The following is a 72,089-nucleotide window of genomic DNA, read 5'->3' as shown; positions in this document are numbered from 1 at the left end:
GGGTGGGTTGCCCCCCTCCGGTGAACTCCCGAAACCCATTCGTCATTCCCGGTACATTCCCGGTAACTCCGAAAACCTTCCGGTAATCAAATGAGGTCATCCTATATATCAATCTTCATTTCCGGACCATTCCGGAAACCGTCGTGACGCTCGTGATCTCATCCGGGACTCCGAACAACATTCAGTAACCAACCATATAACTCAAATACGCATAAAACAACGTCGAACCTTAAGTGTGCAGACCCTGCGGGTTCGAGAACTATGTAGTCATGACCCGACAGACTCCTCGGTCAATATCCAATAGCGGGACCTGGATGCCCATATTGGATCCTACATATTCTACGAAGATCTTATCGTTTGAACCTCAGTGCCAAGGATTCCTATAATCCCGTATGTCATTCCCTTTGTCCTTCGGTATGTTACTTGGCCGAGATTCGATCGTCAGTATCCGGATACCTATTTCAATCTCGTTTACCGGCAAGTCTCTTTACTCGTTCCGTAATACAAGATCCCGCAACTTACACTAAGTCACATTGCTTGCAAGGCTTGTGTGTGATGTTGTATTACCGAGTGGGCCCCGAGATACCTCTCCGTCACACAGAGTGACAAATCCCAGTCTCGATCCATACTAACTCAACGAACACCTTCGGAGATACCTGTAGAGCATCTTTATAGTCACCCAGTTACGTTGCGGCGTTTGATACACACAAAGCGTATCTCTATCAAGATTCAATATGAACAATCCTCTCACATTCGGTGCATGACCATAAAAGATGTTACTCATAGAAATAGAACAACCATTATTCTCAGACTTAAAAGAGTAACCGTCTCGCAATAAACAAGATCCAGATATAATGTTCATGCTCAACGCAGGCACTAAATAACAATGATTTAAGTTCATCACTAATCCCGATGGTAGTTGAAGTGACACTGTGCCGACGGCGATTGCATCAACCTTGGAACCGTTTCCTACGCGCATCGTCACTTTGTCTTTCGCCAGCCTTCGTCTATTCCGCAGTTCCTGCTTCGAGTTGCAAATGTGAGCAACAGAACCGGTATCGAATACCCAGGCACTACTACGAGAGCTGGTTAAGTACACATCAATAACATGTATATCAAATATACCTGATTTTTCTTTGCTCGCCTTCTTATCTGCCAGATATTTGGGGCAATTGCGCTTCCAGTGACCCATACCCTTGCAATAGAAGCACTCTGTTTCAGGCTTAGGTCCAGCCTTGGGTTTCTTCGGCGGATTGGCAACAGGCTTGCCGCTCTTCTTCGAATTGCCCTTCTTGCCTTTGCCGTTTCTCTTGAAACTAGTGGTCTTGCTCACCATCAACACTTGATGCTCTTTACGGAGTTCAGACTCTGCGACTTTCAGCATCGCAAACAACTCGCCGGGAGACTTGTTCATCCCTTGCATGTTGTAGTTCAACACAAAGCCTTTGTAGCTTGGCGGCAGTGATTGAAGGATTCTGTCAGTGATAGCTTCTTGCGGGAGTTCAATCCCCGGTTCAGCCAGACGGTTTGAGTACCCAGACATTTTGAGCACATGTTCACTGACAGACGAGTTTTCCTCCATCTTGCAAGCATAGAATTTATCGGAGGTCTCATACCTCTCGATCCGGGCGTTCTTTTGAAAGATAAACTTCAATTCCTAGAACATCTCAAATGCTCCATGACGCTCAAAGCGACGTTGAAGTCCCGGTTCTAAGCCATACAAGACTGCACATTGAACTATTGAGTAGTCCTCCTTACGTGCTAACCAAGCGTTCTTAACATCCTGATCAGCCGTAGCGGGTGGTTCATCTCCTAGCGCAGCATTAAGGACATAATCCTTCTTTCCAGCTTGTAAGATTAGCTTAAGATTACGAGCCCAGTCTACAAAGTTGCTTCCATCATCTTTCAACTTAGCTTTCTCTAGGAACGTATTAAAATTGAGGATGACACTTGCGTGAGCCATGATCTACAACACAAATATATTCAAAGTGGACTTTAGACTATGTTCAAGATAATTAGAGTTCAACTTAATCAAATTATATGCTAAACTCCCACTCAAAAAGTACATCTCTCTAGTCATTTGAGTGGTTCATGATCCACTTACACTATCCCAAGTCCGATCATCACGTGAGTCGAGAGTAGTTTCAGTGGTAAGCATCCCTATGCTAATCATATCAACTATATGATTCATGATCGATCTTTCGGTCTCATGTGTTCCGAGGCCATGTCTGCACATGCTAGGCTCGTCAAGCTTAACCCGAGTGTTCCGCGTGCGCAACTGTTTTGCACCCGTTGTATGTGAACGTTGAGTCTATCACACCCGATCATCACGTGGTGTCTCGAAACGACGAACTGTAGCAACGGTGCACAGTCGGGGAGAACACAATTTCGTCTTGAAATTTTAGTGAGAGATCACCTCATAATGCTACCGTCGTTCTAAGCAAAATAAGGTGCATAAAAGGATTAACATCACATGCAATTCATAAGTGACATGATATGGCCATCATCACGTGCTTCTTGATCTCCATCACCAAAGCACCGGCACGATCTTCTTGTCACCGGCGCCACACCATGATCTCCATCATCATGATCTCCATCAACGTGTCGCCATCGGGGTTGTCGTGCTACTTATGCTATCACTACTAAAGCTACATCCTAGCAAAATAGTAAACGCATCTGCAAGCACATATGTTAGTATAAAGACAACCCTATGGCTCCTGCCGGTTTCCGTACCATCGACATGCAAGTCGATATTTCTATTACAACATGATCATCTCATACATCCAATATATCACATCACATCGTTTGGCCATATCACATCACAATCATACCCTGCAAAAACAAGTTAGACGTCCTCTAATTTTGTTGTTGCATGTTTTACGTGGTGACCAAGGGTATCTAGTAGGATCGCATCTTACTTACGCAAACACCACAATGGAGATATATGAGTTGCTATTTAACCTCATCCAAGGACCTCCTCGGTCAAATCCGATTCAACTAAAGTTGGAGAAACCGTCACTTGCCAGTCATCTTTGAGCAAAGGGGGTTACTCGTAACGATGAAACCAGTCTCTCGTAAGCGTACGAGTAATGTCGGTCCAAGCCGCTTCAATCCAACAATACCGCGGAATCAAGAAAAGACTAAGGAGGGCAGCAAAACGCACATCACCGCCCACAAAACCTTTTGTGTTCTACTCGAGAAGACATCTACGCATGAACCTAGCTCATGATGCCACTGTTGGGGAACGTCGCATGGGAAACAAAAATTTTCCTACGCGCACGAAGACCTATCATGGTGATGTCCATCTACGAGAGGGGATGAGTGATCTACGTACCCTTGTAGATCGTACAGCAGAAGCGTTAGAGAACGCGGTTGATGTAGTGGAACGTCCTCACGTCCCTCGATCCGCCCCGCGAACAATCCCGCGACCAGTCCCATGATCTAGTACCGAACGGACGGCACCTCCGCGTTCAGCACACGTACAGCTCGACGATGATCTCGGCCTTCTTGATCCAGCAAGAGAGACGGAGAGGTAGAAGAGTTCTCCGGCAGCGTGACGGCGCTCCGGAGGTTGGTGATGATCTTGTCTCAGCAGGGCTCCGCCCGAGCTCCGCAGAAACACGATCTAGAGGAAAAACTATGGAGGTATGTGGTCGGGCAGCCGTGAGAAAGTCGTCTCAAATCTGCCCTAAAAGCCCCATATATATAGGAGGAGGGAGGGGGACCTTGCCTTGGGGTCCAAGGGAACCCCAAGGGGTCGGCCGAGCCAGGGGGGAGGACTCTCCCCCCCCAAAGCGAGTCCTACTTGGTTTGGTGGGAGGGAGTCCTTCCCCCTTCCCACTTCTTCCTCTTTTTTTTTCTTCCTTTGATTTTTCTTCCTTGGCGCATAGGATTTGGTGGGCTGTCCCACCAGCCCACTAAGGGCTGGTGTGATCCCCACAAATACCTATGGGCTTCCCCGGAGTGGGTTGCCCCCCTCCGGTGAACCCCCGGAACCCATTCGTCATTCCCGGTACATTCCCGGTAACTCCGAAAACCTTCCGGTAATCAAATGAGGTCATCCTATATATCAATCTTCGTTTCTGGACCATTCCGGAAACCCTCGTGACGTCCGTGATCTCATCCAGGACTCCGAACAACATTCGGTAACCAACCATATAACTCAAATACGCATAAAACAACGTCGAACCTTAAGTGTGCAGACCCTGCGGGTTCGAGAACTATGTAGACATGACCCGAGAGACTCCTCGGTCAATATCCAATAGCGGGACCTGGATGCCCATATTGGATCCTACATATTCTACGAAGATCTTATCGTTTGAACCTTAGTGCCAAGGATTCGTATAATCCCGTATGTCATTCCCTTTGTCCTTCGGTATGTTACTTGCCCGAGATTCGATCGTCAGTATCCGCATACCTATTTCAATCTCGTTTACCGGCAAGTCTCTTTACTCGTTCCGTAATACAAGATCCCGCAACTTACACTAAGTTACATTGCTTGCAAGGCTTGTGTGTGATGTTGTATTACCGAGTGGGCCCCGAGATACCTCTCCGTCACACGGAGTGACAAAATCCCAGTCTTGATCCATACTAACTCAACTAACACCTTCGGAGATACCTGTAGAGCATCTTTATAGTCACCCAGTTACGTTGCGACGTTTGATACACACAAAGCATTCTTCCGGTGTTTAGTGAGTTATATGATCTCATGGTCATAGGAATAAATACTTGACACGCAGAAAACAGTAGCAACAAAATGACACGATCAACATGCTACGTCTATTAGTTTGGGTCTAGTCCATCACGTGATTCTCCCAATGACGTGATCCAGTTATCAAGCAACAACACCTTGTTCATAATCAGAAGACACTGACTATCATCGATCAACTGGCTAGCCAACTAGAGGCATGCTAGGGACGGTGTTTTGTCTATGTATCCACACATGTAAATGAGTCTTCATTCAATACAATTATAGCATGGATAATAAACTATTATCTTGATACAGGAATTATAATAATAACTATACATTTATTATTGCCTCTAGGGCATAATTCCAATAGTCTCCCACTTGCACTAGAGTCAATAATCTAGCCCTCACATCACCATGTGAATTACATTGTAATAAATCTGACACCCATACAGTTCTGGTGTCGATCATGTTTTGGCCGTGGAAGAGGTTTAGTCAGCGGGTCTGCTACATTCAGATCCGTGTGCACTTTGCATATATTTACGTCCTCCTCCTCGACGTAGTCGCGGATGAGGTTGAAGCGTCGTTTGATGTGTCTGGTCTTCTTGTGAAACCTTGGTTCCTTTGCTAAGGCAATGGCACCAGTGTTGTCACAGAACAAGGTTATTGGATCCAGTGCACTTGGCACTACTCCAAGATCCGTCATGAACTGCTTCATCCAGACACCCTCCTTAGCCGCCTCCGAGGCAGCCATGTACTCCGCTTCACATGTAGAATCTGCTACGACGCTTTGCTTGGAACTGCACCAGCTTACTGCACCCCCATTAAGAATAAATACGTATCCGGTTTGCGACTTAGAGTCGTCCGGATCTGTGTCAAAGCTTGCATCGACGTAACCTTTGACGGCGAGCTCTTCGTCACCTCCATACACGAGAAACATCTCCTTAGTCCTTTTCAGGTACTTCAGGATATTCTTGACCGCCGTCCAGTGATCCACTCCTGGATTACTCTGGAACCTACCTGCCATACTTATGGCCAGGCTAACATCCGGTCTAGTGCACAGCATTGCATACATCATAGAGCCTATGGCTGAAGCATAGGGGATGGAGCGCATATGCTCTCTATCTTCATCAGTTGCTGGGCACTGAGTCTTACTCAATCTCGTACCTTGTAACACTGGCAAGAACCCTTTCTTGGACTGTTCCATTTTGAACCTCTTCAAAACTTTATCAAGGTATGTGCTTTGTGAAAGTCCTATCAGGCGTTTTGATCTATCCCTATAGATCTTAATGCCTAGAATGTAAGCAGCTTCTCCTAGGTCCTTCATAGAGAAACTTTTATTCAAGTAACCTTTTATGCTCTCCAAAAGCTCTACGTTGTTTCCAATCAGTAATATGTCATCCACATATAATATTAGAAACGCCACAGAGCTCCCACTCACTTTCTTGTAAATACAAGATTCTCCAACCACTTGTATAAACCCAAATGCTTTGATCACCTCATTAAAGCGTTTGTTCCAACTCCGAGATGCTTGCACCAGCCCATAAATGGATCGCTGGAGCTTGCACACCTTGTCAGCATTTTTAGGATCGACAAAACCTTCGGGTTGCATCATATACAACTCTTCCTTAAGGAAACCGTTAAGGAACGCCGTTTTGACATCCATCTGCCAGATTTCATAATCGAAAAATGCAGCTATTGCTAACATGATTCTGACGGACTTAAGCATCGCTACGGGAGAGAAAGTCTCATCGTAGTCAATTCCTAGAACTTGTGAAAAACCCTTTGCCACAAGTCGAGCTTTATATACGGTCACATTACCGTCAGTGTCCGTCTTCTTCTTAAAGATCCATTTGTTCTGAATAGCCTTGCGGCCCTCAGGCAGCATCTCCAAAGTCCACACTTTGTTCTCATACATGGATCCTATCTCGGATTTCATGGCTTCTAGCCATTTGTTGGAATCTGGGCCCACCATTGCTTCTTCATAATTTGCAGGTTCGTTGTTGTCTAACAACATGATTGATAAGACGGGATTACCGTACCACTCTGGAGCGGTGCGTGATCTCGTCGACCTGCGTGGTTCAACAGAAACTTGAACTGGAGTTTCATGATCATCATCATTAACTTCTTCCTCAACCGGCGTCGCAATGACAGAGGTTTCCCCTTGCCCTGCGCCACCATCCAGAGGGATGAGAGGTTCGACAACCTCGTCAAGTTCTATCTTCCTCCCACTCAATTCTCTCGAGAGAAACTCCTTCTCGAGAAAAGTTCCGTTCTTAGCAACAAACACTTTGCCCTCGGATTTGAGATAGAAGGTGTACCCAACTGTCTCTTTTGGGTAACCTATGAAGACGCACTTTTCCGCTTTGGGTTCCAGCTTTTCAGGCTGAAGCTTTTTGACATAAGCATCACATCCCCAAACTTTAAGAAACGACAACTTTGGCCTTTTGCCATACCACAGTTCATATGGTGTCGTCTCAACGGATTTCGATGGTGCCCTATTTAAAGTGAATGCAGCTGTTTCTAATGCATAACCCCAAAATGATAACGGCAAATCAGTAAGAGACATCATAGATCGCACCATTTCTAACAAAGTACGATTACGACGTTCGGACACACCATTACGCTGTGGTGTTCCAGGCGGTGTTAACTGCGAAACAATTCCACATTGTTTTAAGTGAGTACCAAACTCGAAACTCAGATATTCACCCCCACGATCAGACCGTAGGAACTTGATCTTCTTGTTACGATGATTTTCCACTTCACTCTGAAATTGCTTGAACTTTTCAAATGTTTCAGACTTGTGCTTCATCAAGTAGACATAACCATATCTACTTAAATCGTCAGTGAAGGTGAGAAAGTAACGATATCCGCCGCGTACCTCCACGCTCATTGGACCACACACATCGGTATGTATGATTTCCAACAAGTCACTTGCACGCTCCATTGTTCCGGAGAACGGAGTCTTAGTCATCTTGCCCATGAGGCATGGTTCGCACGTGTCAAGTGAATCAAAGTCAAGTGACTCCAAAAGTCCATCAGCATGGAGTTTCTTCATGCGCTTTACACCAATATGACCCAAGCGGCAGTGCCATAAAAATATGGCGCTATCATTGTTTACTCTAACTCTTTTGGTCTCAATGTTATGTATATGCGTATCTCTATCAAGATTCAATATGAACAATCCTCTCACATTCGGTGCATGACCATAAAAGATGTTACTCATAGAAATAGAACAACCATTATTCTCAGACTTAAAAGAGTAACCGTCTCGCAATAAACAAGATCCAGATATAATGTTCATGCTCAACGCAGGCACTAAATAACAATGATTTAAGTTCATCACTAATCCCGATGGTAGTTGAAGTGACACTGTGCCGACGGCGATTGCATCAACCTTGGAACCGTTTCCTACGCGCATCGTCACTTCGTCTTTCGCCAGCCTTCGTCTATTCCGCAGTTCCTGCTTCGAGTTGCAAATGTGAGCAACAGAACCGGTATCGAATACCCAGGCACTACTACGAGAGCTGGTTAAGTACACATCAATAACATGTATATCAAATATACCTGATTTTTCTTTGCTCGCCTTCTTATCTGCCAGATACTTGGGGCAATTGCGCTTCCAGTGACCCATACCCTTGCAATAGAAGCACTCTGTTTCAGGCTTAGGTCCAGCCTTGGGTTTCTTCGGCGGATTGGCAACAGGCTTGCCGCTCTTCTTCGAATTGCCCTTCTTGCCTTTGCCGTTTCTCTTGAAACTAGTGGTCTTTCTCACCATCAACACTTGATGCTCTTTACGGAGTTCAGACTCTGCGACTTTCAGCATCGCAAACAACTCGCCGGGAGACTTGTTCATCCCTTGCATGTTGTAGTTCAACACAAAGCCTTTGTAGCTTGGCGGCAGTGATTGAAGGATTCTGTCAGTGATAGCTTCTTGCGGGAGTTCAATCCCCAGTTCAGCCAGACGGTTTGAGTACCCAGACATTTTGAGCACATGTTCACTGACAGACGAGTTTTCCTCCATCTTGCAAGCATAGAATTTATCGGAGGTCTCATACCTCTCGATCCGGGCGTTCTTCTGAAAGATAAACTTCAATTCCTGGAACATCTCAAATGCTCCATGACGCTCAAAGCGACGTTGAAGTCCCGGTTCTAAGCCATACAAGACTGCACATTGAACTATTGAGTAGTCCTCCTTACGTGCTAACCAAGCGTTCTTAACATCCTGATCAGCCGTAGCGGGTGGTTCATCTCCTAGCGCAGCATTAAGGACATAATCCTTCTTTCCAGCTTGTAATATTAGCTTAAGATTACGAGCCCAGTCTACAAAGTTGCTTCCATCATCTTTCAACTTAGCTTTCTCTAGGAACGTATTAAAATTGAGGATGACACTTGCGTGAGCCATGATCTACAACACAAATATATTCAAAGTGGACTTTAGACTATGTTCAAGATAATTAGAGTTCAACTTAATCAAATTATATGCTAAACTCCCACTCAAAAAGTACATCTCTCTAGTCATTTGAGTGGTTCATGATCCACTTACACTATCCCAAGTCCGATCATCACGTGAGTCGAGAGTAGTTTCAGTGGTAAGCATCCCTATGCTAATCATATCAACTATATGATTCATGATCGACCTTTCGGTCTCATGTGTTCCGAGGCCATGTCTGCACATGCTAGGCTCGTCAAGCTTAACCCGAGTGTTCCGCGTGCGCAACTGTTTTGCACCCGTTGTATGTGAACGTTGAGTCTATCACACCCGATCATCACGTGGTGTCTCGAAACGACGAACTGTAGCAACGGTGCACAGTCGGGGAGAACACAATTTCGTCTTGAAATTTTAGTGAGAGATCACCTCATAATGCTACCGTCGTTCTAAGCAAAAATAAGGTGCATAAAAGGATTAACATCACATGCAATTCATAAGTGACATGATATGGCCATCATCGCGTGCTTCTTGATCTCCATCACCAAAGCACCGGCACGATCTTCTTGTCACCGGCGCCACACCATGATCTCCATCATCATGATCTCCATCAACGTGTCGCCATCGGGGTTGTCGTGCTACTTATGCTATCACTACTAAAGCTACATCCTAGCAAAATAGTAAACGCATCTGCAAGCACATATGTTAGTATAAAGACAACCCTATGGCTCCTGCCGGTTGCCGTACCATCGACATGCAAGTCGATATTTCTATTACAACATGATCATCTCATACATCCAATATATCACATCACATCGTTTGGCCATATCACATCACAATCATACCCTGCAAAAACAACTTAGACGTCCTCTAATTTTGTTGTTGCATGTTTTACGTGGTGACCAAGGGTATCTAGTAGGATCGCATCTTACTTACGCAAACACCACAACGGAGATATATGAGTTGCTATTTAACCTCATCCAAGGACCTCCTCGGTCAAATCCGATTCAACTAAAGTTGGAGAAACCGTCACTTGCCAGTCATCTTTGAGCAAAGGGGGTTACTCGTAACGATGAAACCAGTCTCTCGTAAGCGTACGAGTAATGTCGGTCCAAGCCGCTTCAATCCAACAATACCGCGGAATCAAGAAAAGACTAAGGAGGGCAGCAAAACGCACATCACCGCCCACAAAACCTTTTGTGTTCTACTCGAGAAGACATCTACGCATGAACCTAGCTCATGATGCCACTGTTGGGGAACGTCGCATGGGAAACAAAAATTTTCCTACGTGCACGAAGACCTATCATGGTGATGTCCATCTACGAGAGGGGATGAGTGATCTACGTACCCTTGTAGATCGTACAGCAGAAGCGTTAGAGAACGCGGTTGATGTAGTGGAACGTCCTCACGTCCCTCGATCCACCCCGCGAACAATCCCGCGACCAGTCCCACGATCTAGTACCGAACGGACGGCACCTCCGCGTTCAGCACACGTACAGCTCGACGATGATCTCGGCCTTCTTGATCCAGCAAGAGAGACGGAGAGGTAGAAGAGTTCTCCGGCAGCGTGACGGCGCTCCGGAGGTTGGTGATGATCTTGTCTCAGCAGGGCTCCGCCCGAGCTCCGCAGAAACACGATCTAGAGGAAAAACTATGGAGGTATGTGGTCGGGCAGCCGTGAGAAAGTCGTCTCAAATCTGCCCTAAAAGCCCCATATATATAGGAGGAGGGAGGGGGACCTTGCCTTGGGGTCCAAGGGAACCCCAAGGGGTCGGCCGAGCCAGGGGGGAGGACTCTCCCCCCCCCCCCCCAAACCGAGTCCTACTTGGTTTGGTGGGAGGGAGTCCTTCCCCCTTCCCACTTCTTCCTCTTTTTTTTTCTTCCTTTGATTTTTCTTCCTTGGCGCATAGGATTTGGTGGGCTGTCCCACCAGCCCACTAAGGGCTGGTGTGACCCCCACAAATACCTATGGGCTTCCCCGGAGTGGGTTGCCCCCCTCCGGTGAACCCCCGGAACCCATTCGTCATTCCCGGTACATTCCCGGTAACTCCGAAAACCTTCCGGTAATCAAATGAGGTCATCCTATATATCAATATTCGTTTCTGGACCATTCCGGAAACCCTCGTGACGTCCGTGATCTCATCCAGGACTCCGAACAACATAAGGTAACCAACCATATAACTCAAATACGCATAAAACAACGTCGAACCTTAAGTGTGCAGACCCTGCGGGTTCGAGAACTATGTAGACATGACCCGAGAGACTCCTCGGTCAATATCCAATAGCGGGACCTGGATGCCCATATTGGATCCTACATATTCTACGAAGATCTTATCGTTTGAACCTCAGTGCCAAGGATTCGTATAATCCCGTATGTCATTCCCTTTGTCCTTCGGTATGTTACTTGCCCGAGATTCGATCGTCAGTATCCGCATACCTATTTCAATCTCGTTTACCGGCAAGTCTCTTTACTCGTTCCGTAATACAAGATCCCGCAACTTACACTAAGTTACATTGCTTGCAAGGCTTGTGTGTGATGTTGTATTACCGAGTGGGCCCCGAGATACCTCTCCGTCACACGGAGTGACAAATCCCAGTCTTGATCCATACTAACTCAACTAACACCTTCGGAGATACCTGTAGAGCATCTTTATAGTCACCCAGTTACGTTGCGACGTTTGATACACACAAAGCATTCTTCCGGTGTTTAGTGACTTATATGATCTCATGGTCATAGGAATAAATACTTGACACGCAGAAAACAGTAGCAACAAAATGACACGATCAACATGCTACGTCTATTAGTTTGGGTCTAGTCCATCACGTGATTCTCCCAATGACGTGATCCAGTTATCAAGCAACAACACCTTGTTCATAATCAGAAGACACTGACTATCATCGATCAACTGGCTAGCCAACTAGAGGCATGCTAGGGACGGTGTTTTGTCTATGTATCCACACATGTAAATGAGTCTTCATTCAATACAATTATAGCATGGATAATAAACTATTATCTTGATACAGGAATTATAATAATAACTATACATTTATTATTGCCTCTAGGGCATAATTCCAACAACGTCCTCACGTCCCTCGATCCGCCCCGCGAACAATCCCGCGATCAGTCCCACGATCTAGTACCGAACGGACGGCACCTCCGCATTCAGCACACGTACAGCTCGACGATGATCTCGGCCTTCTTGATCCAGCAAGAGAGACGGCGAGGTAGAAGAGTTCTCCGGCAGCGTGACGGCGCTCCGGAAGTTGGTGATGACCTTGTCTCAGCAGGGCTCCGCCCGAGCTCCGCAGAAACGCGATCTAGAGGAAAAACCGTGGAGGTATGTGGTCGGGCAGCCGGGAGAAAGTCGTCTCAAATCTGCCCTAAAACCTCCGTATATATAGGTGGGAGGGAGGGGGGCCTTGCCTTGGGGTCCAAGGACCCCCAAGGAGTCGGCCGAGCCAAAGGGGGGGAGGACTCCCCCCCCCCAAACCGAGTTGGACTTGGTTTGGTGGGAGGAGTCCCCCTTCCTTCCCACCTCCTTCCTTTTTTTTTCCTTTCCTCTTGATTTTTCTTCTCTTGGCGCATTGGGCACTTGTGGGCTGTCCCACCAGCCCACTAAGGGCTGGTGTGGCTCCCCCAATGCCTATGGGCTTCCCCGGGGTGGGTTGCCCCCCCCCCCCCCCGGTGAACTCCCGGAACCCATTCGTCATTCCCGGTACATTCCCGGTAACTCCGAAAACCTTCCGGTAATCAAATGAGGTCATCCTATATATCAATCTTGGTTTCCGGACCATTCCGGAAACCCTCGTGACGTCCGTGATCTCATCCGGGACTCCGAACAACATTCGGTAACCAACCATATAACTCAAATACGCATAAAACAACGTCGAACCTTAAGTGTGCAGACCCTGCGGGTTCGAGAACTATGTAGACATGACCCGAGAGACTCCTCGGTCAATATCCAACAGCGGGACCTGGATGCCCATATTGGATCCTACATATTCTACGAAGATCTTATCGTTTGAACCTCAGTGCCAAGGATTCGTATAATCCCGTATGTCATTCCCTTTGTCCTTCGGTATGTTACTTGCCCGAGATTCGATTGTCAGTATCCGCATACCTATTTCAATCTCGTTTACCGGCAAGTCTCTTTACTCGTTCCGTAATACAAGATCCCGCAACTTACACTAAGTTACATTGCTTGCAAGGCTTGTGTGTGATGTTGTATTACCGAGTGGGCCCCGAGATACCTCTCCGTCACACGGAGTGACAAATCCCAGTCTTGATCCATACTAACTCAACTAACACCTTCGGAGATACCTGTAGAGCATCTTTATAGTCACCCAGTTACGTTGCGACGTTTGATACACACAAAGCATTCCTCCGGTGTCAGTGAGTTATATGATCTCATGGTCATAGGAATAAATACTTGACACGCAGAAAACAGTAGCAACAAAATGACACGATCAACATGCTACGTCTATTAGTTTGGGTCTAGTCCATCACGTGATTCTCCCAATGACGTGATCCAGTTATCAAGCAACAACACCTTGTTCATAATCAGAAGACACTGACTATCATTGATTAACTGGCTAGCCAACTAGAGGCATGCTAGGGACGGTGTTTTGTCTATGTATCCACACATGTAAATGAGTCTTCATTCAATACAATTATAGCATGGATAATAAACTATTATCTTGATACATGAATTATAATAATAACTATACATTTATTATTGCCTCTAGGGCATAATTCCAACAGAATGCTCATGTGTTGCATCCTTTGGTTGTGTCTGATGACAGCTTCGAGATCGAGAGGAGAGCCGAGGTTCATGGTTGCTTATCCCCTCGTGCTAGAACCAGTTCGCCGTCGTGAGCCTCTGAGACTGGATAATTATGTGGTTGCGACTCCAGTGCTGCAGATCATGCCTGAGATTTGGGACTTGTGTGAGGGTCCGGTTTTACATTTGTCCGTCGAACAACTGAAGGTAGACCCCCCCCCTGAGATCACGATTGTGGCTTTGCCGCCAGCATCACCCGAGGAGTCTAGCGAGAAAATTGATGTCGAGGAGTGTGGTGACTTGGATGTTGCAATCCCTTGCTCTCCTAAGTCTGTTGGGTGTCATGCAACAACCATCCTACCTCTCGATGTCATGGAGCACAGAGTTTTGGATGTTGCTTCCCTTCCCTCATCCACGACCATCGAGCATGTGATGCATGTGACTGGCATGACCATTGAGCCAAGTGCGTTGGCACCTATTCCAAATCCAAATGCTCTCTTCGCGAAGGAACTTTGTGACTTGTTGGCCAGCGTGGAGGTTGCTAGACCTGGTTTGGGTAGGTCGATTTCTTGCCTCTTGATGGGGACGCCAATAAGGGGCAAACAAAACAAGGTAGGCAAAAGAAAGGGTGATGCCACAAGCAAGGCGTCTTTGGGTGCTTGATGGATGACCTTCGCTCTCTTGGGTCGTCCTCTTGGATTGAGTTCTGATTGTGGTTCGAGAGGTGCCTGATGTCTTGTGTCGAGGAGTTCTTATCAGGGGTCTCCTGGCATAGTAGCAATGTCGGAGTTCGTGGAGGTTGTCTATTCGGAGAGTACGACGGGGGTCGCATGTGTGGTTGTGGGGTTTATTACCGTGTGAGTAGTTAGTCTGTGCTCCGTTTGTATTGGTTTTTGCCTGTTTTTCGTAAATTAACTGGGCAATTCTCTTCTTCTTAATTAATCAATGAGGCAAAACTTTTGCCTCAATTTCGAAAAAAAACTGGTTATCCCCAACCACCTGGTTAAGGATATCCTCAGCCAAGTCATCCTCGCCCACGAACCAAACGCCCCCTTAGTGCAGCTTCCTCCTTGGAGCGATGGCGTGTCTTGATGCATCCCTTCCACCCCCGATGGTGACTCGTGGGGCCCAAAAACTAGGTGGCAGGCGTCAGGAGCCTTTAGCTTGGTTGCGGTGGCAAAAGCATCAGAGAGGAAGTTGTGGACTCCGTGTGAGTGATGGCAAGGACGACTAGATTCGGCGGCTTCATCGTAGGTGTCATCCATGGCAGTCCAGTGGTCGTTGACGATCACAACGGGAGGGAGGCGGTGCGGTAATCGCGCACGAGAGGTTTCTAAGTGGCAGTTTGGTTACGCGCGATCAGAAATTTACTTTGCGGTAACGGTGTGGCTATATATTCGTAGCATTTGGGGCGAAATATGGGTCTGCCTTAACTTTTTTACAACGCAATATAGAAATAGGGCATCTAGTTGAGCATGGTTTTGGATTCAAATGTCTAAAAAACAATTGTTGATCCCGTTGGATATGCTCCCGTGAAATCAACACACTATTTTGTTCACGCATTGGTCTAGATCAATCCGTGAATACTGATGCAAGAGCCGATTATCCAATCATGTCTCCTAAATGTATATCTATGCATTTGCATGTCACGGTTGAAAGGAGATAGAGGAGAAGTTCGGATGATGTGGTGGCTTTTGGATCATTAGACAGGACCGGACACCCCAAAGCACCCCAAGCATGCTTTTAGGTTGCTGGAATTTGGACTCTCAAACCAGTCCATGGATGTTTAATAAGGGATATCATTGGAGCCAAAAAGTGTTCAGACCCAGGCAAAAGAGGTAGAGGGAAGATTTGAGGGTCCGCGTTGAAGATGACATTAAGCCAACTCCAACACATGGACGCATTTGGCTCCGCGCGACCAGAAACCACGGCCAACGCGCAACCACAGACGTAAAAAGCATTTGTTCCCTGTTCGTATGGAAGCATTTCTCGAACAAATTTGGACCCGATTTGCGCCTAGACGAGCATGACATGGACACGTCGCATGTCCTCTTGTTGTCCGCCTTGGACCCGCATGTCGGTCGTCAATCACCTCCCGCCCACTCCATTTAATCCACACCCATTCAAGGACCCACATGTCAGCCACACATCCCCATCCACATTGGTCCTTTTTAATGCCACACCCGCGCGTGTGGAGGGGCCAATCCACTTCCACACACTTCTTCTCTCCCTTTTTCCCTCACACACCCAACAAGCCCTAGCCAACATCGCCCGTCATAGCCCATCGGCCACAATAGTGTGGAAGTGGATCCCAAGGAAGCCAGGGAAGAACAACTCGAAGGTCGGATCGCCCTATGACTTGTCGAGGTCGAGGAGGAATGTGACGGCGTGTCCTCCATCTCGCAGCCCGTTGCGCCGCGACAATGCACCTACGTCAGTATGGTGATGTGCTAGCACTACCGTGACATGACCACCCCACTAAGGTGGGGCGACGTGCACCTATCGAACGAGTGGCACCTCAACCCGACCGGTGCTTGTGTCTACCATTCAGGCCGACGACCACGCTTATCTTTGGTGATCAACCACCGGTGAGCCATGTTGCCTCCGAACCTCCTCTGGTACGACGTCGATTCACCACTGTGGGACATTGGGGTTTTTTCTTTCAAAACTCCGTGATTTTTTTTGAAATCCATGGACTTTTCTTGTATAAATCAATGAACTTCTTTTCAAAGTCGTTGATTTTTTCCTAAATCAGTGACTTTTTTTTCTTTTGAAAATCAGCTTTGCGAAGTTCTTTGTTTTCGTTTGCTATTTCCTACTAATATGGCCACCGGTTTTATATAGTTTCGAATAATTCAACCATTCAAAGAAAAATACCACGGAATTTGAGAAAATATGCAACCTTGAAAAAACGTTCATGGATTTCAAAATAGTTCATGAATTTAAGAAAAAACAAAAAAATGAAAAGAAAGGAAAAGAAAGAAGAAAAAGGGAGCAAGTGAACACAACACATGTGGTGTACCTGGTGCTTAGAGCATCCACAGTCAGGCGTCCTAAATAAGTCTCAAACGCGCGGGCAAACGAACCGATCACAAAAAATCGACCCACTTAAGCACCTCAAACCGGCCTCAAACGCCCGAACTGTCCAATGCTCCTCATATCCAGCCCAAATCTAGGACCGATATGGGGTAGCCCGGGCACGTTCGCCATGGCGTAGCTGAGAGGTCCGTGCCAACACCGACCCCATCATTGTCCCACAAAATCCCTAATCAGCGTCTCGCTCCGAACCCTAGCTCACTGATCCTGCTATCTCTGGCGTTAGCTAGACGAATGCTTATGACAACAAACCTTCTCCTGCAACGGCATCAGAAGAATGCTGAAAGCACTCCCCGGTAATGAGACTAGAAGAATGTTGTTGATGGCCCCACCAGCGCGTGGGTTCGCAGCAGTTTTCGAGGGTAGAGTATTTGACCCAATTTGTTGGTTTACCAGTCAGGAGGTGAGAGTATACTCTCAAGTATTAGCAGCTGAATTTGTCAGATTCAACCACACCTGAAAGATTAGTATCTGCAAGCACATTAGTAACAGCAAAGTGGTATGATAACAACGATGTCAGAAATGATCTGTTGACAGCAGACTATTCCTAGCGATTGTATCAATGGCGCCTCCGTTGCCGCGTTGACGGAAATTGTCAATTCCCGTCAACGGTCAGCGAATCAACAGTGTAGCAGGTAGTAGCAGTGTAACGAGCAATAGTAGTGGCAAGGAACAACAGTAGTGACAGCAATAGCAAGTAGCAACAGTAGCAAGCGACAGTAGTAGCAACAGTAGTAGCAGCAGTAGCAGAGCAAGACAAGTAACAGCAGTAGCAAAAGTAGTAGCAGCAGCAGCACAGCAAGACAAGTAACAGTAGTAGGACAAACTCGTAGGCAATGGGTCGGTGATTTGTTTGGATGATATTCATCATGGAACAGCTATAACACGGAGAAATATGTGGCTAGATCCCCTTCGTCAATGTGATGTAGGCATGCATTCCGTGTGTCGTCATACGTGCTTAGGGAAAAGAACTTGCATGACATCTATTGTCCATCCCTCCCGTGGCAGCGGGGTCCAAAAGGAAACTACGGGATATTAAGGTTCTCCTTTTAATAAAGAACCGGACCAACGCATTAGCACTTGGTGAACACATGACCTCCTCAAACTATGGTCATCACCGGGAGTGGTTCCGGTTATTGTCACTCCGGGGTTGCCGGATCATAACACATAGTAGGTAACTACAACTTGCAAGATCGGATCTAAAACACACATATATTTGTGGCAACATAATAATTTCAGATCTGAAATCATGGCACTCGGGCCCTAGTGACAAGCATTAAGCATGGCAAAGTAGTAGCAACATCAATCTCAGAACATAGTGGATACTAGGGATCAATCCCCATCAAAACTAACTCGATTACATGATAGATCTCATCCTACTCATCACCGCCCAGCGAGCCTACGAATAGATTACTCATGAACGACGAAGAGCTTCATGGAATTGGAGAGGGAAGAAGGTTGATGATGACGATGGCAATGATTTCCCTCTCCGGAGCCCAAGACGGACTCCAGATCTTCCCTCCAGATGAAGAACAGGTGGTGGCGGTGCCTCCCTATCGAAAACGCGACGAAAACTTCTCTTTTTATTTTTTCTGGGATGAAAGGCAACTTATAGAGCTGGAGTTGGGGGCGGAAGGTGCCTGTGGGCCCCACAAGCCTGCCCACCGCCACCAGGGGGTGGTGGCAGAGCAGGGGCTTGTGGCCCATTGGCCCACCCCCTGAGGTGGAACTTGGCACAAATATTTTTGATATTTTCCAAAACTGCTCCCCGTAAATTTTCAGGACGTTTGGAGAACTTTGATTTCTGCACAAAAATAACACCAAGGCAATTCTACTGAAAACAACGTCAGTCCAGGTTAGTTCCATTAAATTCATGCAAATTAGAGTCCAAAACAAGGGAAAAAGAGTTTGGAAAAGTAGATACGATGGAGACGTATCAACTCCCCCAAGCTTAAAACCTTGCTTGTCCTCAAGCAACTCAGTTGACAAACTGAGAGAGAAATAAAACCTTTGACAAACTTTGTTTGATCTTGTTGTTGCAACTATGTCTAACTCATAACCAGAATTTCAGCAAGATCACAAGTTAACCACATAAGCAAATGACACAAGGGTCTCACGGTAAACTAATATCAATGGCATAATCAGCTAACGAGCAAATAATAATGAGTTTCAAATACCAACACTTCAATCAAAACAAGCATGAAGCAATATGAATAGGTGGTATCTCGCTAGCTCTTTGTGAGACCGCAAAACATAAATGCAAAGCACTTTCAAAGATCAAGGGCTGACTAAACATTGTAATTCATAGCAACGAAGATCCAGTCATAGTCACACTCAATATCAATCAAAAGCAAAGCATAAAAATGACAGAGGTGCTCTCTAATTGGTGCTTATATAAGAGGAGGATGACTCGACAGGAAAATAAATAGACAGGCCCTTCGCAGAGGGAAGCATTGATTTGCAGAGGTGCCAGAGCTCAAACTTTGAAAACAGAGATAATAATTTTGGGTGGCATGCTTTCATTGTCAAAGCAACGACCAAGAGTTCTCAATATCTTCCATGCTACTCATGATATAGGCGGTTCCCAAACAGAAAAGTAAAGTTTTAACTCCCCCACCACCAATCAATCACACTCCACGGCTAGCCGAATCCTCGGGTACCGTCCATACTAACATCAATCCGGGGGGAGTCTTGTTTTACAGTAATGTTTTCGATTTAAGCGTGGAACTGGGCATCCCAAATACCGGCCCCTTTCTCGTGAATGACTGTGAATAAATACATGTCGAGGATAACACTCCTAGCATGGAAGATAACAATAGCCCTCTGTCACCACATGAGCGGTTCGGGCATGCAAAACAGATTATTTCTTGAAGGTTTAGAGAATGGCACATGCAAATTTACTTGGAACGGCAGGTAGATACCGCAAATAGGTAGGTATGGTGGACTCTCATGGAAAAACTTTTGGGTTTATGGAAGTGGATGCACAAGCAGTATTCCCGCTTAGTACAAGTGAAGGCTAGCAAAAGACTGGGAAGCGACCAACTAGAGAGCGACAACAGTCATCAAGATGCAATGAGGTTGACTAACATTGAATGCAAGCATGAGCAGGATATAAATCACCATGAACATGAACATCATAGAGGCTATGTTGATTTTGTTTCAACTACATGCATGAACATGCGCCAAGTCAAGCCACTTGAAACATTCAAAGGAGAATACCATCCTATCATACTACATCATAGTCATCTCAAAATCTATGTTGGCATTCAAGACAAACCATTATAAGCTCTCAACTAAATAAGCATGGCATCAGAAACTATGATCTCTAAGTTGTCATTGCAAACATGGTTCTCTCACAACAAAGCTAAGTCTGGGTTGACAAGCTAGTCATATTTATAAAAACAAAATAGATAGAGTTCATACCAGCTTTTCAGTCTCAGTCACTTCATCATATATCATCATTGTTGCCTTTCATTTGCACGATCGAACGATGAAAACGATAATAAGCGCATTGGACTAAGCTAAATCTGCAGGCAAACACAAAGGAGAAGACAAAATAATATGGCTCTTTGAAAGCTAAACAGGTAAGCATGTAAGAACCACTAAGCATTGTAACCAATATCTTCTACCTTGACACAAAGAAAAAGAAAGCTATTTACACGGAAAAGCTCCCAACAAGCAAAAGAAGAAAGGAAAATCTTTTTGGGTTTTCTCAAAAGGACACAAAACAAGAAAACAAGAAAACAAAAGAAACTAGCATGGATAATACAGTGGCAAAGTGTAAACACCGGCTAACAAAGTGAAAGCATAAGCATGAATGTAAAGTCGGTGAGAACACGTACTCCCCCAAGCTTAGGCTTTTGGCCTAGCTTGGTCTACTCCCATGGTGGATCCTCGCGAAACCCAAAGTCATAATGGGTGATATACGGGAGTGCTGCAGCCACTGCCTGAATAGCCGCCTCACGAAGTCGAGCAACAGTCGCCTCCCTCTCATACTCCTCTGCCTCTCCTATGGTTATGTAGTATCTTCGTTTTACCTGAAAGTCAAAGAAAGCACGAGCAGGAAGGGTAATATGGAAAACACACTGTCGGTTAAATATCAAGCGGTAGAGGAGGGATCCATGATCTCTCTCAAGGAACTGGGAGCGTGTTAGAGCGACACGATCAAGGTAGGTTGTACGGAGAGGAGGGTCTTCTGGACGGATGGATACTCCCAGAAAATTTGCTAAGCGTGTAGCATAAACTCCACCAAAGAAATCTCCCTCACTGGCATTTTTATTCAGCCTCCTTGCTATTATAGCTCCCATATTGAAGCTCGTGTCACCTGTTACTGCGCTCTTAAGGATACTAAGGTCGTAAGCGCATAGGTGACAATGTGCACCCTTGCCGTTAATGCACCTGCCTATGAAGAGGGCAAGGTAGTGCAAGGCAGGGAAATGGATGCTTCCTATGATGGCTTGCGTGATATCTCTCGTTTCTCCCACAGTTATACTGGAGACAAAGTCTCTGACCGAAGACTTAGGAGGATCATTAACACTACCCCCATCGGGTATCTTGCATATCCTATTGAAAACCTCCAGATCCACGGTATAGGATTTATCGTACAGATCAAACAGTATGGATGATTCACGGCCAGCTAAAAATTTAAATCTGCGCACGAAAGAGGCAGTGAGCATAGCATACTGTTCACATTTATCTAAGAGGAATTCTTCTAACCCGGCATTGCGGACAAGTGCATCGAACTCATCCTTGAAGCCTGCTTCGATCATGAACTCATCGGAAGGCCATTCACATGGTTGTACCGGTGCGTCCCTTAGTTGAAAAGGTTCGGGCTCCCGAAAGGAGAGACGAGGACCCTTCTTACTTGAGGAACCACCATGAAACTTCCTTCTGAACATAATTTCCTTATGCTGAAATTTTTGAAGTTCAAGAGAAAAGTGAATAAAGACCCACCATACCTTGTAGCAACTACTCCTACTAGTGCCTAGAGACCGTATCACGCACTAAAACTACTTGGGACCAGCTAAAATCAACTTTCCTAGCTCAAGAACAGGGTCACCAAGGTAGCAAGAATTCGCGAAGGATAAAGCACTAGAGCAAAAACTAATTGGACCAATTGAGGAATCACTTACCAAGGAGTAATTTCCCCAAAACAGTTTGGAGAATGGTGCTTTGAGCAAGGAGATCGAAAATCACAGCCAAATGAGCAAGAACACGGGTTTGAGCTGCAAAACAATCTTTTCTGGAGGTGGAAGAAGAGGCTGGGAGCTGGAATGAGTGGAGGGGGTGCCTGTGGGCCCCACAAGATTGTACCCCGCCACCAGGGGAGTAGGTGGCGGTGGGGGGGGGGCTTGTGGCCCACTGGTCAGGCCCCCGGGCCAGCTCTCAGGCCCAGAAATTTTCAAAAATTCCAGAAAAAATCATACTAGATTTTTAGGACCATCGGAGAACTTTTATTTTCGAGGTATTTTTCTCCGGGACGCTAAAATAGAAAACAGGAAAAGCTAAACTAATTCTATCATTTTTCTTCTCAACAAAAAGAAAAGGAAAACTCAAAATAGAGGTATGTGACTCTCTGATTCATCCGTCTCATGGTCATCGAAAGAAATCCGTCAATGGGATTGATCAAGTCCTTATGACAAAACCTTCTCGAATTGCAAAAGAGAACGGAGAATTTTAGAATAGACACTAAGTCACCTCAATGGGGAAATGTATCTCCTCAACAAGCAAATCTTACTTCATCTTGACACGAGGAATAGGGCATTCAAAGCTCCCAATGAGAATCGATGAAGTCTTTTCGATAGCATTGATGCAATGTACTGGATATCGTTTCTTCGGAAAGTGCATTGTGTGCTCATTACCATTGACATGGAAAGTGACATTGCCTTTGTTGCAATCTATAACAGCCCCTGCCGTGTTTAAAAAGGGTCTTCCGAGGATGATAGCCATGGCATCGTCCTCGGGAATATCCAAGATAACAAAGTTGTTAAGATACTGGTATTAGCAACCACAACAGGCACATCCTCGCAAACTCCGATAGGGAAAGCAGTTGATTTGTCAGCCATTTGCAGAGAAATTTTAGTGGGTGTCAACTTATCCAACTCAAGTCTACGATAAAGAGAGAGTGGCATAACACTAACACCGGCTCCAAGGTCACATAAGGCAGTTCTTACGTAGTTTCCTTTAATGGAGCAAGGTATAGTGGGAACTCCGGGATCACCAAGTTTCTTAGGAGTTCCACCTTTGAAAGTGTAATTGGCAAGCATGGTGGAGATCTCAAGATCTTGTATCTTCCGTTTACTAGTCACGATATCTTTAATGTACTTGGCATACAGAGACATCTTGAGCATATCAGTTAACCGCATATGCACAAAGACGGATCTTATCATCTCAATGAAGTGCTCAAAATCCTCATCATCCTTTTTCTTGGATGGCTTAGGAGGAAAGGGCATAGGTCTCTGAACCCATGGCTCTCTTTCTTTACCATGCTTCCTAGCAGTGAAGTCATTCTTGTCGTATTTCTTAGGTTGTGGATTATCAGGATTAACCGTAGGTTCAATCTCCACATCCTCGTCATTGCTAGGTTGGGCATCATTACGAATATCACTATCCATGTTGTCACCAGGTTCATGTTCATCACCAGATTGTGTTTCTGCATCAGACGCAGAAATATCATTAGGTTCTTCAGGTGTGACAGTATTTGGTGAACTGGCGTGCAGGTTTCTATCATCCTTCTTCTTCTCCTTAGGATGACTAGGTGTATCAGCATTGATTCCTTGAGAATCTTGATCAATTCTCTTAGGATGACCTTCAGGATACAAAGGTTCCGGAGTCATTTTGCCTCCTCTAGTAATGACTCTGATAGAGTTGTCATTTAATTCATTGAGCAGGTCATTCTGAGCTTTAAGTACTTGTTCTACCTGAGTAGTAATCATAGAGGCATGTTTACTCAGAAGCTTCAGAGCATTGACATTTCTGTCTACACAAGCACTTAAATGTCTAAGCATACGAGTACTTTGTTCCAAATGTATGCTAACATAATCATTGAAACTCTGTTGTTTGGCAACAAAGTTGTCAAATTCATCAAAGCATAGGCTAGCAGGTTTATCAAAAGGAATATCACTCTCATCAAACCTACGCAGAGAATTCACTTCCACTACCTGTATCGGGTATCGAGACCATGGATCTCTTCGATAGGTGGTAGATTTTTGACATCTTCAGATCTTATGCCTTTCTCTTGCATAGATTTCTTGGCTTCTTGCATATCTTCGGGACTGAGGAATAGAATACCTCTTTTCTTAGGAGTTTGCTTAGGAGGTGGTTCGGGAATAGTCCAAGCATTATCGTTGATCGAGAGGTTATTCAGTAGGGTCTCAGCTTGTTCTATAGTTCGGTCCCTAAAAACACAACCGACACAACTATCTAGGTAGTCTCTAGAGTCATCGGTAAGTCCGTTATAGAGGATATCAAGTATCTCGTTCTTCTTAAGAGGATAATCAGGCAAAGCATTATGTAGCTGGACGAGCCTCCCCCAAGCTTGTGGAAGACTCTCTTCTTGAAGTTGAGCAAAGTTGTATATTTCCTGCAAGGCAGCTTGCTTCTTATGGGCAGGGAAATATTTCTCACAGAAGTAATAGACCATCTCCAAGGCAGCTTGCTTCTTATGGGCAGGGAAATATTTCTCACAGAAGTAATAGACCATCTCCTGGGGACTACGCACACATCCAGGAGCAAGAGAGGTGAACCAGGCTTTAGCATCATCCTTTAGAGAGAAAGGAAACAGCTTAAGGATATAGTAGTGGCGGATCTTCTCCTCATTAGTGAAGAGGTTGGCTATTTCGGATAGTTTGGCAAGATGGGCTATGACTGTCTCAGACTCATAACCATGAAAAGGATCAGATTCGACTAGAGAGAGTATCTCAGGGTCGACAGAGAATTCATAATCCTTATCGGTGACAAAGATAGGCGAAGTGGCAAACTTCGGGTCATTTTCCATCCTAGCTTCCCGAGATTTTTCCTTCCACTTGAGAAGTAATTTCTCAGCGTCATGGGCATCCTTAAACGCAAGAAAATCCTCAGCTATCTCTCCCTCCATAACATAACCCTCAGGTATATCAGGCAATTCATATCTAGGAGAGCTAGATCTAACAGGAGCAAAAGCAGGTTCTATCTCAATAGTATCGGTAGTTTCAGAAGCATCACGAGCATTGGCAGTAACTCTAGCAATATGAGCATCAAGGAACACTCCTAGTGGAACATCAGGAAAAGGAGTATCTCTAGCAATATCAAGCATAGCATCATCAGGCAAAATAGCATCTCTAGCATCAACAGGCAAAGCAGTATCAGGCATAGCATCTCTAGCGGGATCAGGCATAGTATCAAGCGTAGTATCATCAGGCATAGTATCAAGCATAGCATCTCTAGTAGTAGTATCACAAGCATCATCAAGCACAGGCGACATATCAAGGTTTCTAGCAGGAGGTGATGTCGCAAACTTACTCATAACTGAAGGTGAATCAAGTGCAGAGCTAGATGGCAATTCCTTACCTCCCCTCGTAGTTGAGGGCAAGACTTTGGTCTTCGGATCCTTCAGATTCTTCATAGTGATCAGCAGATATAAATCCCAAGTGACTCAGAGAATATAGCAATACCTCCCCGGCAACGGCGCCAGAAAAATGATGATCCTGCAATCTCTGGCGTTAGCTAGACGAATGCTTATGACAACAAACCTTCTCCAGGAATAGCACCAGAAGAATGCTGAAAGCACTCCCCAGTAATGAGACTAGAAGAATGTTGTTGATGGCCCACCAGCGCGTGGGTTCGCAGCAGTTTTCGAGGGTAGAGTATTCGACCCAATTTGTTGGTTTACCAGTCAGGAGGTGAGAGTATACTCTCAAGTATTAGCAGCTGAATTTGTCAGATTCAACCACACCTGAAAGATTAGTATATGCAAGCACAGTAGTAATAGCGAAGTGGTATGATAACAACGATGTCAGAAACGATCTGTTGACGGCAGACTATTCCTAACGATTGTATTAATGGTGCCTCCGTTGCCACGTTGACGGAAGTTGTCAATTCCCGTCAACGGTCAGCGAATCAACAGTGTAGCAGGTAGTAGCAGTGTAACGAGCAATAGCAGTGGCAAGGAATAACAGTAGTGAGTAGTGATAGCAGTAGCAAGTAGCAACAATAGCAAGCGACAGTAGTAGCAACAGTAGTAGTAGCAGCAGCAGAGCAAGACAAGTAACAATAGTAGCAATAGTAGTAGCAGCAGCAGCAGCAGCAGAGCAAGATAAGTAACAGTAGTAGGACAAACTTGTAGGCAATGGGTCGGTGATTTGTTTGGATGATATTCATCATGGAACAACTATAACACGGAGAAATATGTGGCTAGCTCCCGTTCGTCAATGTGATGTAGGCATGCATTCCGTGTGTCATCATACGTGCTTAGGGAAAAGAACTTGCATGCCATCTATTGTCCATCCCTCCCGTGGCAGCGGGGTCCAAAAGGAAACTACGGGATATTAAGGTTCTCCTTTTAATAAAGAACCGGACCAACGCATTGGCACTTGGTGAACACATGAACTCCTCAAACTATGGTCATCACCGGGAGTGGTTCCGGTTATTGTCACTCCGGGGTTGCCGGATCATAACACATAGTAGGTAACTACAACTTGCAAGATCGGATCTAAAACACACATATATTGGTGGCAACATAATAATTTCAGATCTAAAATCATGGCACTCGGGCCCTAGTGACAAGCATTAAGCATGGCAAAGTAGTAGCAACATCAATCTCAGAACATAGTGGATACTAGGGATCAATCCCCATCAAAACTGACTCGATCACATGATAGATCTCATCCTACTCATCCTACTCATCCTACTCGATCACATGATAGATCTCATCCTACTCATCGAATAGATTACTCACGAACAACGAAGAGCTTCATGGAATTGGAGAGGGAAGAAGGTTGATGATGACGATGGCGACAATTTACCCTCTCCGGAGCCCAAGAAGGACTCCAGATCTGCCCTCCAGATGAAGAACAGGTGGTGGCGGCGCCTCCGTATCGAAAACGCGACGAAAACTTCTCTTTTTATTTTTTCTGGGACGAAAGGCAACTTATAGAGCTGGAGTTAGGGGCGGCAGGTGCCTGTGGGCCCCACAAGCCTGCCCACCGCCACCAGGGGGGTGGTGGCGGAGTAGGGGCTTGTGGCCCACTGGCCCACCCCCTGAGGTGGAACTTGGTGCATATATTTTTGATATTTTCTAAAACTGCTCCCCGTAAATTTTCAGGACGTTTGGAAAACTTTGATTTCTGCACAAAAATAACACCAAGGCAATTCTGCTGAAAACAATGTCAGTCCAGGTTAGTTCCATTCAAATCATGCAAATTAGAGTCCAAAACAAGGGCAAAAAGTTTGGAAAAGTAGATACGATGGAGACGTATCACTCACTCACTCGCCTCTCTCGCTCCGTCCTCTCTTCTCCCCTCTTGGATTTTGATCCAATACGACGCAATGTCGAGCTCCGACAGACACTCCAGCTCTGACGTTGACTACGAGGATGAGTTGGCCCTACGCATTGCGTTGGAGCGGTCCAAAGTGGACACTCGAGGTAGCTCTAGATTTGCAGCATCACCGTAGCTCCCGCGTCGGTGCAACGTGGACGTCATGCGGGAGCTGAACCTTTGTGTCCCGTGCTCAACTCTGTCAGGACAGCGTAGTCCGCAACGCCCCCGCGTCATCCCCTTCCCTCGCCAGACGCTCCTCCTCGTGGGCAACTGCGGGTGCTAGTGCCCTCGTCGTCGGCCCACACGCGTATTCCGAAATCAGAGGCGTCCGCCGCCCGCCGCGAGAGGCCGCGGGTAAGGTAGAGGGATGCCGGATGCGGCGGAGCGGTCTGTGCGCCATCGCCGCGGGATGCAGGCAGAGCCCGATGAGGACGAGCGACTCCTTGCATGGGCCTATCGTCGGTGGCGACGGTCGCCGCCTGCGGCGGTAGAACGTGAAGGTGATCCAGTTTGTTATTGAGCAGTCGAAGCCCGAGGCGAAGGAGGCAGCGGAGGAGGCGGCTCGGGCGACGAACTTGAAGCGACAACAAGATGGTGTTGTCCGTCGGATGAAGGGGTTGATCGTCCTCTTTGACTTTGACTCCGACGACGCCGCCGCCAACAGGTCCACCTCCTTCGATGAGGACCAAGATCATCCACCAACCGTTGACGCCTACAGCTACGCCGGTGACCGAAAGGGAAAGGGGTCGACGAGGAAGCTATGAATCTCCGCCATCTTCGTAGTTAGTTTATAGTTATTTTTGTCCGTAGTTAGAACTCTTCTCTCGTATGTGGATTATGTGTGGATGTAGATGCTCTTAGTTGCGTAGATTGACAACAAGAGGTCTCGGGTTCGAGCCGTCCTCCTCGCTTATTTTTTGTATTTTAACAAAAAAAGCTCAAGCAGTCCTATTTTTGCTTTTCAACAAAAAAATAAAACGGGCATGCCTAGCGTGCGTCCTTTTAGAAATGCCATCAATCCTTTGTCACATGGACAATCCCTGTTTGAAGAATGATTTGAAGGTTTAACATAAACCGGAAAAGCATAGCTTATGGGCAGTCGATGGGGATTTCGACTTGAGAGTTCGTTTCGTCGGGGCGGCTGTGCGGGTCCAGTGTTTAAAAATGGTTTTTTTTTAACTTGTGTTTAAAATGTACCTTTTCCTGTTTGTAACGGCAGAGAGATTCTTTCCCCGAGCGATCACGTGAAAGCAGTTGGGAGCTGTGGAAGACGGACAAAACCCCTGTGTCATCAGCCAACAAACAAAAAGACGTACTCGTACACGGGACGCTTGAGCGGGGACCGACCCCGTGCCTGACTTCCTTGCAGTTGCAGTTGCAGTTGCAGTTGCAGTTGCAGTCCCACCACGCCACGGGAGGAACAGAGAAGTAGCGGACGGTACCGACGATGGATGGGCTCGTCAAGGCGTGCCTCGTCCGGCCCCCATATGGCCCATACACCCCACGCAACGCCACACCGGATCACCATCGCCTGTCTGCCTATCTCCAGAGTACTGCTACACGGGCCACGGGGCAGGCACGCTCTGCGGTTCCTTCCTGCGATCGATCGCCGTGTCCTCCTTCATCCCCTCATCATAACCTCGAATCTCCGCTCCGCTCCGCTCCGAGCGGTGCGGGCGTCTGCTGCTGCTGCTTACCCACGCGGAAACAAAGAGGCGACCGGAATCCCAACGGCCTGCCGCCTCATCCCCTCCCCTTCCAGACTGCTGGAGTCCACGCCGAGCCAGCCTCCCTCTGCTCCTCCCCTCGCCGTCGTCCCCTCTGGAGATCCGTACGGGCCTGGATTCTTCTTCCGCTGGTGAGTGGCACTAAGCTCCCTGTCATACTGCTGCAACTCTGCTCCGTTTCTTCCAAGCTTCATATCTAGCAGGGGTAGCACCCTCCATCCTGGAGTAGTTGCGGGTTCAGCGGTTGACTTAATAATTCATGCATCATGCTTCAATTACCGTCTTCTTCTTAGTTCTCAACATAGGCGATTTCTTCTCAGATGACCTCGGCCCCATAGGAGGAGATAGGATAGGTTTGTCTTTGTCCAAGGAGCGGCCGGTGCTTGGTTGGAAGTAGTACTGTAAATAGCAGTTTATAATCCCTAAAGTGAGATAGAAATCTGGGGCAAGTCTGAATCCCTCCTGAGACTGGCTGATTGCGCCATTGACCATTAGTTGCATATAATAATTAATTTGAGGTACTATCATACGGTGCTGAAATCTGTTATTGGTAATTAATGGCTGGCAGGCCGCTCCTTTTTCTCAAGCCTGACTTGGCAGGCCACACCACAGCTTTCTCACGATCTCTTATGGTAAATGCATCGTCTACAAGTGCAAGCTGGGACCCTTTTGCCTCCCTTGTGTGAAATATTCAAGGCTGAAAATTCTCCTGCGATATGGTAGTAGTAGTTCCCTGCTGCGCTGGTCCACGCACACTGGCTTCTTATCTTAAAAGAAAAACCTTGGACGCAGTAAATGTGAATGAACCTACCTATTCGTTGCCTGTCTCTTTTATGGTAACATAACATGTAGGAGAACTGCCAAAAGCGGCTACTTTTCATTGATGGTCTCTCAGAGTTTCAGTTTCTGTTTCAGTAACGAGTTGTGGTAACCAACCGACTATGGAGTTTGCGTTTTTTAATTCTAGTGCCCTGTTTAATTAGTAGAGCTCTAGTAGAAAAGAGGCTCTAATTGTAGTAACCAACCTGTACTGCTTACTGTGGAGTTTGCATTTTTTTATTCTAGTGTCTGATTACTACTGCTTAGACTCTGCATGCATTTTCTTATGTCGAAACGTGGGAGGTTAGCTGTTAGCACACACTCAGTTCTTACAGTGGTGGAACATACTGATTTCAGATCATGGACAAAACGGGATTGTCCGATCCGCGTTTTATTTAGCCTGGATCCATGGGAAACCTTTCTTTGGTAGCTGGAACTCTAAACATTTATCATGTTGCATTTCGGGAATTCCATTTTAACTTGCTCTTTTGTGTAAAAAACAAATGTTAAATTCCACCTAATTTCTGCATATCATATGGAATGCTTACTGATTGTATTTTAATTTTCCGCTACAAGTGATAATATCGTGTACAGTTTATTACTGTATGATACTGCCAAGATAATTCTTTTTTAACAGTCCATCCTTTTTCAGGCGTTTCACTTACATTTAAACATACAGAATGCCTCGAGGGCGAGGTTCGTCTGTGTCAACCCAAGAGAAGCCTAATGCTGATGCAGCAGTCGATTCTGACAAATATAACAGCAGGCATAAGAGGAGCGCTTATTTGTTGCTGGGGTTGTTTATACTTTTCCTTCATGGATCCTGGTCTGTTTACCGTATGCAGTTTGCAAATCTTCCTTTGCCCCTTAATGCTGAGCAGGCTGGTAAGCGGGGGTTCTCAGAGGCTTCTGCCCTTAAGCATGTGAAGTACTTGACAAGCCTGGGTCCTCATCCAGTTGGTTCAGATGCCCTCGATCTTGCTGTGCAGGTTGCCCTTTCAAGCTTCTTTGCTTTCGCATTTTTTAACAGTTTTTTACTTACAGTTTCAGTCTTCAGACCAATTATAACATTGCTGTTAATGTCATTATGCATTGACATGTTCGAAACATGGTGGTCACTGACACTTCCCAGTTTAGGTGTAACTAGCTGTTGGGTGTTGAACTGTCGACACTAATTGTAGTGTCCTGTTTAATGAGTAGAGCTCTATCAGGAAAGAGGCTTTCTTTAAGTTTGCATTTTGTGTCGGCGTGTTAATTTCTTTATGAAGTCATAATAATCAGTTATATGGTTGGGGAAGCAGAGCACCTACTTTTGGGCCTTATTTTGGATGCTTGTTTATTTTTGACCAAACGGTTCTGTTTGGTGATAAAAATCTGCTTTGTGTAATTGAATACTTCTACTGACCTCATACTTTATTATTATAATTAAAAGGGCACCTAGAAACTTTGATGTATTCAACCAGGGGTAAATTGCATGGTGGGTCACTGAACTTATGCACCGTGTGAGTGGTTCTTTTAGCCACGATCTGTAGAAAATGCACATCTAGGTAAGCATGGTGGGTCACTGGATTTATGCAGCATGCGGGTGTTTCGTTTGGCCATGGTATACATAGAAAATGCAAATCAAGGTAAGCATGGTGTCACTGAACTTGTACACCGTGAGCGTGGTTCTTTTAGCCATGGTGTGCATAAAATGCACAGGTAGGTAAGGTTTTTCTTGAACACCAGGTCACTTAAGTGCGTTAACGGGGCCATGCCAGGTCCAAGCTAGCGCAGTCAGACACTGCGAAGACATTGGATGCCAATCCTTGCCAACATTGTATGACTATGTGTGTAACCAACTTTCTCTCCCTTCTTACCTGTACCGTAACTAAGATGCAAAAGGCAACATCTTTGTCGACTTCTCTCAGGCTCTCAGCCCTTCCATCTTGCAATCACCATGCTGATCCTGGCTGCTAGTTGTTTGCTAATCTCGGCCATGCTACTAGCTGGAAGTCCAGACGAGCTCAGCCGTTACTTTGATCATCAGTAGTGCACACCACACCAGCCATGGAGGAGTCAGGGGTCGAGAAAAAAATGAGGTCTGGGGTTTGGGCACAAGAACTAGAAAGGGGAGTAAGTGCAGAAGAATTATTACAAGTTAAAGTGAGGAGCTACCTAGTTATTTCTCCCTCTTATCTTTCACTTATACTGTTTTTTAAATTCTTCCCCATCTGGATGGTGTTATGATACAATCTCAGTTTATTGTCTGCTATTGTTGTTGGAACTTACATTTTTTACAGCATCAATTTTTAGTTGCACTATCCACCTTGACATGTCGATGCAATAGTATGTATATGCAGAAGCAGAGAAAATACAGAAGACAGCCCATTGGGACGTTGATGTTCAACTGGAGCTGTTCCACACAGATATTGGTGCAAATCGTCTAGCTGGTGGCCTTTTCAAGGGAAAAACACTCTTGTACTCAGACCTTAAGCACGTGGTCCTCAGAATTGTTCCCAAGTATTTACCAGAAGCTGAAGAAAATTTGATTCTTGTCTCTTCTCATATTGACACAGTTTCCACAACGTAAGGCTCTGCCTTCTCCCTTAATGAGGAAATTTTGCTTCTGCTTTGCATTATGTAATGTGATCAATATGCTTAATCATCAACATGTTAATTGGTTACATGAGATACAAAGAGTTTCTGCATGCCTTTTTGACACTTAGTGGTCAAATTGGTACATTGCATATTTATATTTATATTTGTAGAATGTGGGATGCAATAATCAACTTGAGTATCCCGTTTCAATTGAGGAAGGGATGGGTGCAGAGAGTAGATTAAATGAAATGTATGTGAAATAAGTGAGCTTAGACAAATATATGGGCTCAATCGTGCACGGTTCTTTAACTATAAGTAGGAGATATCGAGATCTAAAATTGCTAAAGATAGCTTGACAACACATGAAGGTTGAATGAAAATATAGCTTTTGAGGCATGTTTTGAAGGAACTATTCTGTGACTGTGATTTTACGAGTAATTAGCAGGTATTCAGACTGTTCAAGTGTATATCTAATGTTAATAGGATTTAATTTATTGACACACTAATGCTTCTTTATTGCAAATATGTGTACTGTCGGCCTGTCGCAGACCATCTCTTGTAAAAACTTTCACTTTTTTTACTTCCCCATTGTCAGTTCTCGAGAGAAAAAGACTTCTAACTTCTATTCTTTTCAGGGAAGGTGCCGGAGACTGCAGTTCATGTGTAGGAGTCATGCTAGAGATGGCACGGGGAGTTGCTCAGTGGGCTCATGGGTTTAAGAGTGGTGTCCTGTTTCTGTTCAACACAGGGGAAGAAGAGGGCCTTGATGGGGCCCACAGTTTTATAACTCAGGTCAGTATTTTCATATGTCACACATAAATCATGTTGTAACTGGTACATTGGTCAATGTCGTTATGCTCCATAATTTACTAATATTTGTGCAGCACCACTGGAGAAACTCAGTACGTTTTGCTGTCGATTTGGAAGCTATGGGTATCAGTGGGAAGTCCACCCTTTTTCAGGTTGGGCTCACGATTTGTTTTCAGAAATTATGCTTGCATTTATAATTGTAACAATCATGTAACTGTTCTAAATTTCAGTTTGTTGCTAATGCCTAATGATAGTAAATAAGGTTTCTGAACATTTCATGCAAACCCTGAGTTACTTTATCGCTGATGCATCAGATTTTTTTTTATTTTTTTAATTGCTATACATTTCTCAATTTGTTACAAAAGCATTGATTTTGAACCTTTTGGTGTACCTTACTATTTTTCTTCATATATAACAGGGTACTCACCAATGGGCTTTGGAGAGCTTTGCTGCTGTAGCGAAATACCCATCTGCGCAGATAGCTACACAGGTAACACATTGTTTATTTGATTCTTGATTTTTGCTGTCCTAGAGAGAGCGTTTTTCACTTTTCATAGAGGTTCATTTACCCTGTCAGCTGCAGTCCGCATACATTATTGGCCAGCTGTAGAAGTTTGAGTGATTTTCCTGTTTGAAATTATTGTTGGGTAAAAATTAAAATTGTATTTTGGCTAGAAGCGGGGAACATTTGATTATAGCAAATAACTATAGCAACTTTATGACATTTCCAGCAACTCTGAAATCGAGCAGCTCAGAGCAACATGGAGTGAAATGCCCTATTTAATTCACCTTTTTATAAGAAAAAATACGGACATGATTGTTTCTCATCCACCTCACACCCACTTGTTGATGCTAACACAAAACTTATAGAAGTATCAAGTAATATCCTGTTTCTAGAGTGAACGAAGACGGTTCGACGTGTCACTTTACTCAACCAGCATAGTTCAATCTTAGCTTGTACTCGTAGGAGCTTGCAAATACGACATGACCTAAACCTGTAATTGCAGGATGTTTTCCGTTCTGGAGCAATAAAATCTGCTACTGATTTCCAAATATATGAGGAGGTTGCTGGTCTTCCTGGCCTTGATTTTGCATATACAGATACGACATCCGTGTATCACACAAAGGTTTGCTTTGATGACTTCTATCAGTGTATGTATGTATTTGTTATGAATATGATTACTAATAATATCTACATCGTCTACTCGGTGAAAGAGTCTACTGCTAATACTTACCTCTTTGAAGAGCTAGAGATTATGGACCTTGAGATTAAGCTATATGCTGTCATTCCCTTTTGTACATTTAAGAATTAAACAGGTCACATGTTTCCGAACCAAAAGTGGTTTTTTGATAGATTACAAGGTGGAAAAATCACACATGAACTTTACTTCTTGAGGATCCAGCTGATTTTTCTACAGTTCCTCGTAGAGTATGAATGCGAGCTGTTTAATTCTTAAATGTACTATCCAGCCATGTGTTTCCTAGTGAGATTTGAATTTTAATTATGATAATTTCATTGCCATGAGATTGTAATTTCTGTCTTCCAAAAGAAATTAGAATGAGGTGATAGCTTCCCTCAAAAAATAAAATAAAACAGAACGAGGTGATAACTTTAGATGTAATGGTAACTTCTGTTAATATTGTGAGCGTAGATCGAGGTCAGCAGAATATGTGGTGGCAGCTTCAATCTAATTTTTTTGGTGCCAAACATTGTAGTTGCTTACTCATGATATTTCATTGCTTTCTTCTGTGCAGAATGACAAAATGGAGCTCCTGCAACCAGGATCCCTTCAGCATAATGGAGAAAATATGCTTGCCTTCCTACTCCATGCTGCTTCATCACCAAAATTTATGAAAGATGCACACCAGGCTAAGCAAGATAGCACAGAGCAGAAGAATGCTATTTTTTTCGACATTCTGGTATATATCAGATTAAAATATTTTTGTTATCAAGTAGTATAACGCTACCATGCAATATCAGGTTTTTCCCATTAAGCTAAGCAAGCACATGCAGCTTTTGCTTTTCATAAATTCCTGTGGGAAATTTTGATTGCTATAGGTCTTCATATGCTAATTTTTGAGATAATAAAGGACCATACGAATTAGGCAACAATTTTTTATGAAACAATCAGCTATATATCTTTGGAGAAAAATCTTTGTGAATTGTGATGTTTGGGCAAAGTTAAATTTGGCTGGATGGCAAGATATAATTGGTAGAGGCTAGGGTTCTACCAGGTCTCGGACGTAGGTTGTAGGGGTGGAAGTGCGGGCTGCGAGGTTGGGGACGCCGGCGCCGGCGGTTGGGCGCCGTCGCGGCGTGAGAGAGAGAGAGAGGCGGCTAGGGTTTGGGGCTCTCGTCTCCTGAGGGAGACGACAACAGAATATATTGTTTATTGTCTGCTTAATATCGAAGGGGTACATGTGTTTATATAGGAGGACAACCTCCACTAAACCCTAGATAACTTGGACTCTAATATAACTTGGACTCCAAGATAGGTAAGATAACTTGGGCTAAGCCCGTAATTAACCCTGCCCATTGGGCCTCCTCCGTTGGTAAGTTGTACCCGTCATAACATCTCTCCCCGCCTTCTCAAACAGCTCGTCCTCGAGCTGAACATCTGGAAACTGCTGGCGGAAATCGTCGAGCTTCTCCCAAGTCGCTTCCTCCTCTGGCAGGCCGGTCCACTGTACCAAGACATGCCAGACGCCGCGACGTTGCTGCGCTTGCAGCACCTTCGCCACCTGTGCGGAAGCTGGAAGGAGGCGGCCATCCGAAGTAGGAGGAAGGGCCGGCGTCGCTGCAGGAGGGTCCCCGCGGTAGGCCTTCAGTAAGCCGACATGGAAGACGTCGTGGAGGCGAGAACCAGCTGGCAGCTCCAAGCGGTATGCGAGTGTGCCGACACGCTCCAGCACACGAAAGGGACCGGTGTAGCGAGGTCCCAATTTGCGCTTGGAGCGCGGGTCCAGAGACTGCGTGGTCCTGTGGAGGAGGCGCAGCCACACCCAATCGCCCACCGCGAACTCCGCCTCGCGATGATGAGCATCGTAGTACTTCCGAGCCAGCTGCTGTGCTTGGAGAAGACGCTGGCGTGCCTCAGCCAGAATGTCGTCGCGGGTGCGGAGTAAGTCGCCCGCCGTCTCGGACCGAGCCGTCCCAGGCTCGTAAGGGAGCATCGCCGGAGGTGGGCGCCCGTAGACCACCTCGAAAGGCGTGGTGCGTAGGGCGGAGTGATAGGAGGTGTTGTAGCAGTACTCCACCCACGCCAACCAGTCCACCCAGGCTCGTGGACGATCACCAGTAACACAGCGCAGGTACATGGTGATCACCTTGTTGACCACCTCGGATTGGCCGTCTGTCTGAGGGTGGAACGCCGTGCTCATGCGGAGCTTCATGCCCGCTAGTCGAAAGAGATCTCGCCAGACATGTCCCGTGAACACGGGATCACGATCGCTGACGATGGACGACGGAAAACCGTGGAGGCGGACGATGACGTCGAAGAAGGCCCGCGCCACGGAGGCGGCTGTATATGGATGACCCAGGGCGATGAAGTGCGCGTACTTGGAGAAGCGGTCAACCACCGTGAGGATGACAGACTTGCCGCCCACCTTGGGAAGGTCCTCGATGAAGTCCATGGAAATATCCGCCCACACCTGGGAGGGTACGTCCAGCGGTTGCAGTAGACCCGCGGGTCGTAGTGTCTCCGTCTTGTTCCGCTGGCACGTCACGCACGACCGCACCCAGTCGTGGACCATCGCGCCATCACCGGGGATGTAAAAATCAGCCCGGAGACGATGGAGAGTCTTCTGCACGCCCTCGTGTCCTGCAGAGTGCTCCAAGGTCAGGACCTGGTGGCGCGGGTCGCCATGGTCGGGCACGAAGATGCGGCGGCCATGTAGGAGCAGCCCCTCGTCCAAGCGCCAGGGCGCGTGCAGCTCGCCGGCGTCAAGGCGCTGGCGCAGGCCCTGGGCGTCCACGGCCGTCGAAGTTGCCCGGCGAATGTCGTCGATGAAGGCGAAAGATGGCCCGGAGCGAATGCACATGATAGTGCCAGCCATGGCGACGTCGTCCGCGACATCCTTAGTGTCGTGGCGGGACAAGGCGTCGGCGACCGTGTTGAGACGGCCGGGGCGGTACTCAACGGTGAAGTCGAAGCCAAAGAGCTTGTTGATCCACTGGTGTTGCGGAACTGTGGAGAGGCGCTGGTCCAGCAAGAACTTGAGGCTGTAGTGGTCCGTGCGCACACGGAATGACCGGCCCCAAAGATAAGGCCGCTAGTGGCGCACCGCCTGAACCAGCCCAATAAGCTCGCGCTCGTAGGCCGCGAGCTTGTGATGGCGAGCGGCGAAGGGGCGGCTGAAGAAGGCGAGCTGTCCCTCGCCCTAGTGGAGGACGGCGCCGAAGCCGATGCCAGAGGCGTTGCAGTCCACCATGAACGGCATATCAAAGTCCGGCATCTGGGGGACGGGTCCCGTCGTGAGCGCCCGCTGGAGAGCCTCGAATGCCGTAGTCGCCTCCTCGTCCCAGGAGAAGGCGTCGCGTCGAAGGAAATGCGTCAGCGGCGCGGCGATGAGGCCGAAGTCCCGGATGTACTTCCGGTAGTAGCCGGCGAGGCCCAAGAAGCCGCAGAGCGCCCGCGGTGACCGCGGGATCGGCCACGCGGCAACGGCGGCGACCTTGTCCGCGTCCATCGCTACCCCGTCCGTTGAGATGACGTGCCCCAGGTACGCGACGGAGGTCGTGCCGAACGAGCACTTCGAGCGCTTGAGGTGAAGACGATGCGCTCGAAGCTCGTTGAAGATGATGGCCACGTGTTGTAGGTGCTCCGCCCAAGATGCACTGTAGATGAGGTCATCAAAGAAAACAAGCACAAAGCGGCGCAAGTATGGGCTGAGCACGTCGTTCATCAGGGCCTGGAAGGTCGCCGACGCGTTGGAGAGGCTGAACGGCATCACCAGGAACTCGAAGTGGCCATGGTGAGTGCGGAACGCCGTCTTCTCGATGTCCTCAGGGTGCATGCGCACCTGATGGTAGCCCGAGCGAAGGTCGAGCTTGGTGAAGAAGCGCGCTCCGTGTAGCTCGTCCAAGAGCTCATCCACGACGGGGATGGGGAACTTGTCCTTGGACGTCAGGGCGTTGAGGGCGTGGTAGTCGATGCAGAAGCGCCATGTGCCGTCGGGCTTGCGCACAAGGAGCACCAGGGCGGAGGACGGCGATGTCAAAATCCGGATGATGCCCTGCGCGAGCATGACCGCCACCTGATGCTCGAGCTCGTCTTTCTGCAGCTGAGGGTACCGGTACGGACGCACGGCTACAGGTGCCGTGTCCGGCAGCAGGTGGATGCGGTGGTCACAGGGCCGTGCGGGAGGGAGGCCCTGTGGCTCGTCGAAGATGTCGCTGTGTTGCTGCAGGAGGTCGGCCAGGAGGGGATGCGCCTCGTTCAGTGCGACCGCCATCAACTGGAGCTGTGGAGTCACGGCGCCGGAGCCGCCGATGCCTGTCCACTGAACGCGACGGCCGCCCTCGCGCCAGAAGATGAGGGACAACACATCGAGGTCCCAAAGGATGGGGCCGAGAGTGGACAGGAAGTCGATGCCGAGGATGAAGTCGTAGCAGCCCAGGTCGATGCCGACGCAGTCGATGGAGAACGGCTCGTCGCCGATGAGGACGGGAACCTGCCGCGCCACCCCCTGGCAAGCAAGGCGGTCCCCGTTGGCGACGGTGACGCTGAATTTCTCCGAGCCCGCCGGTTGGAGTGCGAGGCGGCGCATGGCGTCCCCGGTCAGGAAGTTGTGCGTCGAACCCGTGTCCACGAGCGCGGTGAGACGCTCCCCGTTGATCGTCACCGGAAGCAGCATCGTCTTTGCCGTCTTGATGCCAGCCATGTCATGAAGGGAGACGACGAAGGCGGTCGCGTCGACCGGCCCGTAGGTCGTGACGCCGGCCTCGGAGAGTGTGGTGGCGTCGAGCTCCGCGGTGAGGGCCTCCACCTCCGCGTCGTCGACGGTCTCCAGGTAGAACAGGCGGGCACACGTATGACCCGGCGCATACGGCTTGTCGCAGTTGAAGCACAGGCCCTTGCGGCGCCGCTCGAGCTGCTCGGCCGACGTCAAGCGCCGGAAGGTGCGTGTCGGCGCGGGGGCAGCCGCAGTAGCGGCCGGCAGGGCGGGGCGTGTCGGGGTGGCGGCCGCCGGGGCGGGGCGGGTCGGGGGACGCGTGCCGCGGCCCGGGAACGCCTGCTGCAGGGCGTTGGCGCGCTGCTCGTACGCGCGTGCGTAATACATGGCCGTCTGCGGGTCTTGGGGGTCGCGCATCTCGACGTTGATGCGGATGTGGTCGGGAAGGCCGCCGACGAAGAGCTCGGCGCGTTGGCGAGCCGTGACGTCAGGCGCATGGCAGGCCAACGTCTGGAAGCGGTCGGCGAAGTCCTGCACCGAGGTGGTGAAGGGAAGGCGACCGAGGTCGGCCAAGCGGCTCCCATGTATGGGGGGGGGCCGAACCGGAGGAGACAAAGGTCGTGAAAGCGCTCCCACGGAGGCATCCCGCCCTCGTCCTGCTCGAGGGCGTAGTACCAAGTCTGGGCGGCGCCACGGAGGTGGTAGGAGGCGATCCACGTGCGGTCGGACGCCATAGTCCGCTGCCCCCTGAAAAACTGGTCGCACTGATTGAGCCAGTTCAGGGGGTCGATGGTGCAGTCGTAGGTGGCGAACTCCAGCTTGGTGAAGCGGGGTGGCTGCTGCACGCGTGGCGAGGCCGCGTAGGTGCCCTCGTGACGACCCAGCGCGGCGGAAGGAGAGTGCTGTGTCACCACGGAGCTCCCGGCGTACAGATCAGTGTACCCGCCGAACCCCCCGAAGGTGGGGGCGGGTGGCTGCAACACCGTCGGCTGTAGTGGCGCCGTCGTGTAGGTCGGCGTGTCAATCCACGTCGGTAGCGGGGACGGCGACGGCGGCCACCGGACCTGGGTGATCGGCAGGCCCTGGGGCGCGACAGTGGCCGGGGGCGGTGGCGCGAAGGGCGCCGCCGGCGGAGGCGGTGGTGGCGGGGTTGCGTACGGAGCCTGGAGGAAAGTCCGGAGGTTCGAGACCGCCAGGTTGAGGTCGCGGATCGCCGAGGACATCTCCGTCGGGGAGAGGACGGGGGCGGGTTCGGCCGCCAGGGCCGCGGGACCGGAGGCGGGCGGACCTGAGGTGGCCGGCGGCGGCTGTTGCGATGTGGCGGGGAAGGCGGTGGTGGTGGGAAGGTCCGACAAACTCATTGAACCCAAGCTACCTGATACCAAATTGGTAGAGGCTAGGGTTCTACCAGGTCTCGGACGTAGATTGTAGGGGTGGAAGTGCGGGCTGCGAGGTTGGGGACGCCGGCGCCGTCGCGACGTGAGAGAGAGAGAGAGAGGCGGCTAGGGTTTGGGAGGAGACGACAACAGAATATACTGTTTATTGTCTGCTTAATATCGAAGAGGTACATGTGTTTATATAGGAGGACAACCTCCACTAAACCCTAGATAACTTGGACTCTAAGATAGGTAAGATAACTTGGGCTAAGCCCGTAATTAACCCTGCCCATTGGGCCTCCTCCGTTGGTACGTTGTACCGGTCATAACAATAATAGTGGGTGTGGGTATAACTGGGGCAAACAAAAGAAAATAAATGGCTCATATTAGGTCCTAATAGAAATAACGCTATATTTTACATCATATATTGCTTTGAAGAATGACCCAATTCTCAGATGAGTTGTCCATCTTTGATAGCATGGTACGTTCTTTGATTTTGTTTGTTCGGAGCAATGGAATGGATTCACCCAATGTTTTTGCTTGGCACCCCCCTATTCCTTACCTCCTTTTGGGTATCACCTGGAGTGTCATGGTTCTGTTCCCAGGTCATACCATGATTCAAACTAAACATCAGAATTAGATTTGAAGCTAGGATTAGATGTTTCCGTGCTCCCGGCACCATATGATTCCTCAAAAAAACTCTAGTTCTTTTGGTAATTGGTATCGTTTGGCTTTGCTGGCATAAATCAGAACAATCGATTCCCTCAAAAGAAAACTTAAGACCACGGTATAACCAACTAAAATATGCACATAATTCTAGAGGTGTTCGCATGGGTTGGTGGTATCTAAAAATATGCAACATATTTGTTTGTATCTGCAAAACAAGTGCACCTGGGAAATAGACAAGATATATTTGTTCGTATCTGGATAAAATTGCAAATTTAGTGGGCATGATTTCATATTCAAGTGAATTTTCTTTTGCTTCAGCTTCTCACTTGTATGTTACTAATTTCGCAGGGCAAGTACATGGTGGTCTATCCACAGCGACTAGCAACCATGTTTCACAACTCAATAATATTTCAGTCACTTCTGATATGGGGAACATCACTGCTTATGGGTGGACGTCCTGGTCTTGTGTCCTTCGGAATATCATGTTTGAGCATTATTTTGACGCTGATATTTTCTACTGTCTTACCGGTTGTGGTGGCATTTGTTCTGCCACATATTTGTCCCTTTCCTATTTCATTTGTTGCAAATCCGTGGTTAGTTGTTGGCTTATTTGGTTCACCTGCACTGCTTGGGGCATTCATTGGTCAGCATATTGGATTTATTCTCCTGAAGAGGCACATTCAACAAGTGTATTCAAGAACAAAACCAGGTCTAACTGGTAACATGATGGATATCATCGTTGGCCTGGAAGCTGAGAGGTGGATTTACAAATCTGGTTTTGTCCAATGGCTCATAGTTTTGATACTCGGAACCTATTTGAAGGTCGGAGCATCCTATATAGCACTCATCTGGCTTGTTTCGCCTGCTTTTGCATGTAAGTTGGGGTGACTATCTGGGAGTTATATGTTGATATTCAACTTGAGTATTAATTGCTGTTATTTCGTTGCAGATGGTCTTATGGAAGCAACACTGACTCCTGTAAGGTCACCTAAACAGCTTAAGGTCTTTACATTGGTCCTGGCTTTGGCTGTGCCAGTTATGTCATCTGCTGGTTTGTTTATTCGCATGGTAGATGTGATGGTTGGCAGTATTGTACGTGTTGATAGGTAAATGTCTAGAGCCTGCAATGTCCAAACTTGTTCTTTATTTTCTCATTTGTTATGTCAGTCAGTTAGGGCCATGATTAAGTTTTGTACTTAAATGCTGTTAACATTGTGTCAGTTAATCTAGTCTAACTGAACTAATTTCAACCTTATTTTGCACTTATATATGCAGGAACCCTGGTGGGCTACCAGACTGGCTTGGAAATGTAGTAGTTGCTGTTGCCATCGCTATAGTCGTGTCCTTGACGTTTGTGTATCTTCTTTCGTATGTCCATATTTCAGGTAAACCATATCATGCTTGATATATCATCATATTTTGCTTCCGTTACATGACTTATCAATTTCTGTTATCTTGTTTATAATTTGTTTGATTTTGCTTTGATTTGTGACATATAGTGCAAGGGGTGTGTTGGAGTGATCATTAAATTTTGCCCTCAAACATGCATCATGCTTTGTCATTCTGTATTCGAGTAATGCCAAACTGGTCACGTACCCACACTAAAAAAACTACTAAAAAAACCAAAATTACCGAGCAGTGAAGCTAAACTAATCTGAGGAATGATTGTAGGTTTATTATGATTGTGGTTTTACCTGGTCAGAAGAAGGCTCCCCCGCCCTCCCTCTCTAACATTGTTGTACTCAACATCTACCATTGCATCCAATTTTACACAGCACATCCAAATGAGCTGATATCTGAGATAATGTTTTATGCAGGTGCGAAGAAAACGCTTCTTTATGTGTTGTCTGCATTGTTTGGTCTTGCCCTTGTACTAGTATCAAGTGGCATTGTTCCAGCATTCACAGAGGATATTGCTCGTTCTGTAAATGTAAGCTTTGCCTGGAATTGTCATGACATTTCCCCGTATTTGCATTAACAAGCTCATACTAGCAATGATACTCCCTGCTTATTAGATCATACTGACTGATTTACTTTTTGCTCAGGTTGTGCATGTTGTTGATACTACAAGAATGAATGATGGAAACACAGAACCATCATCCTACGTTTCCCTATTCTCGAACATGCCTGGAAAGTTGACACAGGAATTGATGGACCTCAGAGGGGAAGAGTTTTCTTGCGGAAGGAATATGACAACTGATTTCGTGACATTTACCGTGAAGTATGGCTGCAGGAGTTACAAAGCGAGCAACACTGGATGGAGCAAATCAGAAGTTCCAGTGCTCCATGTCGAAAGTGATTCTGCTGATGATGATGGCCGTAGAACAGTAGTATCAGTTGATACCAGGTCATCTACACGATGGTCGCTCGCAATCAATATGCAGGAAATTGACGACTTCACTATTGAAGGTGAGTTACAGCCTAATAGATCGGTAAATCTAGGTGAAGTAAATTGTTGTTATTTGCCATCTAACTCACCCCTCCATGCGTTATTTTACTCAGTGGCTTCAGATAAGTTGGTTCAACTGGGTGGTAAGACTGAGGTCGGTGGATGGCATACAATCCAGTTTGCAGGCGGCAAGAACGCGCCAACGAAATTCCAGTTAACCCTTTTCTGGTCAAGTAATGCAACGCATGCATCTCCAAAGGAAGCAGAAGGCCCTCCCCTCCTGGTAAAACTAAGAACAGACGTGAATAGGGTCACGCCGATGGTCGAGACGGTTCTCGAGAAGCTTCCACGCTGGTGTGCGCCCTTCGGCAAGTCGACATCTCCTTACACGCTGGCGTTCCTGACCGCTCTTCCAGTCAATATTTAGGCGACCCGCATTGCGTTCCCCAACATTTTAGCCTTTTAGGGTACTACTAGGAGTTTGACATAGCGTTCATTTGTGCTGTATCTAGCTGTTCATTTTAGATTCATTGCATTTGTAGCTTTCAGTTCAACAGGACCCCCACGAAACGTCAGACGTAGAGGACTGCCGTTGGTAAAAAAAAATGTGTGATGAATGAACGGTCTGTGTGATGTCGAAGAACTTCGGGTTAGAATGATAAGACGGGTGATGTTTGATGTTACCACTTATAGGTACAATTGAATGCATGGTTTCGATCTGAGACATTCTGCATTGTCGATTTTCTGATTGGTAATACGTACATAGTGTTAAGAACAAAATAACCCGACGGTTATTTGGGAAAGAACCCCCGCTCCTTCTAACACAACTGCTCACGGCGGTTCCATCCTGATGTGGAACGGACGCACCCCGCGCCGAGCGTCGCCTCCCAGGGAACCGGCATTAGAACCATCGCGTCTCTATCCCTTTAGAGACGCCTCTTCATTGTATATATAAACCTTGTTCATCAATCAATAAAGTACATTGATTCATTTCTTGTCGATTCCATTCACAACATGTTATCAGCACGCCTCTTCCAGAGCATTTTTTGACGAGATCGACAGAAAAGAAAGCAAAAGGTGAGAAGGATGCCTCGCTCAACGCCGACGAACCTTCGCCGCCTGTTGCAGAACGACGTCCGTCGTCGCCGCCTCGCTGCTCTCCACCGCAGGTTCGGAGAGCGTTGCTGCTTCGACGGTCGGCGCCATGGACCGGGTCGCTACATCGGCCGCCGCCACGGCGCCGGCGGCTACCGAGCGCTCCGCCACGGAGTGCCCCGCTTCCACGGCCTGGGCACCCGCTCCCTGAGCGGTGCTAACCCGGCGGACGGCGTCGCGTCCCTCGCCCCGCTCGCGCTGGATGCCCTCGCCTGGCTCCTCGCCGGCCCTGCCCCGCCTATGCTCGGGGCCGACGCGGCACAGGGAGCGCCGCTGCCGGGCTTTTGGTGCTCTGCCCATGGATGGGTCGTTTGCCCACTTCATGGGTATGATGCCGCCGCCGCCGTCTTCGAGGTCGGCTCGACCAGCGCCGCGACTGCCGACGCCAACACCGCCGCGCCACGCCTCTCGTCTCCGACCCCCGCGGTTGTCGAGATGGGGAGCGGCCCCTCCGCCCCTGTGCCCGCGCCGGCCGGAGCCTCAGCCTCTGCCTTCGCGTTTGGCTCCTCTGCGCCCGTGCCCGCGCCGACCGGGGCCTCCGCCTTCGCCTTCGGCTCCGCCGCCCGCAGCTTCTCTTGCGCGGCGGCCGTCGACGCCAACGCACCCGCGGCGCTGGCTTCGCCCCCGCGCCTGCCGTCTCCTACGCCGGCCACCCCTCCGCGCCCGCCCTCCGTTGCGCCAGCCGCGACTCCGCCTCGCCGCCGGCCGATGCCCTTCGGCCTCGCGGCCTTGGGCTCTCCGTCGAGCAGCCGCGCCTCGCGCGCTGGGTCTTGGAGCCCGGCCGCCCTCGGGCTCGCGAACGGCTCCTCGCCAGGCTACTTGCCCCCGGGCGGGCCTTCCGACGAAGACGATGACGCGCGCGGCGGAGGCACTCTCGCCCGTCCCCGGTGAACGCTGCGAAGCAGCACGCGCGGAGCTCTCCCTGGCGCGGAGCTCTGCCTGATGCGGTGCTGCTCTTGCTTTTCTAGAGCTGGCTCTGCCTTATCCTCCCGTGAATTGAATAAAGTGAGCGCTGCAGACGACATGTGCACATCCTTGGGACACATGTGGTCTTGGTTCGATGGCACATGTGGTCTTGCAGCACTCCAGCACACTTTAGTAGTATTTTCTAGCACTATTTGCTCTCTGTTTTAGATTACTTCCTGTACTATCAACAGTAGATCTAGCAGTAGACTAATCTCTGTCTTAGATCCTGTTTAATTCCTGTTTTCAGTACGTCTATTTCCAGTATTGTTTTCTGTAGAGTACTTTGTGTTCTAGAACATATGTGATGTAATATATATTTCCATGTTTGCTACATGATTTATTACCTCTATTATTTGCAATTGAGATTTCAAATTTCTTGCAAATAAAAATCAACCCCTCGTCTTAATTGAGCCGTTGGCTTAATACGAGCATGAGTTGATATGCAAAATTCCAAAGTGATTTTCTTTCAAATTGATGTTTTGGGACCACAAAGTAGTGTGTTGAACTACTGTATAGCAGATTATCATCACTACGATTAAGCCTACATTCTATCATATTAATATTATGATTGCTTAACATTGTGCCCTCCCATACATTTTATTAAGTTATGACATAAGGTACTAGAAACATGAGTATCTACTGATTTTATCAGATTATACTCTCTAGTTCTGAGAGACGGACCCCGAATTTTCTTTTGGGGCGTATCTACAATGTGTCAAACTTAACTATTTGAAAGTCACACTAATGATTTCAAGCCCATTTCTTGAAGTTATCATTAATTTTGCAACGTTCAATACAACGTAACCATGAAGGTTTTAATTTACCTAGTGTAAATTAATAATCTCTGGTTTACCCATGTAGGTAACCAATGGCTGGAAGAGAGTTCGATGCACTCGACCTCAATGGCCACAACTATCCTACCTGGGCCATGGACATCAAGATCGCTCTTGCATCCCGTGGATTAGTGCGTGCAATCGAGACTCCGGAAGATCCTCTTCCGGATGGAGTCACGCCGCTGAGAGATGAACAGAAATATGCCGCCTTATACATCATAAGGCACCATATCCACCCAGATCTCAAATCTGAATATTTGGAGGAGGAATCCCCACTTACTCTGTTTCAGGCCCTCAAGACGAGGTATGAACAGCAGAAGGCAGTTGTCCTGCCGGAAGCACTCCATGATTGGAAGCATATCCGACTCCAGGATTTCAAATCCATCGGGGCGTACAATCACGAAGTTCATAAGATACGTTCCAAATTACGCTTTTGCGGGAAGGAACCTACTGATGCGGAAAAGATAGAAAAAACTCTGTCTACTATGCTCCCATCTGAAAGGGTCCTCCAGCAACAGTATCGCGCTCGTGGCTACCAAGTCTATTCCGACCTCATTCATATCCTACTTCAGGCTGAAAAGCATGATGAGCTACTCGCTAAGAATGGTTCTCAGCGTCCGGTTGGTTCCCAACCTCTGCCTGAAGTTCATATGAACGTCGTGAACAGACGAAAGTTTGATGGTGCGTCCCATGGCAAGCCATCGAACTTCAAGGGTAAACGCAAGCGCAACCGGAACAGAAAGCCTAGAAACTCGGACCGTGGGAAAGGCACCGCAAAGCCCAAGTTTGACAAAACTAAGCTTTGTGACAAGTGTGGATGCTACACGCATCCTACCAATAAGTGCAAGACCCCGAAGCAGCTGGCAATTCTGTATCAGCAATCTCAGGGACGCAAAGTACCTCAAGGGAAAAGGTTTGAAGCCAACTTCAACCTTCATCCAGATGGCACCAATGGAGCTGGTTGTTCGCAAGATGTTCCTCCCGGATCTAGAAACACCATGACACTCCATACATCAGAGGACCCTACAAACACGGAGAACATGATGGTTGAGTACGCCTCAACCGACATGTTTGGAGACTTCGATTAGTCCCATTATCTCCTTAGTGATCGATTTATTAAATAAATCATATCCATGTGTGATGATTGTAATAGAACATAAGTATTGTTGTCATTTATATATTGTATCAGCACTTTGATATAATAAGATTGTATTCTATGTATTGAAATAAGGTTTTCTTATTGAAAATTCCTCATTTTTATATATAGCTTTCTACGGGGACAATCCGATGGAAGAGGAATTATGCCTTGTGGACAGTGCTACCACAAACTCCATACTGAGGGAGTTGAAATATTTTCAGACTCTGAAAAAGATGAATGGAGATATTTTGACAATCGCTGGACGCGATACGGTAATTGTTGGCACTGGACGTGCCATATTTACCCTCCCAGGTGGTACACAAGTGACAATTGAGGATGCCTTGCTGTATCCCGATTCATCCCGTACCCTAATCAGTTTTCGAGATATCCGTAAAAATGGTTTTCACATTGAAACCCATGAAGACAACAAAGAGGAGTTTCTACTCTTTACAAAAGATTACGGATATGGCAAGCAAGTACTTGAAAAAATTCCTTCACTATCGTCCGGACTGTACTATACGTACATCAAGCCTGTAGAACATGTTGCTTACAAGGTAATTTTTCAGAATAGTAATGCATTCCAAACTTGGCATGATCGCCTTGGCCATCCCAGTGTTGGGATGATGAGGAAAATTACTAGCAATTCCATTGGTCATAATTTGCTTGAGTCAAAGTTTCCTCAGTCATCAGACTTTATTTGCACATCATGCGCCACAGGGAAGCTAATTTTAAGGCCATCACACCTTAAAATACAAGCTGAACCACTTCAGTTCCTTGAACGCATTCAAGGTGACATTTGTGGTCCTATCCAACCATTATCTGGACCATTTCGGTATTTCATGGTTCTGTTTGATGCATCTACACGATGGTCACACGTGTGCCTTCTATCCACACGAAACCATGCATTTGCCAAGATAATGCGGGAAGTAATTAAGTTACAGGCCCATTATCCAGAAAGTCGAATTAAATCAATTCGCATGGACAATGCTGCAGAATTCTCTTCACGTGCTTTCAATGACTATTGCATGGCCTTGGGGATTGAAGTTCAGCACTCTGTCCCATACGTCCATACTTAAAATGGTTTGGCCGAATCTCTAATTAAAAGGATCAAACTCATTGCAAGACCTTTGTTAATGAATTGCAGCTTGCCAACCTCGTGTTGGGGTCATGCAATTTTACACGCTGCTGACTTAATCCAATTGCGACCTACTGCATATCACGGTACTTCCCCTCTGCAATTGGTACATGGAAATCCTCCCAGCATTTCCCATCTGCGTAAGTTCGGATGTGCTACGTACGTCCCAATCTCACCACCACAGCGGACATCCATGGGCCCACACAGGAAACTTGGGATCTATGTGGGGTACAAATTGCCGTCGATTATCAAGTACCTGGAACCCCTTACTGGGGATCTATTCATAGCCCGTCACGCTGATTGCATTTTTTACGAGAAACATTTTCCGGCATTAGGGGGAGATTTCAAGTACCAGAAAGAATGCCCGGAAATTGATTAGAATGCCATTGCCATTTCAGCCTCTGATCCACGTACTCAAGAGACCGAACTACAAGTTCGGAAAATTATCAATTTGCAACATCTTGCAAATAATCTGCCAGATTCATTTACTGATCTAAAAGGTGTTACAAAATCCTTGATTCCAGCCAGAAATGCGCCCGAAAGAGTGGAGGTACCAACTAAAACCACTCAACTCCCTGTTCCTAAAAAGAGGGGGGGTAGTACGACCTCTGACCCGGAACCTGCTTCTCGCAAGCAGCAAAGGAGAGAGAGGAGAAAATCCTCAAAATCAGTAAATGCAAGTCAACTCAACGTTGATGAACACCTTATGGGTAGTTTGCACCCAGTGGAAGGGCAACCTTCACAACCCAGCTCCAGTGTGCACAAACTAGCTGGAACATCGGAACACCCAGACTCAATCGTATTGGGAAATAACGAAGAGTCTCTAGGGGTGCAAGAAATTTCCATCAACTATGTTGATTCTGGAGAATCATTTGACTGCAAGACTACGACTGTCGACATATATTTTGCTGAAAAGATTGCAGATACCCTTATCACTGATCATGATCCAAGGTCTATTGTCGAGTGCCAAAGGCGCTCCGACTGGCCTAAATGAAAGGATGCAATCCAAGCAGAAATTGCCTCTCTTAACAAAAGGAAGGTATTCACTGAAGCAATACCTACACCTCCCAATGTTTTTCCTGTGGGATTCAAATGGGTTTTCCTCCGGAAACGGAATGAGAACAATGAGGTGGTGAGATATAAAGCAAGGCTCGTAGCACAAGGTTTTACGCAGAAACCCGGCATTGATTTCAATGAGACATACTCTCCAGTAATGAGTGGAACAACTTTCCGATATTTTATATCTATGGCAGTACAAAATCATCTATCCATGCAGTTGATGGACGTCGTGACCGCATATCTTTACGGGTCACTAGATTCGGACATATATATGAAGGTTCCTGACGGAATCTCTGTCCCGAATAATAGTGCAAAACGCAACATGTATTGTGTAAAGCTGAATAAGTCATTGTATGGCTTAAAACAGTCGGGACGGATGTGGTACAACCGACTAAGTGAGTTCCTTCTTCAGAAAGGTTACTCCAATAGTGATGATTGCCCATGTGTCTTCATCAAGAAGTCCTTTACAGGATTTTGCATCATTTCTGTGTATGTTGATGATCTCAACATCATCGGCAGTGCACCAGACATTGATGAAGCACGCAATCACCTAAAGATGGAATTTGAGATGAAGGATTTGGGTCAAACCAAATTTTGCTCGGGTCTCCAACTCAAGCACCTTACCTCAGGAATAATGGTACACCAAGCTGCCTATATCCAGAAAATATTGAAGAAATTCAATATGGACAAATCCTACCCATCTAAAACTCCCATGGTGGTTCGATCTCTAGACGTAGAGAAAGATCCGTTCAGGCCAAGGGATGATGGTGAAGAGATTTTGGGACCCGAGGTTCCATATCTCAGTGCAATTGGAGCGCTTATGTATCTAGCAAATTGCACGAGACCTAACCTCGCATTTGCAGTAAATCTACTTGCTAGACACAGCGCAGCTCCCACCAAACGCCATTGGTCGGGAGTCAAGAATGTCTTTCGATATCTCCAAGGCACAAAGGATCTTGGCCTATTCTTTCAGTTCCAGAAAAAACTGGACTCTGGTATAATTGGATATACAGATGCTGGCTATTTATCTAATCCCCATAATGCCAGATCGCAGACCGGCTTTGTGTTCCTACATGGTGGAACTGCTATATCATGGAAGTCTTCGAAACAGACCGTAGTTGCAACATCTACCAATCATTCTGAAATAATTGCTTTATATGAGGCATCACGTGAATGCACGTGGCTTCGCAGAATGATAAACCACATACAACAGTCATGGAATTGGTTCTATCGAATCACCTACCGTTATCTACGAAGATAATGCGGCTTGTGTTGCACAGATGCAAACAGGATACATCAAAAGCAATATCACTAAGCATATTGCTCCAAAGTTGTTTTATCCTCATTAGCTCCAAAAGTGTGGGGAAATAAATGTCTCGCAAGTCAAATCATGCGATAACCTCGCTGACCTATTTATGAAGTCTCTACCAACTTCTACATTCCAAAAATATATTTATGGAATTGGTATGCGACGACTTCGAGATTTGCAGGAATCAGGGGGAGTGTCTTCCTGAATTATGTCTCTTCAAAGCATCATATTACACTCTTTTTCCCTTAATGAGTTTACTATTCAGGTTCTCATTAAGGTTTTTAATGAGGTAATATCAATACAAGATCACTATGTCATACTGTCCGTTTTTCCCCACCGGGGTTTTTAGGATGGTATACACGACATATTTTGTTGTTCTCTATTCTATGGATCTACTTCATATTGAGTTAAGAGAGGCAATAAGATCATTATGTGCTATATCATTTTCTCCTTATTTTTCCACTGGGTTTAAAGGAGTTTTAGCAGCATATCCTACCATACTCCTCACATTTTTTCCACAGGGTTTTTGAAGGAGACTTAATCAAGATGGACTTTTACATATAATCATCAAGCAGTGAATCAAGCGGTGATTAGGGGGAGTGTTAAGAACAAAATAACCCGACGGTTATTTGGGAAAGAATCCCCGCTCCTTCTAACACAACTGCTCACGGCGGTTCCATCCTGATGTGGAACGGACGCAACCCGCGCGGAGCGTCGCCTCCCGGGGAACCGGCATTAGAACCATCGCATCCCTTTAGAGACGCCTCTTCACTGTATATATAAACCTTGTTCATCAATCAATAAAGTACACCGATTTATTTCTTGTCGATTCCATTCACAACACATAGGAGCACTATTTATGATAATTTGGTCCTGTGTTCGAATTGTGGACAAGGCTGGCTGTTCCGGTCCGAATTATAGAGAAGTATCGCTTCGATCATGGGACGATGAACATGGACACAGTTACATCCAGCAATCCAGACCGGAACAGGCTCGTAGTACCTCAAGCATGCAGTAACTCAACCAATGCTTCTGATAGGAGTACTGTACCTGAAATTCTGAAGAAACAGGAAAAGTGTGAATGAATCTTATAAATAAAGTTACTTAAAAAGGATATCACCATATTAGCACGTAGTACGTACCCAGCGGGTAGAGGCCGAGGACTAACAAGCATGAACACGGCCAAAATTATATAGGGACCTGAGTGGTGCGGAAGCAGTAGGCCGCGGGCGTTTTCATAGAGAAGTCTGAAGAAGTCGATTTGGAATTTCACAGGAACTGCTGTGGATGCTGCTGCATGCTGCGAGGAGACAACTCAAGTTCCAAAAGGACGGATAATAATACGGTAGCAGCACTAGTAGTAACAAATTACTCGTCCATTATCCTGGGCTGGCTTCACTGAGGCCAGCAGACCACCGGTAGAGGGAACCGAGGATACGATACGTTGCCATCATCAACTCCATTAATCAATGCGCGCTGCTCCCCGGGCACACACACAAGAAAAAGAAAAAAGAGGGGGCAGGGTGGCATCGCCCGAGGCCGTTCGTGCGCGCGCATGGAGTCTTCCATTCCACCTGCCCTCGCGCCCAACCGAGGCCTTGGCAAACGAAACAAAGAACCGCGCTCCTCTCCTCCGCCCGCTAGTTTCTCTTCTCCCCGGGAACACCACCCCGAGCCCCGGCACCGGAGCAACTCCCGCCGGTTTTCCGTGGCCGAAGCTCGTCGTCACGTACTACGCGGCCGGTCAAACCGGCATTAGAAAAGAGATTAGCAGGGCGTCGATCGGGGCGAGCGTGCCGGCGTCGGGATCGGCGACGTCGGGATCGCGATGTCTCCCTGTGTCTCGCTGCTGTTGCTGTATGGGCACTGAAAGCAAGGCGCCTGCCTACGACTGGTAGCATAGCTGGCTCTTCTATTTGCCTGAGCCTTCCTCCAATAATATGTTACTCCCTCCGTTACGGTTTAAAAGACACAGTTAAATTTACGTGCGTTTTTAAATAGACAAGGTTTAAGGCTCGAAAGCAATTACTTTTATTAATTAATACTAGTACTACTCATGCATGCGCCATCTCAATTAGCTGCTCACACATTAGTACTAGTATTTTCTCAGTTGATTAGGCGCATTAGCATTTACACCTGCTACATCTCACAACCAATCGGTGACTACCTTGGTCCCAGAGATTTTTCATGCGTGCCTTTTAAACCGTGAAGGAGGGAGTAGTAAGTAAGTTGCTAAGAGCATTAAATATATTAAGCAACCATAATCTCTAATGCATTGATGCTTAGTTTGTTGTTGCTAAGGTTGCCTCATTTAGTTGTTTAGCAACTAAAGTCTTGCATGCATAGGCTAGTTTTCTTCATTTTTAATGTTTTGCATAGGTTCCCGTGACTAGCACCGTTTCCTCCTGAGGACACCAAACTTCTCTCTCTTTTTAGGTGGTGTTTCTTTGCCCAGGGACTAGACTAAAAAGTCCCTTTTAGTCCCTAGGTAAAGAAACATGAGGGACTTTTCCTTAAAGGACTACAAAAAGACTCTATTGAAGGGACTTTTTTCTTTAGTACCTGGGACTAAAAAAAATTTAGTCTCTGAAAAAAAACACCACCTTAATTAGATTGCTACGTAAGATTTTTTACCTAGCTGGCATGCTTAGCATCTATCCAAAGTGGAGCATTGGGAGCAGCCTGATGCGTTGCGGTGCGTGTGTATGGATGTTGGATGGGTGGGTATGGGCTGTGGAGTACAGTATAGTGTTGCGTCCGTAGGCTCGAAATTGGCGCCCCACGTTCTCATGTTGCGTCCGTAGGTTGCATGGTTTACGATCACTAGGTAGGATGCCGCTGCTGCTACCACCGGGATGGATTGATGATGCCACACATGGTACTACAGGCAGGCAGCACTGGTGCTAGCCACGCTTTGGTGCATCCGACGAGTTAATCACCCTGATCATCATCAGGACACAAGCACGCCCGAATAACCTGGGTCAGGTTTTGGTCCGGTTGAAACGTAGAGCACTGCTACCGCTCGAGCTTTACTTACCGTATGGCGAAACGTACGCACCACCGCGCCACCCTCGTCTCTAATCTTCCTCCACCAAAGATTCCATCACTTCCTCGGCACTTCGCCGGTGAAACACAGGGTCAACGTGGGACAGGCGTCAGATGGAGCCCCACACGAAGCGGCGGAACATTCGCTCGCACAGTCTGCCGCTCCCGCTCTCGTCACCGCCGCATCACCCACACGGCCACCTGCTGTGCCATGCCCTCATCGACGACGACGACGACGACGATGGGATGCTAATTAACAATCGGTGCTCGAGGCCGGCGTGGTGCAGTGTGCCACGGCGCCCCCACCGCGCCCTCGCCCTCGCTGACTTCTTGACTCCCTCTCCCTCGTGCATGCTGACTTCTCCCCTCTGGCTCATGTGGTGGTGGTACTACAACGCGCTAGCTAGCTAGCTGTCTGTGCGTGCGTGTGTCGCGCGCTTGGCTCAGCCCGACACGCCGGGCCGCGCGCTCCGCGATCGCACCTGCGCACCGCACCGCACCGCACCCCACCGACGCTAACCTTTCTTTATCTCGCAAAATACTAGTAGAGTAGTACCGTCGCTACACACACCACGTATGAGAGGTAGAATTAGCGCTGTAATGGAGGGCGTGTGCGTGTGTGTGTAGATTTGAATTACATGGCTCGACAGACACATACGTCAATCTGCAAGCATCACCCACCCATCCCTTGTTTCAGGGGGAAGCAAGCGGACGCAGACAAGAATGGCTGCACGCACCGGCACCGGCACCAGCACCGTCGAGGAAAAGAAAGAAAGAAAGAAAGAAACATTACTGTCAACAGACAAGACCGCGACCAACCGGGATATACGGGGCACCAGCATCGCAAAACAAAACCCGTGGTTAATTCAGGTGACAAGGACACTTCAACCTCAGCCGTGCAGCAGTGCAGGCTGCAGCACACGCTGTAGAATGCACCTGCGTTGTTTTTTGCCTTGCCATTTGCAGCAGTGGCTTGGACGCAACGCATCGCGGGGCGCAGTGGTTTCCCAAGGATCAATCTGTGTCGACAATCTCGTACCGAGACCGAGGCTCTCACGTCCCGTGCAGGCAGGGCCGGCATCTGTGTTGTGGTTTGGGACGGAGAAGCGTGGTAGTACTAGTAGTACATCTGTGCATGGCCTCTGCTTCACAAACTATAGCTCATCGGAAGAGGCTGTTGGTAGTAGTACTACCGTATTATGATAATGGTTTGGGTCCCTGTACCATTGACAGGCATAGTTTTGCAATCCCGATGGGCAGTTAAGTCCACGATTAATTAGTAGTACTCCTAGCCTTGCGGCAGCAAGCGTGGCAACTTGCACCCCAGGCCCTAAACCTGCCTAGTGCTACCAGACCCGCCATCATGTCCATCCCGGAAATCGCTCCGCGTAGAGCCGTAGATAGTAGTACGATCCAACTGCACACCATCTTCGCACGAACAGAGAAGCGTGGCACTGTCATGCATGCAACGCCGGATGCGCATCGTACGTGAATCAATCGACGCGCACCTATCGCTCGCGGTGAAACATTCCTTCACCTTCCCCTTCCCCTTCCCCCGACCCCTGCGACCTGCCCGACCGGCCTCGCCTCATGGCCTTGCTTCGCATCTTCTCCCTCCCGTCCTCACGCGGCCTGCTGTCGTCGTCTTGGTGGTGACAGGGACGTGGTCAAGAACACTTGCCGGACAAGCAAGGCGGCTGGCTGACGGGACGGAAGCCATCTCCGTGTCCGTCTCTTCCGGCCAACGGTCGACGTCCAACCCCCGTCCGAGCACGCACGCCCGCCTTGTAGTATTCTACTACTATCTGTTAGTAATACATGATCAGGGATGCAGTGCTGATTGGTTTTCAGATAGACGACGACGCGCTAGCGAGAACAATGGATGGTGCAAGCAAAAGACCAAAAGTTTGGCGCAACAGGGTCGCGGATACGTGCGCCGGTGGGGTGGGTGGCTCCGCTCCGCACCTCTGTTTTCGGCAGTGGAAAAAGGGAAAGGAGTAGGGAGGATAGCTTTGGGGTTTGGAGGAGCACGGAATGATTGATCGTTGGTCGGTCACTAGCGCAGGCACTGTTGCTTCTTTTGGTCGATACGTCCGTCCCGGTTAGATGAGACGTCCATCTCATATCCCCGCGCCAAAATGGGCAGGCAGTGGAGTTATGTTTGCCACTGCGGGCGGAGGACATGGAGCCATGGACCTGGAGCCGTTAATGCCCCCAGAGCAGAGCGGAGCAGAGAGCAGAGAGCAGAGAGAGATACGTAGGCAGCAGTATGAAACGCCTGGAGGCAAGAGCCAGAGGCAGTGATGCAGAATCGGCAGGGAGGACCGGGGAGTAGTAATTGTTCTCCAGGCAACATCGCACAATTTCATTTAAGCCTGCCTGCCTGCCTGCCTGCATGATCATGAGACGAGCTTGTCCCTATCTCTGGTGCGCGAGCACACCGGTCAGGCGCCAAAGGCCATTCAATTCTCTGAGCCGGCCAAATAAAAAGATCCGCGGCATGGCATGGCATGGCGACCTGGATGGAAGTACGTAGGTACGTTACATTCGATGATGCTGATGATGATCATGAAAGGTACTGCTGCTAGGAGTGGTATCCAGAGTGGTACTGCTGCTGCTGCTGCTGCTGCTACATTGATTTGTTTGCAGCTCCTGCCTACGGTACGGCTACGACGACGAGAAAAATGCAAAGGGAAATGAGCTAACTCTCGACAAGGAAGAAACCACAGCTTGTACTTGGGCTGTAGGCGTGGGGTGGTACTTGCTCCGGCTTATTGCTCGCTAATGGAGGTCCAGGGGTCGCCGGCGACCTAGGTTATTCGGCTCAAGATCGATGGATGTTGCTGCTTGCCTCCCTTCCTAGCCCCCAATGTTGTCGCTCCCCGCGTCCGCCAGGATCATCAGCCTCCGGGCCGACTTCACGAACGCGCTGCAAATTCAACGTCGGGTCTCAGCTCAAGAATTCATAAACGAGTGATCGATGATCAATGGTTTGAGGTTGGCATCGTGCGCGGTGCTCACCTGAAAGGTTCATCGCCGATGTGCTTCACCTCGCCGGCGGCGCTGCGGTAGAGCACGTGGTTCCTCACTTCAGCGCGGTCCATGCCGAACATGTCGGACATGCGGCCGTACAGCTCCTCGAACGAGCCCAGCGCCGAGAGGTCCAGGTTGCGCCCCACGGCGTCCGACTCCACGAACACCTTGCACTGCCCGGGCTCCAGCCCCAGCTCCGGCGCCGCCTGGCTGCCGCTGTCCCCGAACCACTGCAGCCTCCATGAGGACGTGTTGTTGTTGTTGTTGTTGCTTGGGCTGCCCTGGATCACGCCGGAGCCGGACCCGGAGCCTTCCGAGAGGTTGGGCGCCTTCTCCGCGTCCCAGTTGGGCGAGCCGCACCCGCCGGCCACCGGCGAGGACTTCATCTGCTCCTCGGTCAGTATCGCCTGCCCGAAGAGCAGCAGAGTCTTGACGTCCCCGGCCTTCTTTGGCGGGGTGCACGCCCTGACGTCGTCTTCGCGGGCGGGCGAGGTGCCGATGGTGAGGTCGGTGCTGATCCTTGGTGCGCGGGGAGCAACGTGGTCGGTCGCCGCGGGCGGGCGGCGGGCGCCGCCGGAGTAGAGCAGGCTCGACTGCAGGTTGCTGGGGTGGAGATCCGAAAAGGACGGACCGAATTGCGCATGCCTGGCTCCCTGTATCCCTGCGAGAGGAGCACCATTGCTGTCCGGGAAGGGGAAGAAGGGGAAGCTGTGGTGCATGAGTTGATCGTGCGCCAGCGGGTGGTTGGGCGGGAACGGCGGCGGCGGCGGGTGGAAGAGCTGCCCGTCGAAGGGGAAGTCGGCGTAGGACGGGATCCGCGGCTTCTTGCGCGGCGGCGAGAAGGACGGCAGGTGGAGGTTGGGCATGCTCGACACCAGCTCCACCAGCCACGGGCACACCCGCTTCACGTTCTGGAGGAGCTCCGGCTCGTCCCAGGTCACCTGCGATCGATTTCATTTCAGCATCAAGGGATTATGAATCGGATCATGGATTTGTTTTCGTTGTTAGTGTATTAAGTGGTGGTGCCAGTGCCGCCATGGTCCCGTGCCATTGGAGAGTTCCTGGCCATGTGGTTCAAGACAAGAGAATCTCCAGAGTGTGCCGTGGGGTGCGGTGCGTACCTGGAGGAGCCGCCAGGGCGACTGCGGCCAGCGGCTGGGGTCGGCGGCGTGGATGCCGGCGACGGTGCCCATGAACCAGCTGATCCGCGACGAGTCCTCTGTCTCGAACGCCATCTTGAAGCGCATGCCGGGGCGCCACTGCACCTGCATGGCCGCCCTCACCGCGCCCGCGCGCACGCAGAACTCCGGGGTGCTCGCCCGCGGGTAGTAGACCACCTCGAACGGCTGCCCGGCGGCGGCCAGCCTGGCCGCCGCGACCACGTCCTCGGCGGGGACCTTGCCCTTGGCGGCGGCGTCGCCGGAGCCCGCATTGCCGCCGCGCATGAGGCCCCTGTAGTGGTCCCACCCGGAGTGTCCCTCGTCGCAGAAGACGCGCTTGGCGCGTCGGACGCCGACGTGGACCTCGCCGCCGTCGCTGCGCAGGAAGACGATGGAGTCGCCGGCGAGGAGCTTCTTCTGGTTGACGAAGTTGCTCCAGCCGGTGGTGAGCAGGTGGCGGCGCGGGGTGCCCCGGTAGATGTGGCGGAACTTGAACTCGTCCCCGTGCACGTCCCTGACGACGATGCTCTGCACGGGCGGCTCCGAGCTGTAGTCGAGCGCCGGGAAGATGGTCTCGGCGCAGAAGCGCGGGACGGAGAAGCCGCCGCCGTTGTTGGCGTCGGACTGCGTGAGAGTCTTGGCGAAGGAGGCCGGCTTGGGGCGGTCGTCCTGCGGCCTCCCTTGGGCGGCGGCGTCGCCCACGTCGACCGCGGGGTCGCCGTGGCGGAGCGGGACGAGGCGGATCTTGGCGAAGACCTCGTCGCTGTGTGCGTCGGCCATGAAGCGCACGGCGGAGACGCGGCAGGGGAGGAGCGCCGGGACGCGCGCGGCGGACAGGTCGACGGCGGCCGTGGCCTGCTCGGCGTGGCCCTGCGGGAAGTAGTAGACGGCGGCGCCGACGGGCGGCACGGTGCACATGCTCCCCGCGCAGGCCAGCCAGAGCTGCGCGTCGACGGACCGGGGCTGCCCCTCGCCGTCCGCCGGGCACGACAGCTCGGTGAAGGTGAGCATCCTCCCTCCCCTCCCACGCGCGCGCTGCTGGTGCTGGCGCTGGCGATGGATGGCGAGGCGCGGCGAGGCGAGGCGAGACCAAGTAAAAGAGGAGGACTGGATGGAGTGAGTGGGCAATGGGGGTTGCGGTTGCAGGGGGGCGTGCGGTTCGGAGGGGAGTTGTGCGCGGGGATCGGCTTCCCGTGCGTGTAGGTGTGGGTGCAATAATGCTACACATACAGGATATTACGGGCGTTTTACAGGCTGACTAGGATCCGATATGACGTGGCTGCGCTGATGGAAAACAACGAGAAAGGAACGTGCCGCTGTTTACACAAAGTAAAAAAAAAGAACGGCAGGGAATAACAGAAAAGAAGGATGTGCCGCTGTTTCAGCAGATTACCGATCGCGTCCGCCTCGAACGACCACGGTGGCCGCGTCCGCCTCGAACGACCACGGCCGTGTCCTGCCGCCAAGGCCACGTTGCTGCTTGCTCGGCCGATCTATTCGAGCCGTCGGCATCGCTTGCTCCGGCACATCGGCATTAGCAGGTAATCCTATTTATACCGAAGGCCATAAAGTTAAGATTTATTCATCTATAGCATATATACTCGTGAAGCAATATAGTTGATTTATTCATCTGTAGATCAAAGTTGTATACCGGAGTCGTCTGTCTTGATAAAGCCCTGAAGTTAGCTATAGATGAATAGTTACTAATCTTGCATCTGTTTAAGGAATGGATGATGGAACTTGTATTGTTCAAGAATCAAGTGACATGTCTATTTCAAACGATGATGACGGCATTAAGCAGCAGAAGAAAAGCAATGTGGAAGTTGAACATGACCTTGGTGAAGCCCAACCACATGTGTCACTTAGAGATCCTGAACTGGGGATGGCATTTGGTAATGAGAATGAGGTGCGAGAGTATTATACCCAATATGCTAAAGCAACAGGCTTTGGTGTGACGAGGAGAAGTTCAAACAGTGATGATAATGGAGAACTGAGGTACCTTACACTTTCTTGTAGTCGTCATGGTAAGGGTCAGTCCAACTCAAGAAATATATTGAAGCCAAATCCAACAGCTGGGTTAGGATGCAAAGCTAAAATCAATGTTACTCGTGGTCCTGATGGGAAGTTGTATCTTTCAAAGGTCATTTTGGATCATAATCATACATTGAGTCCACTTAAATCTCGGTTATTTAGGTGCAACAAAAGGTTAGACTACCATGTTAAGCGAAAGCTTGAGTTGAATGACAGGGCCGGAATTCGGGTAAACAAGAACTTCAATTCTTTTGTTGTGACAGCAGATGGTCATGAGAACCTAACTTTTGGTGAGAAAGATTCTCGTAATTTTTTGGAGAAAATAAGGAGGCTGAGACTTGGTAGTGGTGATGCTGAAGCGGTTCGTGACTACTTTATTAAAATGCAATCTGACAACCCAAACTTTTTTAGTGTCATGGATCTTGATGATGAATCGCGACTAAGGAATGTATTTTGGGCTGATGCCAGAAGTAGGGCAGTGTATGAATCTTTTCATGATGTCATTACTTTTGATACGACATATTTGACAAACAAATATGATATGCCGTTTGCTTGTTTTGTCGGAGTGAATCATCATGGCCAGTCAGTTTTGCTAGGATGTGCTTTATTATCAAATGAAGATACGACAACATTTATTTGGTTATTTCAAGCATGGCTCACATGTATGTCAAATCATCAGCCAAAAGCTATTGTCACTGATCAAGCAAAAGCAATTCAGAATGGTGTGGAAAAAGTTTTTCCGGAATCTCGATACAGATGGTGCTTGTGGCACATAATGAAAAAGGTACCCGAGAAGTTTGGTGGTTATGATGAGTATGATCACATCAAGGTTGCTATTGGCAAGGCTGTCTATGATTCATTAACAGTTGCAGAATTTGAAGTTGCTTGGATGCATATGCTTGAGAAGTATGATCTTGGTGATAATGAATGGCTTAAAGGGCTTTACATCCATCGACACCGTTGGGTTCCGGCGTTTGTGAAAGATGCCTTTTGGGCAGGTATGTCTACTACACAACGTAGTGAGAGTATGAATGCCTTCTTTGATGGATATGTTAATGCAAAAACTACGCTGAAGCATTTTGTTAGCCAATATGAGAATGCTCTTCGTGATAAAGTTGAGAAGGAGAATATAGCTGATTTCAATTCTTTCAATTCAACCATACCTTGTATCACACGCTTTGACATTGAGAAGCAATTTCAGTCAATGTATACAAATTCGAAGTTCAAAGAATTTCAAGAAGAGCTAACAGATATTATGTATTGTGATCGAAAGTTTATACAAAAAGAAGGAGCAATAGAAACATATGAAATAACCGAGGACGTGCTTATTGATGAAGAAAAAGGATGGAGAAAAGATATCGTGTACCATGTATATTTGAATGAGGAAGAGTTCGAAGTTAAGTGTTCATGTCGCCGCTTTGAGTTCAGAGGTATTCTCTGTAGGCATGTGTTATGTGTGCTTACTCAGAAGAAAATCAAGGAGGTTCCTCCACAATACATCCTTGATCGGTGGAAAAAGAACGTGAAAAGAAAACATAACTTTATCAGATGCACATACGGCGGCATGGAAGACACTCCTGTTGCAAAACGTTTTGATAGCTTGTGCAATTCTTTCTACCCAGTTGCAGAGATAGGCGCCATGTCAGATGATTCACACAATTCCTTGATCGAAGATCTTCGCACCTTGAAAATTAAGTACAGTAGCAACTCAAGTTCTGAAAATAACAATGATAAGGGTTGTATACATGAAGATTCACCTTCCATCGGGAAGGCAGCGGGTAAAATCATACTGAGTCCAATAGCTGTTAGATGTGTTGGACGTCCTCCGTCTCTTAGAAAAGAATCTAAGGTTGAGAAGCTTATTCGGCAAGCAAATGAAAAGAAGAAGAAAATTGAACAAAGAGAGAAGAAAAAGGCTGCAATAAAGGAGAAGAAGGAAGCTGGAAAAGAGGTATCATTTCGATATTACGTTTTTCAGTTGTAACAAATAAGGACCTAATTTATGCATGTGAGCTTAAAAAATATTATTTTATTTCAGTCTCGCTCCTTGAATTTGAAAAATAAAAGGTCCACGAAAAAGGAAAAATCCTCACGGGATGATATTCCAGAACAAAATGCTACAAAACATGTGGTATGTTATTCTTGCTCTCAGCTGTTTAACAATATTTTTTCATGTATTTTACTGACTTCTTGCAATCTAAAACAGAGTCGTCAAGATGTTTATTTGGATGGCCAAGCTTGTAGTAGCACGGTTGAGGTATATTTGTTTCTCATCCTTTTATTTCTAGTAAACACTTGAGCATCAAATGTCATTTCATCACGTTCTTTGGAGCAGGAATCATTTGACTTGGGCATTAAAACTGTCAACATAAATCTACCCCAAGAATCGACTATGGTATCATTTGGAGATTTATCGACAATGGTTATGCCTCCAATACTGGGAGAATATACAAGCATGTTGTTTCAAGTTCAGCAAGGATCGACTATAGTGCCCAGTTCTGCTGAGTTGCACTTTGATGGAATTGGAGGGCTCAACAATACACTGGATCGGAGTTGGAAATGATTTATGTAATTTTAAGTGGTTGGATGCAGTACTTTTTATACACTTGACAACTTTAATGTAATAGCTGAAAGACACCGGGGCACTAAATTTATGTTTTATCATCAGGTTTTTCCTTAAAGTACCAGATTTGCTATGAGAGATTGTTATACATTTGCAATTTTCTATGGATATGTGTACGTGCGGATTTCGGTCTCACACATTTGCAATTTACTTCAGGATTATCTACTGTATGATGACTTCCATGTCAATCTTGTCAAAACTCTCAATAATCAAAGACAGAAAGTAATACACAAGAATATTTCCATCAGGACAGATTTTCTAGTTAGAACATTATGATCACAACGAATAAGTCACACAGGCTTTACCATCCTTCAATTTTCCAAGAAACAAACAACCTCGTATATTGATCATATTCATAATGTCAGATTTTACAACCGCACAAATTCATATAACAAACATGTGGAGTGTCTATTCCTCTCCTTGCAAAGCATAACAAAATTCAGTCATTGCACAGAATTCAGAGCTTGCACAAAATTCAGATTAGCAGGAAGCATAACTGGTAAGCTACCAGTTCGTCATTGCAGCTCGTCCATCTGGACCAGCTCCGGGGGATGGGATCCCCGAGGTTGCCCCCTGCACGCTCATGAGCAGGTGGACCAGCATCGTCAGTCGCCGCACGACTAGCCCGTACGCCGCCCTGGGCCCACGCAGCTCGCCCATGGCGGCCACAACGTCTATACGATGAGGCCGTCCAGCCTCTCTGAACGAGGCGGCCGTCACTCTGCCGACGAACAGGGGATCGCCTCGCCGGCCTGGAGGAGCCGACCGTGACACTGCCGACAAGCAGTGGATCGCCTCGATGCATCGCAGAAGGCAGCCACGGGGCATCCAACGACGAGAAGGTCGCCTCGCCGCCTGAAAGTAACACATTCTTGCGCCTCGAAAGAGATCGCATCCACAGCCATGAAGGGAACTTGAGCAGAGAGCTTGGTCGATCTGGGCGAGTCAACCGTCGCTTGGGAGAGAAAGGAAAGGGCCAGCGTATTTGTATTCTATTTTATTCTTTTAGCGCGCGCTCACTGCCACGTCATATCGGATCCTAGTCAGCCTGTAAAACGCCCGTAATATCCTGTATGTGTAGCATTATCCGGTGTGGGTGTGGGTAGGCTCCCACGGTAAAGACTAAAGAGGGGAGGGGGGGTAACAAACCTCCACGGCCTCGGCGGCTTCTTATAAGTGCTGCCGTTGCATCCATGATCCATGGAAATGGAATCGCTCGCTGGGGCTGGGGAACATGGTTGCCGTGCGACGCTCTCAACACACGGAACATGCGGGTCGGGGCCAACCGGTTTCATCTGCTCACCCGTGGTACATGCAACGGGATATCGTTGGACTGGGCTCAGCTAGCTGACTAGCGCCTCGCCTTCCGTATAACCCGCTTGCTAATACTGCCTTCTCCGCCCATTTCCCTTCTTTTAGAATATGCTTTATATTGATACTATATAAGAAGAAACCCCGGAGAAGCCGGACACAACGTCCTTGGGCGATTACAAAGTCAATCACAAGAATTAGCAGCCATATCCACTGACCACGTCCATCACGCGAACTCCAATACATACTCCACTTAAACGAACCTCCTGCAATGACGATGAGGTAAACGGCAGAGCAACCAAGTCACGTCACAACATACACCGGAGACCTTTACCACAAGACCAAGATCGAGAACAACACACACCAACATTTCAAAACCATTGCGCCAAGAGGAAGTTTGCAAGTGGACGAAATGGTTAGGCCTAGACACAGTCTAGACATAGTTTTCTTTTTTTGCAGAGAATTTAAAGCTTTGTTAAAAAAATCGCATTCGATGACCAATCATTAAAGAGGTTGCTGATCGGGAAGCTGGGAATTCCAATAAACATGCTTTCGATGCCAGTCAGTGTGCAAGCATGTTTTGCACAAAGGTGGGCCACCCTGTTAGCTAATCTACTTACATGTTGAATTACAAAGGAATAAAACTAGTAGATAGCTCATCAATTTCTAGAAGAATTGGTGTCACAACTCACCTTCTGTTGTGAAGAGTGTTCATGAGGCTTACTACCTCGAGACTATCAGTCTCCATCATCAGATGTGAGAACTCTCTCAGATTTACAAAAGTGACACCATCTCGAAGGGACAGGGCTTCCACAACAATGCGATCGGTAACTCGACAATGTGGTTTTCACCAGACACTCAATAGAGCGTTTGCAGAGTGTGCAACACCTCCAGCTCCGCTTTAACCTTCATCATGCAGGATTGTTGTGTCTGTATTAATCTTAATATAGTCGAGCTCCACAGGACAACCATGGCCTGGTAAAGCAATTACATGTTGTTTAGGAATGTCTAGCATGGCCAAAGCTTCTCGCGTTAACCTCATCGAGTTGGCCGGATACAGTTTGTCGCCAGCATGTGTCCATCCATTTTCGTGAAGTCCAAATGGACCACATGACCATGATAATAGTCGATCGTTTTGTAACTGAGAACATCGGATTGCATAAAATATCAGTAGCCCATGAGGAAGGGTGGAGCCGCGGTAATTTTATGTCCATCAACAAGCGGGCTTCCTCTTAGAATATGTGAGCATGCGAACAATGTATGAGTGCATGCTCTAGGTTTTCCTCCTTAGCTTGAAAGAGTTTACATAGATTGGTATTCCAAACGTGCATGTTCATCAAGGTGCACTCATCTGGTAGAATGCCACATAAAACACTTCACCAATATACAAAGACTTTTGGGACAACTTTGAGAGATTAGAGAGCTTCCCACAAATGTTGATTATCCATTAAAGATTGTGTAACCCGCCCTTCTTCTCGACCTTGATGCACTTTATGAATCTCTAGAGCTTGGTATGCTGATTTCATAGTGTAGACACCTGACTTCTCATGTTCCCATGTCAATGTTTCTCCACCACCACCGCTACGTAAAGGAATGTTAAGAATGGCCTCCGCGTCCGGAGCAATAAAAGTATCACAAACTAGGTCTTGTTTCCAAGTCCAGTTCTCCTCATGAATAACATGACTAACGAGTGATATGTTGGTGCTTGCTCGCTTGAACATAGGTGATCTTGTCAGAGTTGCAGGTATACATTTATCAGTCCATACATTTAGGGTAGTACCATCTCCAATAATGTGTACAATTCCTCTGAGTAGAGCCTCTTGTCTGACGATGATTGCTCGTGATAAGTCTCCAACGTATCTATAATTTTTGATTGGTCCATGCTAGTATATTATCATCTTAAGATACCTTTTGGGTCATATGACATCAATTTATACTTTTTTGAGAACTAACCTATTAATCGGTGCCGGTTGATATTTTATGTGTATTTTTTGTTTTTCAGGTTTTCTGTACCAAACGAAATCAATTGCCACAAAACTTTTTGATGATTTTTTCTGGATCAAAAGAAGACCTGGAAGCTTCCGGAGGAGACATGGAGCCACATGGGGAGCATACAAGGCAACATGGCGCGACCAGGGGGTGGAAGTGCCCTGATGCCTTGTCGCCTCCGTGTGGCCCCTCTTGCCTTATTCCGTGGCCTATAAATTCGCAAATATTCCAGAAATCCTAAATATATCGATGAAACACTTTTTATGCCATCGCAATTCTCTGTGCCACGGCGACCCCATCTGGAGCTTCGTTTTCACGCTCTATCGGAGGGGGTATCAATCTAGGAGGGCCTTTTCATCAACCTTGGTGCCTTCGTGGTGATGTGTGAGTAGTTCATCAAAGACCCACGGGTCCTTATTTAGTATCTAGATAGCTCTCTCTCTCTATCTATCTATCTATCTATCTTGATCTTCAATACAATGACCATCACATCTTCACTTTGATCTATCTGATGTAATTCTTTTGTGCAGTGCGTTTGTTGGGATCCGATGAATTGTGAGTTTATGTTCAGATTATTTATGAAAAGTATTTGAATCTTCTCTAAGTTTTATGATTCTTTTTTGCATGATCATCATAGCTTCGTAAATCTACCTGGTCTATTGAATTGCTTTGGCCAACTACTTTGATCTTTCTTTAGTGGTAGATGTGGTTCAACCTATCGAGTTTATATAGGGAAATTTGAGGATTTGCCCCACCTTTGTTTGCACTTCTAGGATTTGCCCTCTTTCTTCTTGTAATTGATTATTTGCCACAAGTTTGCTAAAACTTTGTTGATTTGCCCTTTCTACCTGGTTTGACATTTCACTAAAATTTAGATGACCCAAATGCCCTTCTTCCTTGTGATCGAGGCGCACGTCCTGGGTTGGTTCATGCGCAAGATCCTCGGGCGCTTGGCCGCTACGGCCTCGCCAACCATCTTAGCGAGCTCCCCACAAAAGGGGCAAGGGTCATGCCGGATGTGGCGCACGGATGGTGCCGTCCATGGTACGTGCCCGGGGACGATGATGGCTCTCCATGGCGAACTCGGCGAGTGGAGCGAGCTCGGACAATAGCGTTCTTCTCCTCGCATGCAACAGTAGAAGCAGCAACAACCTGGCGTCTGGATGCTAGAGCACGCACGCACACAACACGCACAGAGCACACACTCACGCCGAGGTGCTAGAGCATGCACGCACACATGCACGCCAAGGCATACGCAAGGCTAGCAGGCTAGCACACATTGCGAGCCCAGGTGCTAGATCACGCACGCACATAACACACACATGGCATTCACGCACACAAGCACGCCCAGGCACACATCCGTTGGCCGTCCGCCTCGAGACGTCGCCGTCCGTCCTGCTTCTGCTCCTCACCGCAAGCAAGTGCTCCATGAGCAGAACGGTGGCTGTAGGTCGAGCCCGACTGTCGCGCACGCTAAGATCGACGTCGCCTCATCCGCGCTCGCCTCCAGCGCCGTGCTTGGAGAGGTCCAGATTTTCCAAGCCGACGAGCAACAAGGCCGGAGGGGCAGAGCCGCGGTCACCTCTGCCGGAGCTACATCGGCGGCGGGAGCTGCATCTACGCCTCAGGTCTTCCAATCCAGAGATATGCTCGCTGAGAGATGTGCTCGGTCGAGTGGACTGAGCAGGGCAGGTGCAGTTTAGACATTTTACAGTGGGCCCATCTTGCCAGGGGCAAATCATTAAGCTTCTGTCAAAGGTGTGGCAAAAGATCAATGCCATTGTAAACAAGGGCAAATCCTAGAAGTGCAAACAAAGATGGGGCATATCCTCAAATTTCCCGTTTATATATCCTAGTGAAATAAATGAGACAAGATGCGTCTTTGTGTTGCTTCCACTAAGGATAAAACGATCGGGTTAATTCATAACGACCGAGTTTACTTTGTCTACATCATATAATTGTTCCCCAAGCATTACTCTGTTTTACTTAATACTCTAGATGCATGCTGGATAACGGTCGATGGATGGAGTAATGGTAGTAGGTGCAGGTAGGATTCGACCTATTTGCTTATGTATGTGAGGGCTATATACACATGATCATTTCCATGAAAATCGCATAACTATCCGCTGTTCTATCAATTGCACAACAGTAATTTGTTTACCCATCGTATGTTGGTGTCATGAGAGATGCCACTAGAGAACACTATGGACCCCGGTTCTGTTCACTCATATATTTAGAAAACTTGTAATTTATTCGATGTTATTATTTGTACTTTATTTTATTTTGCAAGTCACAACTATCTACAATTATCTACGCACCGTATCCGCTTGCAAATAATGAGATCAAGGGGATTGGCAACCCTCTTGCCCGCGTTGGGTGCAATTTGTTTTCTCTTTTATGTGCAGCCGCTGAAGACGGGTGAGGATTGATATTCCCATTGGTTCGATAAACCTTGGTTTCTTAATCGAGGGAAATACTTACCCGCATTGTGCTGCGATAACCTATTCCTCTTCAGAGAAAACCCAACACATATCACAAGCATCAGGAAGGATTTCTCGTGCCATTGTTAGGGAACATCATCACCAACTATCAATTAACTTCACACAAATTATCATTCACTTGTTCTCCTTTTTATTTTTTGTTATATCTTGCTTGCTTAAAAAAATCTAAAATACAAAAAATATTTACCTTTGCTTGTTTTGCTTGTCACTAGTTTGCGTCTTCGCTCTCTTGTTTACTTGTCCTTCTTGTTACTTTGCTTGCTCAGTCACCATGTCCGAAGATACTACTAAGTTGTATGACTTCTCAAATACTAATAATAGTGATTTTATTAGTACTCCAATATCGCCTGCCACTAGTGTGGATGCCTTTTATATTAATGCCGCATTGCTGAATATTGTCATGAAAAAATAGTTTTCGCGAGTTCCTAATGAGGATCCCGCTTCTCAACTTAATACCTTTGTTGAACTTTGTGATATGCAAAATAAAAAGGATGTTGATAAGGATATCGTGAAATTAAAATTATTCCCTTTTTCGCTAAGAGATATAGCTAAGGCTTGGTTTTCATATTTTCCATGTAATATTAATGGAACATGGGATAAGTGTAAAGATGCTTTTATTGTCAAGTATTTTCTTCCCGCTAAGATCATCTCCTTTATAAATCCAATAATGAATTTTGAACAACAATATCATGAACATGTTGCACAAGCTTGGGAGAGGATGAAATTAATGATTAGAAACTGCCCTACGCATGGTTCAAACTTGTGGATGATTATCCAAAAGTTCTATGCACGACTAAAGTTTGTATCTAGAAATCTTCTAGATTATACTGCAGGTGGTACCTTCATGGAGGTGACCTTAGGAGAGGCTACCAAATTTCTGGATAACATCATGGAAAAATATTTTCAATGGCACACCAAAAGAGCTCCAATTGGTAAGAACTTAAATTTTATTGAGGAAATCGCTACCTTGAGTGAAGAAGTGGATGCTCTTATGAATTTGGTTGCTAACAAAAATGCTCATGTTGATCCTAATGACATGCCTTTGTCTACTTTAGTTGAGAAAAATTATAATGCCATTGATGTGAACCTTATCTCATGAAATAATTTCAATAACAATGCCTATAGGAGTAATTTCAATGCTAGGCCATATCTCAGTAATGTTTCTAGTGGTTATGTCAATGCTTATGCCAATTCTTATGGAAATAATTCTACCAATAATAATAAATTCTCATTTGATATTGAAAATAATATTAAAGAACTTATTGTTCTAAAAATATATTCAATACTATGGTAGAGGAAAAAATGCATACGCTCGATACTTTGGCTAAGAACATGGATATAATTTCTCTTGATGTAGGAACTCTTAAAAGTGAAGCTTTTCCACCAAAGCATGATTTTAATGAGACTATTAAATCAATACAAATATCTATGAATGAAAGTAGGGAGAGGACTGCTAAGTTGAAAGCTAAGCAGGAATTCCTAGAAAAAGTTCTCCCACTCGATTTTTACCAAAAACATGATGAAGATATTAAAATGGTTGACACTTCTCCTATTGAATCTTTATTTACTTCTATGAATGTTAATGATAAAGGGACTAGAGATAAGTCAACTTTATCTAGTGAGCGCCCCATTGCTTGGAGGGTGATTATTCTAATGCTAAGACTGAAAAAGTGGGTTTGGAGAGGTCAAAACTTTAACTAGTGATGTGCCCACTATCTTGAATTACAAGGACTTTAAATATGAGAGTTGCTCTTTAATAGAATGTATTTCCTTGTTGCAATCCATTATGAGCTCACCCAATTCTTATGAACAAAATAAGGCTTTCCCTAATCATATAGTGGAAGCGATGATAAAGGCATATGATGAGAAACTTGAACTTGAAGTTTCTTTTCCTAGAAAATTGCATGATGAATGTGTTGGAAATATGCCCTAGAGGCAATAATAAATTAGTTATTATTATATTTCCTTGTTCATAATAATCGTTTATTATCCATGCTAGAATTGTATTGATTGGAAACTCAAATGCATGCGTGGATACATAGACAACACACTGTCCCTAGTGAGCCTCTAGTTGACTAGTTCGTTGATCAAAGATGGTCAAGGTTTCCTGACCATAGGAAAGTGTTGTCACATGATGACGGATCACATCATTAGGAGAATCATGTGATGGACAAGACCCAAACTATGAACGTAGCATATTGATCGTGTCGTTTTATTGCTATTGTTTTCTGCGTGTCAAGTATTTGTTCCTATGACCATGAGATCATATAACTCACTGGCACCGGAGGAATACCTTGTGTGCATCAAACGTCACAATGTAACTGGGCGACTATAAAGGTGTTCTACAGGTATCTCCGAAGGTGTCCGTTGAGTTAGTATGGATCAAGACTGGGATTTGTCACTCCGTGTGACAGAGAGGTATCTCGGGGCCCACTCGGTAATACAACATCACACACGAGCCTTGCAAGCAATGTGACTAAGTGTAAGTCACGGGATCTTGTATTACAGAACAAGTAAAGAGACTTGCCGGTAACGAGATTGAAATAGGTATGCGGATACCGACGATCGAATTTCGGACAAGTAACGTACCGAAGGACAAAGGAAATGACATACGGGATTATATGAATCCTTGACACTTACGTTCAATCGATAAGATCTTCGGAGAATATGTAGGATCCAATATGGGAATCCAGGTCCCGCTATTGGATATTGACCGAGGAGTACCTCGGGGCATGTCTACATAGTTCTCGAACCCGTAGGTTCTCCACACTTAAGGTTTGGTGACAATTCGGCATAGTTGAGTTATAGGTGTTGGTAACCGAAAGTTGTTCGGAGTCCCAGATGAGATCCAGAACGTCACGAGGAGCTCCGAAATGGTCCGGAGGTAAAGATTGATATATAGGAAGTCCTGTTTTGGTCACCGGAAAAGTTTTGGGCTCATCGGTAGTGTACCGGGAGTGCCGGGAGGGGTGCCGGGGACCGTCGGGAGGGGTGTCACGCCCCAAGGGGTCTCATGGGCTATGGGA

General features: G+C 47.3%; 2 protein-coding genes across 2 annotated transcripts; one reads left to right on the top strand and one right to left on the bottom strand.

The window, feature by feature from the left end:
- Nucleotides 1-29,033: 29,033 nt before the first annotated feature.
- LOC123427260 (endoplasmic reticulum metallopeptidase 1) lies at nt 29,034-44,501 on the top strand. The gene is made up of 14 exons (XM_045111261.1): nt 29,034-29,368; nt 30,709-31,045; nt 32,386-32,624; nt 33,272-33,428; nt 33,521-33,598; nt 33,865-33,936; nt 34,454-34,573; nt 35,202-35,366; nt 41,735-42,260; nt 42,336-42,492; nt 42,662-42,771; nt 43,204-43,316; nt 43,432-43,795; nt 43,889-44,501. The coding sequence occupies exons 2-14, from the start codon at nt 30,737-30,739 to the stop codon at nt 44,200-44,202; spliced, it is 2,724 nt and encodes a 907-aa protein (XP_044967196.1). The 5' UTR covers nt 29,034-29,368; nt 30,709-30,736; the 3' UTR covers nt 44,203-44,501.
- Nucleotides 44,502-56,934: 12,433 nt separating this feature from the next.
- On the bottom strand, nt 56,935-59,619 carry LOC123427259 (auxin response factor 10-like). The gene is made up of 3 exons (XM_045111260.1): nt 58,570-59,619; nt 57,437-58,389; nt 56,935-57,344 (listed from the first exon to the last, which is right to left on the bottom strand). Exons 1-3 carry the CDS (start codon nt 59,617-59,619, stop codon nt 57,275-57,277), a joined length of 2,073 nt encoding a protein of 690 aa, XP_044967195.1. The 3' UTR covers nt 56,935-57,274.
- Between the last annotated feature and the right edge of the window lie 12,470 nt (nt 59,620-72,089).

The sequence above is a fragment of the Hordeum vulgare genome, chromosome 2H (assembly GCF_904849725.1).
Source record: "Hordeum vulgare subsp. vulgare chromosome 2H, MorexV3_pseudomolecules_assembly, whole genome shotgun sequence".
In the NCBI taxonomy this organism is placed as follows: Eukaryota; Viridiplantae; Streptophyta; class Magnoliopsida; order Poales; family Poaceae; genus Hordeum; species Hordeum vulgare.
Note: the sequence above shows the minus strand (reverse complement) of the source record. Positions and strands in the feature narration are given on the sequence as shown.

Bases quoted from the DNA above. Each gene is read 5' to 3' on its own strand.
- LOC123427260 (XM_045111261.1), top strand. From the start codon at position 30,737: ATGCCTCGAGGGCGAGGTTCGTCTGTGTCAACCCAAGAGAAGCCTAAT. The intron at 33,937-34,453 runs GTAACACATTGT...CTGTAATTGCAG, and splicing joins CTGCGCAGATAGCTACACAG to GATGTTTTCCGTTCTGGAGC. The intron at 42,261-42,335 runs GTAAGTTGGGGT...ATTTCGTTGCAG, and splicing joins TGTTTCGCCTGCTTTTGCAT to ATGGTCTTATGGAAGCAACA.
- LOC123427259 (XM_045111260.1), bottom strand. From the start codon at position 59,619: ATGCTCACCTTCACCGAGCTGTCGTGCCCGGCGGACGGCGAGGGGCAG. The intron at 58,390-58,569 runs GTACGCACCGCA...AATCGATCGCAG, and splicing joins CGCCCTGGCGGCTCCTCCAG to GTGACCTGGGACGAGCCGGA. The intron at 57,345-57,436 runs GTGAGCACCGCG...TTGAATTTGCAG, and splicing joins ATCGGCGATGAACCTTTCAG to CGCGTTCGTGAAGTCGGCCC.